The sequence below is a fragment of the Gossypium raimondii genome, chromosome 8 (genome assembly GCF_025698545.1).
Source record: "Gossypium raimondii isolate GPD5lz chromosome 8, ASM2569854v1, whole genome shotgun sequence".
Lineage (NCBI taxonomy): Eukaryota > Viridiplantae > Streptophyta > Magnoliopsida > Malvales > Malvaceae > Gossypium > Gossypium raimondii.
The window spans coordinates 51,087,489-51,159,577 of record NC_068572.1 but is presented as its reverse complement, the minus strand read 5'-3'; the positions used below and the strand labels follow the sequence as shown (position 1 = coordinate 51,159,577).

The following is a 72,089-nucleotide window of genomic DNA, read 5'->3' as shown; positions in this document are numbered from 1 at the left end:
TCTTAGCTGATATGAATATTTGTATCTTAACTCTGTTGGTGGAATTTTACTTAATATAACATTTTACTGAGATGTGTGGATTTATGAACAGACGTTATTGGATGCCGACATTAATCAGGATGGGAAGATAGATATATTAGAATGGCAAAACTTGGTTGCCCGTAATCCATCGTTGTTGAAAATCATGACTCTCCCCTACTTGAGGTATGTGTTTAACAATGTTATACCCAATGTACCTAGAAACGATACTGGCCCGGGAGCTGATCCTTTCTGTAATACGAATAATGCAGGGACATAACAACAGCATTTCCAAGCTTTGTTTTTAATTTCAAAGTAGACGAGGTTGCTGCGTGATTAGGGAGTTTGTTCATAGAGTCGAAAGACAGTTGTTTGCAGGATTTGTTTGTGACATTGAGCTTCTCTATGTGAACAAAGTTTGTGGCTAAAAGCCCTAAATATGGTTAGGATTGGTTAGTGGTATACTGAATTTGCATAGGCATTCAAGTTGACCCATTCGGGTCTTCTCCATTTGTAATCAAATAATTTTTCTAGTGGGAAATATGAGTTGGGAGTTAGATTTTAGTGTTTTATTACATGTTCCAAGTCAAACATATGGACAAATTTGGGATGGTGCCGCTTGGATCAGACAAAATGATGATTGAGTTGAAGGAAAAAAAATGTTGTGGTCCTTGGTGAAGCAGTTAATGACAAACCTCCTAACAATATCTAGACTTGTTGGATCTACTGCATTTAACTTTAAAGCGACTTTGGTCCTGTCTCGCTTAAGCATATACATAAATCTGCAAAATGATTATTCACCCCATTACCCAAGACCTTGTACCAAACATGTCTCCTTGGTGTTCATCTTTAACAAAGGTCTATTTTTCCCTTTTGAGACCCATTTTAATTGGGGATATTATCCTATTCATTGCTAAGGTTGGGTTTAGATGGGTGGTATGTTTATTTACGATTATTGTAAAAATATCGATGCCGGTTAGATTAGATATTGTAGTGTGAAACAAAAAATAAACTAAACGTACCGCATCGTACTACCACCTTAATAAAGTTAAAAATAATAATTTACAAAGATGATGGTATGTGTTTTTATGGTCTAGTATTTTAGACCAATTATTTTTAGAGTTTTTTTCCTCCACTTCACGTGGATAGAATAATTACTCCTTTTAGAAATTAATACTTACGTTGAATCTACATATATCTAAATTAGCTTTAATAATAAAATAATAAATATATATACTTATAAAAGAACTAAAAAATATACTTATAATGAATTTGGATAAATAGTTGTTTAAATGCATTTGAACTTAGATAACTATCTGTTTAGATTCATTCTTAATGTAAACATTATTTTTTATAATTTTTAATATATATTTAATTTCAACATAATAATACGAACAACATGTTTTTAAAAAACATAGAACCAAAAATGATATATTAATTATAATATATTAATAAATAATATATTTATGAATTATAAACGTTAATTAAAAATAAAAACTTGAAACAATATGAAATAAAAATAAATATTAAAATGCTTATAAGAGGAATTGAACCCGAGTCAAAAATAAAATCACAATTATCTAATCATCTAACCAAAAAACTAATGTGTTATTTTAATTTAAAAAAACTTAAAGCAATATGAAATTAAAAATACAAATGTAAGTAGAAAAGTAATCAAACCGACTCATGGACAAAAACACTAATATTTAGACATCTAACCAAAGGAGATTTCACTTTCTCTCTCTAAAATAACATATTCTCACAAATATAAAAGAAACCCTAAAACCATAAATATTAAAAAAACGACATATATATTACTCCTTTTAATTTGGTATTTTTTAAATATCAACTTTAAGGCTAAATAAGGGCTATAAACTGATTTTAATTTTAATTAGACCTTTAGGCCAATTTTAACTTTAATTAGGGAAATAAGCCGGTTTTAGGAGACAGAAACAGAAAGCGCATCCAGCTGAGTGTGCTTTTTGCACAGATGACAGTAAAGCGTGCACAGCTGAACATGCTTTCCCTCAATGGTAACTGCAACGACTTTTTGACCATTTCCGTGCAAAATGGTAAAAAAAAATTTTAAACCCAACAGTACTTTTTTTAACCTATAAATACCCTCAAATTTTGTTTTTTTCATTCACATCCTTCTCTTAAATTCTCTCAACTCTCTCAAGCTTTTTATTCAAAATTTATTTATATTTTATTTTAAAATATTATTTTTTAATTATATTGTATTTTATTCGTTCGGATCAATTTCTCGAGAATGGACGCCTCTCTAATCTGCTTCGACAGCAACCATATTTCCACTGCCCAATTAGCAATGGTAATTCGTTATTTGTAAATTTTCGTTATTTTTAATTAATTGTGTTAAAATTTTTTATATAAATCTAAATAATTTTTTATGTTATAAATAGGCGAACGATCTTGTGCTGGAGACGTTCATACATAATACGGGGGAGCCTCTGACCCTTGAAATTCTTGGGTATCTGCAAGAGGTTGGATTCTTGCATGCGTCTCGCAGCAAGGAGGTTGCAAACTCGATCCCACATTAATCAACGCGTGGTGGAAAGATGGAAGCCCAAAACACACATTTTTCACCTTCCATACGATGAGTGTACAATCACACTCGAGGATGTAGCGTTATAACTCGGTCTGTCGGTGGATGGGCCAGTCATCATGGAATCACCGGTGGTTTGGGGGAAAGTGGACCTCTACCTGGTGATGTGAGGAAAGTCCCGAACATGTTTGAAGGTGATCGGATATCGACAACTGGTTGGAGAAAATTTTTGATAAGCTTCCAGACAATACAATGGAGGAGGTCATACAACAGTACGCCCGGGCATTGATCATGAGGTTAATCGAGGGCATTTTAATACCTGATAAATCTAGAAATTTGGTGCACGTAAGATGGCTTCTACATTTAATGGACTTCAGAGGATGCGCAAAACTAAGTTAGGTATCTGTCGTGTTGTTAATGTTATACTGGGAGCTTTGTCGGGCAACGCAATTGGATAAGATGTCGATCGGTGGTTGCTTATTGCTATTGCATTCGTGGGTCTGGTGGAGAATACCGTTTCTACGCCCTAGAGTCATCAACCCATACACGTTCCCTTTGGTGACAAGGTAAACATCATTTATTAATAAATATGTAGTTTATGCAGTAAATGTTTTTATTTATTTTATATTCGCCTAATATATCACTTGTACATGTGCAACCATTAGTCGAGTTACGTGGTACTACCCGACAAGTTGGAAGACGTTAAGATGTTGTTAGATCAATACTAAAAAACCAAGGTTAATTTCCTATCGTTTTCGAACCTATATTAATTATGCAATGATTCTTTAAAAATAATCAATACGTAATGATATTTACAATTTATGCTTTTCGGTTTGAATGGATGTCATATGACGACTTCAAGATCATATATTGCATCTCGCCGAAAGTGTTGGACAACCGTGACATGTGGGACACGAAGGTGTCATTGATAGTGTACGCGACGATGGAAATGTACAAATCGGGCCGAGTTCTACGATAGTTCAGGTATAAGCAACGAATTCCACCGCCACTGTGAGACATGAATGAACTACACAAGGTGGACATGCGAAGGAAGAACAGCAAGGACTAGGCGAAGAAGCACAAGGAATACATCCAAGCTTGAGATCATAGGATGGAATCTACACTCGCCTGCAAACCATTTTTCTCGGTGAACACTGTGGTAGCTGATGATTACTTGAATGGTTCAGAGCCGTTAGCAAGTCATACTGCTACCACTGGAGGCGAGGTGTAGAAAAATTCAGTTGAAGAGGCAACGTCGACCGCCTCAATAGCATAGGAGGGGACATGGTCGCATGACGAGTTTACCATCGGCTCTAGCAGAAGATACACTGCTTGTGGTTACGCGATATCCAAGACAGTTCCCTCAATATATTTTCGTTCAATTCACTAACCCCATTTATTTTTCATAAGCACCACCGCACTATGGAGCACCGTCGCACATAACCATTTTTTTGTTATTGCAGGTTCATATTTGTAGGACCGACGTCTCCCATATGCTACCCTTCTATACTGATGTCATGTTGAACCCCATATCGAGACAGATACTGATGTATGCATCACCACCGATGATGATACCAATGTAGAAACTCATGCATCAGTTGATGTCGATACCTAGGTTGATGCCGATGTACTTGGGATTTGGGGCACCTTATGGTACATGCCTATAGTGCCAAAAACACTGCACGCATCACTATTTTACTAGGGTGGCTCATCGTCTCAACCACCAAACACGAGAGTGGCGAATACACGATGGTAGGCGAGGATAACGCATTAATCGACTATAGAGGAAGATGATGGTGCTGCCGATCCCGAAGAAACAGTTCCCAAAGGGCTATGTTAGGTACATATTCAGGCGATGATAATGACGATGAGGAAGTCTACATGCTTGCACTTCTAAAGGCACCTCCAATTGTATGCCCCGTTCTCCCCGATGAGGAGTGTAATGTATTTTTTGTTATAAATATTGTAATGTAAAAAAAATGTGATAAGTAAAAAGCAGTTAATTATTACAAAAAAATCCTCTTAGGTGTTGTAAATTATTAATTATTACGATTAGTATAAAGTCTCTATTTGAGCAATACATTTGTCTTTTCATAAGTTATGCGTAAGTTAACAATAAATAAGAAATTGAACTAAAGGAAATACGCGAAGCATGCTAATAAATATGAAATTTGGTAGAAAGTATTGTTATTGACGTTGGGGCCGCAACATATCATTATACAAGAACATGTATTCGTATGCCCTGGGTTTCTACAATACCCGCATAATTTCTATTGATCATGTCTCTCCCAAATATCCATATTGTTCCTTATCTAGGTGGAATTCGAGCGACCTTTCTGGATGTGATGCAAGTCCTTATTTAACACCAACTCAAATGACGCGCTGGACACAAGTGGTCACATCCTCTCATCTAGGATGGGTAGGAATTTAGAACTCCACACACTATGAATGCATTGTAATAGGTAGGTGTATTTGATGTAAGGCGCGTACTCAATCCTTATGTTCCCACATACGACAATTGCATATGCGCATGGGAACATGACATTTTCTCATCTAGCTTAGCGTCCTCCGTGACTCAAAACTCAAGGTTTAGATGTGAGTGACATACTAGATACATCATATTTGCTCCTGCTGTACTTTACTAAATCTTTTACCGCCGCCTGCTATCTGTCTAACATACACCAACTTCTTTATAAGAAACAAGATGACCAGTCGAAAGTATGTCTTTTTGACAACTGATGTTACTGACAAATGACGATGCCCTTTAGTACTGAATCAATGCATTCAATCAAGTTTGATGTCATTTGCTTGTATCGTAGACCCCCATCGTACGACTGCATCCACTATTTGAATGGTATATTCAAAACATATGTCGTATCGTAGGCGTTAATGGTGCTCAAGTTGTTCAAATTTTGATGGAATTGATGTTGGACGAGCTTGTAACCTGTCAATAAATAGCTACCAGTTACTAAACCTGGTACGTATCGATCTAATACCTGACATCATTGCTATAGATAGTTATACGAACCCCCCACATGTGATGCAACTTCTCCATAGCCTTCTGTTTTACAACTTAGACTTTGTAGTACGTTGGAGTGTACTGGTACTAGCTACGTATGTCTGTAATCATTACGGATATTTTAATCCAAGGACTGGCCTTCAGCATCGGTAGAATAATGTCAGTAATCATGTTCGAGTCTAGCCTCAGATGGTCCTGACTTGCACCCATTACAACACAGGTATAGGGACCGAGATATTTATTTATCGTCTGCATTTTGGTTTTCTTCCAATAAGGCGTTATGATTTTCCACTTACACCTCCCATCCTTCATTACGCACTTTCATTAGAATTTTTTGGAATGGGACTTCATGACACAGTAGTTCACACTATTTTTTATGCAGTGCTGCTTTAATGCAACAAAAAAAAATCATTTTTGTTGGGGTATTACATTTCAAATTCTAGTACTCGTACATCATGATATGTGCTTGCATGACCAAGTGTTCTGTGCGAAAGCCGCCGAAACTCTAAACCATCCTTGGCCTATAGGTTAATGTTCGTCATGTGGGGTAGAGGTTCATACAACCTGAATTACACATTTGGATCCGAAGCATTGTCCAAGGCGTCATCGTCAGACTCGCAAGGTTCTGGCTCCATTGTAACTGGATTCGGTTCGAAAAATAGTGCCACTTTTAAACCATCTGGACCACGCTGCTGGATTGGCTCAGGTTCTGACTCCTCCCCTCGTTTGCGTCCGCAGCCCCTTCTTCCTCACTTGCATCCCATTTCTTGTTCGCACATTTATTGTCACCTTCCAGCACGATGTTGGATGTACCCTCGCCAGCCCCCGTCGAAAGGAGTAGGTCATTGGTTCTCCTGTAACCTATGTGTCGGCTAGAATATTTAACGGGTTGATGACCGGTGTATGTCGATGATCCCCTGATATAACTGCTTTTGCCCCAAACATCGATCGAGTGTCGAAGTTAAAATTGAATGCACTGATTGAATATCGAGCCTGAATGTTTAAATTTGGGTTTTGTTGATGCCCCGACTGGTACTGACCCCCAAAGTTTAGATTGATGTCGGAGATCGATGATTGTCTACCCATAGATGTTTCGGAAACATCGTAGCAGCCTCTTTGAATGAGGCCAGAAAACTCACCGCACAACCTTGTAGTAGGACTTTCTACTTCGGCTTCAGTACCCATATCTGTTGTGACGGTAGTCGAAGATGGGCCAAATCCATCAGCATCGGTGAACTCGACATATAACTCAATAACATCATTTTTGCTTGAGATGTGTGATAATATAACCGTCTCGAGATGAGTCTGGCTAATCACATCGAATAGCTCATACTTATAGGGGTTAACGAATGCAAGAAATCTGTATTGCAACCTCGTAATTATTCCCTGGGACAATCCCCAGACCTTCCTCCTGATTTTGGTTCGTAGCTCACGCATTTGAATGGTATTATTGAATGTAAATTCCATGGACTTCGCTCCTACAAATACCACCCCAAACTCTGTATTACAAATTTGACCGCCGTAGTATATAACGGATTTCACTCGTTGACTCATTTCAATATCAATCACGATTTGGATGAATAAACACAAAAAAAATAGAGAGTTCTCCGAAGGAGTACACATAACTATCACCCCTGATGCAAGGTTATTTTGTTTGATATTAACTTGATGTGTGTCTATGTTATGAAAATTATGTCCATTTTATAAGAGAATTATATAGAGAGAAAGAGAATACGTGCTATGAATTTTGTTTACAAATGCACACATTTGTTGCATATTGTATGGTGCAAATATGTGCTATGAATCATGCGTTCAAAAGTCAAATAATTTCATCAAGATTCGATGTTGCATAACGTGCTCAACAGTTATATACAAAAGTTCTTTCACCCTCAAAATATAGTAATTTTTTTATATTTTTTTATGTTCCTTAATATTTACAATAATAATTATTTTTATTAATAACACGTAATAATATATAGTTGAGTGAAAATCCCAACCATTAATTTTGAATGTTTGTAAACATCTACTATCGTTGGGATTAAAGTGAGCAAAAGAAACTTTAAAAACTAAAAATAGAAAAATCGTATATTTCAGAGAAAACAGTGAGCCAAAATCGATTCGAGTCAAGTGGCTGTCAACTTTTGACAATTTGGCTGTATCTTAAAAGGTGGTGATTGGTGACATGAAAGTGTCATGTTAAAAAATGAAAATAGTAAATTACATTAATAGTTACTTACTTATTAGTATTTTTTAATTTTAATTTTTATTACTAATTGGCTAATATTAGTAACTTTTAAAGTTAACATAATTATAACTTTAGCCTCCAACATTTATAAATTATGTCAATTTTGTCTGGGTTCTAAAAAAAAATAACCTTCAACATTTACCCAATGTGTAATTTGATCTTTTTTCTAACAAATTTTTTGTGACATTGAGAATTAATTTTAAAAGAATAAGAAAAGATGAAAATTATTCTCTTAAATTTTTGGGTGTTTTCATTTATATATTTTCAATCTACTTTAACTAATAAAATTGTTTCACTACATCAAAACAGGTTTTTAGCGGCATTTTTTAGGCCTTTAGCGGCGCTTTTTACCGCCACTAAAGATGTTTGCTAACGAAAACGTCGCTAACGTTTGTAGCGTTTACAAAAATAAACGCCGCTAAAGATCATGTTCTTTAGCGGCGCTTGGAAAAAAACACCGCTAAAGGTCATGTTCTTTAGCGGCGTTTTTTCTGAAGCGCCGCTAAAGAATATGATCTTTAGCGGCTTTTTTTTGTAGCGCCGCTAAAGAACATGATCTTTAGCGGCGCTTCAAAAAAAACGCCACTAAAGATCATGTTCTTTAACGGCGCTTTATTCACAAATGTCACTAAAAGAAATGTTCTTTAGCGGCGCTTTTATAAAAAACGCCACTATTTTTGAAATATTTTTTATATAAATTTTTTTATTTTTTCAGCCCTCCTGTAGCAACAAATAAAAAGCAACCAAATCTAAACCAGCCAAAAGCAATAAATTTATATAATATTTCAAATTATACGAATAAAATAATATTAATATCAATAAATAAAAGTGAATTCATATTATTTTTGCAAAAATGTTAAAAAGTTTAAATGATAAAAATATTAAAAATGCAATACACTATGACGGCGAAAGTTGCGACTGAAACATCTTCATCATAGTCTGAAGCTGCTGCTGGAGTTCGTTGTACTTTCTGCTCTGCTCTGTTTCTCTCGCTGCACCTTCTGCTTCTCTCGCTGCAGTCACTGTTTCCCTCGCTGCAGCCGCTGCTTTAAGTTTTAGCTAGAGTTCTTCATATTTCCTTTGAACCTCAACTGTGGTCGCTTGCATCTGAGCCATCTGGTCTTTTAACCTCTGAACTTCAGCTTGAGCCTGACTCCCCGAAGCCAATTTATTGATGCGAGCTGGATCCAAAATATTGGGTTGGGCTAGCAAAAGATCCTTGAAATCGAACCCGACCATACCTTTCAGGACCCAAAACTTCAGTAATAATCAAGTTATCAATGTCTTCAAGATGAACAGAACTATCACTAGAAGCAATAGCTTCGTACTCCGCCTTTTTATCCTTTAGTTTTTCCTAATAAATAAATCACATAGTTAGGAACGTAATATATATTAAAAAAACAAATGCAACATAACAATAGTCGCATTACAAGCAATGAATTAAACCATTAGAAAATAAACACTATAAATAACTAAAACAAGTCAAATCATATTAAGTAAATGTACCATAATTTCACCAGCTTCAGGATTCATAGCAGATCCATCTTTCTTCCTATATGTAATTTCAAAAAGCTGAAGGCGTCCAACTTTTTGACCGGACGACAGTTCCTACAATATAGTAGTAAAAATATTATTTAATGGAAAGTTATACATATTTGACAATATTAAAAAATTAAAAACACCTCCGCCTCAGCTACACATGCAAAACTTCTCGACCCGGCTGTGTGAGTGAATTTTTGTTTCTGCCTGCTGCTTTTTCCAACTCGTTCACGATCCTACGTTATGAAATTTTTAGTACATAAATAGTAAATACTATAAACCAAAATAATTACAATAGTTTGAAATTACATCATACCTCACCTTTCTTCGAATGCCAAAATCTAACTGCATCTTCTCATTGGTACCTCAGCATACCCGGCGGGACATTTTGCAATTTCTCATCAAGGGTTGTTTTTGTCTTATAATAATATTTTTTCAAAATACTTTTATGGTCTCTCCATCTTTTTCCCAATGCCTTCTTTACATAAGCATCCGAGACCTCTAAAGCAAACCTCGCCTACAAAAAACACAAGTTAATAAAGTAAATATAAGTGAAACTATTTCCCAAGCATTACAGATGACATTAACCTTAAGTTACCTTAATATTATCAAGGGCTTGGTTTTTGTTGCTATCAGGCATTTGATGCCATGACTCGTAGTTGATAGGTAACATATTCGCATTTTGTGCTAAAATGCCCATGTATCCTGCTAAAAGTCGAGCTTCTGATCCAACTGGCTGACCAAAACTGTTTCATCCAACTTTGACACGCTCGACTGGATCTAACTCGTATAACTCTCTAAGTAGTGTACGTCATCGACCTTTGCGCGTCCCACCATTTTCAGCTACAAATGGTATATTATAATATAAGAATTTGAAAAATAAATCAATTATAAGTCAACACACATGTGAATTAAATGTAAAATTACTTTGAACTTCTGTAGGATCCTCAGCTGTAATCGGAGATGGACTTACCGATGGTTGCGGCACCGGAGACGGACGAAAAATGTAATGCAGCACAGGAGACGGCAGAGTAGCAGGTGGTCGGGTTTGGGGAGCTATTAGGGATTAGGGGAAATTTTAGGGATTTGGGGGGAGAATGAGTTTTGGAGGATAACTGATGGAGGTTTTGGGGGATAACTAATGGCGAAATATCTCTCGAGTGTAAAATTTGGTCAGAAGGATAGAAAAAAATGACGCCGTTTTCATCTAAAAAAATTAACCATTTGCGGCTTTTATAAATAAGCGCCACTAATTATAAGTCGAAACGCAGTCGTTTCATCAACAAATAGCTCACACCTGTGGCATTTTTTAATAAATGCCACTAATAATACAGCAAAACGGCCTCGTATCGATAAATGTTAAAACATTTTTACGACGTTTTAAGCAAAGCGCCACTAACTATAAATCAAAATGCAGTCGCTTCATCAACACTTACCTCAAACCCGTGGCGTTTTCGAAAAATCGCCACTAATAACATTTAAAAAACGGCAGCGTTTCTATAAATGTTAGAACAATTTTGCGGCGTTTTAAGTAAAGCGCCACTAAATATAAGATCAAACGAAGTCGTTTCCCCAACAGTTAACTCAAGCTTGTGGCGTTTCTTATCATAGACAAAACGACAACATTTCAATAAACATAATTACAATTTTACGGCGTTTCATGTAAAGCGCCACTAATAGCAACGTAAAATGGCGCAGTTTTATTAACTCCTAATAAAACTTTACGGCGTTTTTTTAAAGCGCCACTACTGGAGAAGAACGGAACGGCGCCGTTCCTCTTCCCAGTTACAGGATACAAATTTTGCAAAAAGTATAGTCCTTTTGCGGCGTTTTGCAAAAAACACCACTAAAATTTTGCATCAAAACATAACGTTTTGCAGTATCAGGCACAAATTTTGCGGCGCGTTTTAAAAAACGCCACTAATTTCTATCCTTTTGCGGCGTGCGGTAGAAAACGCCACTAAGAACACAGATCAAAACGCAACTTTTTGCCATTTCTGAAACAAATTTACGGCGTTTTTTTATAAACGCCACCAGGAAAACAGAGTAAAACGTCATCGTTTTTCATACTAATCCATATTTGTGGCATTTTTTACTAAAACGCCACTAATGCATAAACACTAAAATAAATTTAATTTTTGTCATTTTTTATTAACCTTAAACCCTTAGAGCCATAAACAGTAAGACACTAACTATAAAAAACTAAACCCTAAATCGTAAACCCCAAATCCAAATAATAAACATTAACCACTAACCTAAAATACTAAACATTAAACCCTAAACTCTAATATGATATACCCTATATACAACACCCTAAACTTAATTTAAACCATAAATATATATTATAAGTTACAATTAAAAGTAATTAAAAGAATCGTATTGCTTGTTTAAACCCTAAAATAACTTTTTTATTTTTTATCAAAATCCCTAACACTTAAACCCTAATACCACCTAACCCTTAAAACCATAATTAAACACTAAGACTCGACTATAAAAACTAAACTCCAAACAATAAACTTTAAAACACTAAATAACCCAAACCCAATATAACAAACCCTAAACCATAAACTTAAAATTATAGTACTAAACATTAAACCTTAAACTATAAAACCCTTAAACTATAGCCCTTAAACCTCTTAAACCCTAAACCCTAAAATTTTTAATCAATATTAAATCTTGCTTCCACAATTTTTATAAACATATATAAGCTTTTACATTAATATATATCTATGTGTATATACATGTACATCAATATCCACATGAAATTTTTAGGGTTTAGGGTTTTAAAAATATGTTTTAGGGTTTAAGGGTTTTGAGAAAGCCATATGGCTGGCATTGATTTTAACAGCTTAATGGTAACTTAAATGAAAACTTCTAATTATAATTAATATAAATAAATCAATTAAATAAAAAATAGAAAAATAATTATTTTGCGGCGCTTGTTCAAAAACGCCGCTAAATCCCCCAATACTCAGTAAAACGACATCGTTGGGCTTAGGTTTTTTGCGGCACTTTCCCAAAAACACCGCTAAAGCCCTGAGCATTAGCAGCTCTTCTCCATAAACGCCGCTAAATCCCCGAATACTCAGAAAACGACATCGTTGGGCTTAGGTTTCTTTGCGGCGCTTCCTCAGAAACGCTGCTAAAGCACTGAACATTGGCGGCGCTACCTCAAAAACACTGCTAAGTCACCGAATGCTCAGAAAACGGCGTCGTTGGGCTTAGGTTTCTTTGCGGCACATTCTTAAAAACACCGCTAAATCCCTGAGCTTTAGCGGCGTTTTAGCGGCGCTTCATAAAAAACACCGCTAAATCCCCGAATGCGCGAAAAACGACGTCGTTGGGCTGAGGTTTTTGCGGCGCTTTATAGAAAACGCCGCTAATGATTGATCTGGAACGGCGTTTGTTATCGAAATGCCGTTAGAAACGCTGCTAAAAGCCTGTTTTGGTGTAGTGTTTTTTTAGCTTTTTAAGTAAAAGGGTCAGAAAGAAAAACAAAACTAAAAAAAAAAATCAAATTGTAAAATGTGTAAATGTTAAGAGTTAAAATCGTTATTATGTTAATTTTAAAAGTTGTCATCCTTAACTAACTAGTGACCAAAAAAGACAAAATTAAATAGTTGCGTGACCATTTTGTAACTTTTCATAATTGAGTGAAAAACTAATAGTCTAATTGAATACTAATGTAATTTATGAATAAAAATATTATGAAGCACTTATAAAATATGATTTAATTTTAATAATAAAATATATTTAAAATTTTAAAAATAAATCATTAATATTAAAAATAATTAAAAGGACTTAAGGGTTAAATTAAGCTTTAAACAAGTATTTTTAAACCCAAGTTAACTCAATCTAACAATAAAAAAACTTGAGCATGAAATAAATTTATTATTAATATCGCAAATAATATATAAAGTCATCATACTTAAATAAAATTTAATTTTAAATATGTAAGTAAAGTTGCATATACAAAATTTTATTATTAAAAATCAAGTAAAATAATTAAAATAAGTATGAAATTGTTTTGTATTAAAACAATTATATGCACAAAAATAAAAATTCTACAAAATTTCACCTTTTTAGTTTTAACTAAAAAAAGTAAAAAGATTAAATCAAGTCATCATAATTGGTTTTAGTAATTTATATCTTTTCTTTATATTTCTACACAAAGTACTTTAGTTCTGGGGAACTTTCCATTGAATTTCCGTTGAACTTACTTTAGCTCAGTTGGGTATAAGAAATGAGAAATGGTGGCATCGAAAATTAGAAGGAAAACCCTCTTTATCCCTAAATCCCTTAGCTCAATAATATTTTGGGTCGTTCAGTTCTGCAAACACCCTAAACCTAACAAATTGATATAGAAGTGGAGGGGAAGGGGCTTCTTTGTTGCAGGAAATGAGGTTTTCAGTAGATTTAAGGTATTTCCTTCCCGCTTTTATGAATACCTTCTTCATTATTCTCCCGAATAATCAGGATAAAGTTGCGGTTGATCACATTGATTCCCCATATCTTGGTTTAAAGTTGGCACTCTTCATTTTGGCCTTATTTTTACTGCTCATCTTCCTCCATGTCTCATTTCAGCTTCCCATTAATATCACAGTCCATCCATTGCTGTTGCGTACTCATCAAGGTTTCTCTATTGCATTGCTTCTATCTCTTGCAGCTTCCTTACTCTTACCACCAGCCCTCTTCTGGTTTTTCTTTTTCTGCATCATTCTTACCTATCCTTGCCACCCCAAACTCTTTGATTGTTTTGCAAGCTTTTTATTCTGGCTCTCACGCACTCTTCACTCCATTCCCTCTTATTTCATCACCATCACCCGCCTCCATCAACACCACCAACGTCTTCATCGTCTTCAACTACTTTCGGACCCTCCACAGCACCCTAATTAAAGACACTCATATTCGACACTACTTTGGTTGGTATTGTTGCCGTCCAACTACTTATTTTTATAACGTTAAGCTGAGATTTGGTTGTTTTCCTTTTTCTCTTTTGTGAATAACATATGAAATTGTTAGTTTTTAGTCTTTTTACGCTCTGGGTCTTAGATTATGTATTGTTTCTTCATGTTAGATTGAATGATGTGACCAAAAATAAATTATTTGACTGAATGAAGTTGTTTTTGTTTTCTATTTTAACATTCTTGTTTTATTGGCTATGCAAAGGAGTCCGCCATCAAATCACACTTCGATAATTCATGTTCTTCACTTGGGGTTATTTAACCCAACATGAATGATACACCTTTATGAATCTACTTGTAATTTGTATTTTATTAGGATGAATATTTCGTAGTCTTAAAGAACTTTATAAATCTTTTAAGAATCTTAATTTGTAGATCGCTTTTAATCTCAGTAGTTGGTGTATTTTAAATTAGACCGTTGGATCATGGGAAACTCAATTATAAATAGTCATTTCCCTCGTTTGTAATCACTTAGGTGTAATTATTCAAAATAATAAAAATATTTTGAGAGCATTTACTCACACTTGGGTGTACTTAGCTTTGTGATGTTTTTTTTTTTGTTCACTTGTTGCTTATTCGTTTTTGAAAATTTGTTTGCGCTTTATTTTGATGTTTTAGAGAATTTCTTTGAAAATTCTCACTTTTTTAGAGATAGAATGACTTAAGAGAATTTGAAGTAAATGAATTATTTAATATCGCACAATTCGCCGTACTAAAGTTTAGCCACGTGACACAAAGACTAAAGTAACATAATATTTGATTATTTCTATTTTTTAAGGATTATTAATATAATTTTTTTTCTAGATTTGTATGTTGTTTCGTTTAGCATAGCTTTTGTATATTTTCACTTTAATTATTAAGGTCCACTAAATGAGAAGTCCATGTTATCACTGTAAAGGGAAAAAAAAAAGTTAAGTAAATTGGGCATGAAATTAAAAGGCACAAAGCAAGTAGTAAGCTAAAAGAAAGCAGTCCACTTAAATGAAGGGTATAGAATGCAAGAGGGCTCAATAATTCACATTTAAGCTCGATGTTGTCCGACATGAACTTCTCTAGTTGAATTTCATTTTGTCTCCTATTTAAAATGGTAATTATTGGTAACCTTCTTTCTCAGTATTCTTCTGCAGTATATTGCCAGTGACGCAGCCCAGGTAAAGGAGTTATGGGATGGGTTACCATCGTGTGTGGCGTTGGAGGGTGATTCTGGAATCTGGAACTGTTATTTCGGCCTTGCATTGCATAATGTTGGCCCTTGTACATCCCCGATGGGGTGCATAATCGAGGATGTCCGTACTCTTAGTTGGAGTTTGGAGCGCAGCCTGTTGGTTCCTCCATGTCCCTCGTCGCCAAAATACATGCTGAAACTGGTTGTGAATAGAGGAACGCAAGTCCAGCCCTGGGGTTGATTGAAATAAATTAATTAAGTGCTTGAGACTTTTAATTTTTTGCCATAAATGTTTCATTTTTTAGGGCTCCAAAAAATTTTCAGTTTTTATTTTATTACATTTTATCTTTTTTTTAAAAAGGGTTTCAATTTATTATTTTGCCCAGGATCCCAAAAATATCAAGAACGGACCTGGAGGAACATTCTTCCTTCTTTTGTGCAGATAGATGATGATTTTACAAGATGAGCAAATGGGATCTATTCACGACACGGAGTACGATTTCTTTGATGATATTAAAAAAGAGTGGTCGTACCTGTCTAGAAAAAAATTAGGAGGGTAAAATAAAATGTGTATATAATAATATAATAATTTATTTGATATTTAAAAAATTAACAATAATTTTTTTGAATAATCTTATTATAGGTTTTGATCATATTTTTTTTGACACAGTGTTTAGAGCAACCCATAGCCCCTCCCAAACCCATAAATAGGAGGATAATGCACCTCAGCGCACTCGAACCCACATGCTCTTGCATTGACAACAATATCCATGTCAATCGAGCTAAGACTCAATCAATAAAATTAACAAATAATTAAATTTATAAAAATTATATATATTAGCTTTTTATTATTCATATAATACTTATTTTTATTGATTAATATTAATTTTATGATAAAAATATTAGCCTAATAATTATATAAAATATCTTTTTTTTGAAGGTATGGAAGAATAAATTTATAATTTATTATGTAATTAGCTTCTAATGTTACATGCGGTTTTACACATTTAATATTTAGTTATTTTTTTAAATATTATAGTTTTAATTTCAGTAAGTAGGGTAAAATATGATTTCCTATTTGACTTATTAAATATAATTAAAATAAATTTCTTATGTATCGAAATTATTTTTTTGTAAAAGGGGTTGACTTGGATTTTGAAAAAAACGAAAGCTGAGTCGCCACAAATCCTTTTTATTTAGGTGTTCGAATCACCTCATAATTTAGTCATTTTAGTAAAATTTTAAATTTACTAAAGCAATAATTTTTTGTCTACAAAATCCAGAAAACGAGTTCGGGAGTCGGTTACGCACGAGGAAGGATTAGCACCCTTGATACGCCCAAAATTGGTATCTTATTGATTAATTAGTGTCTTAATGTCGAAAATTTGCAAAGATTTTAAAATACGGTCCTTTTATTTTAAAAGAACACTTGTATAAATCAAATTACATGCTAAGACCCTCTTATTTCGGAAAGATAAAATGTCACACCCAATGAGTTAGGATATGATATTTCTCATCCTAAAAAATGAGTTTGTCTTTTGATTTTTAAAACTCATGCAATGAAGTTTAAAAAAGATATTCAATTATTTAAGTCAGATGAAAAATCGAAGCCCAGTAAGTTAGGGCACAATTTCTCAAAATTTTAAACATAGAATATTGCCTTTATTTTAAAAAAATCCTCGTCTCGAACAAAATGTCATATCCAATGAGTTAGGATACAACGTATCGAATTCCCGAGAATGAGCTTTTTATTTATATGTCTTGATTAAAAAAGGATACTCGATTACTTAGACTCAATGAGGAAAAGTGGGACTCAATAAGTTAGAGTTCAATCTTCTCGAGGATCCCAAATACCGAGTATTGCGTTATCTTGAAAGCTTTTGAATAAAATGATTTCGATACTTAAACCATATTAAACGCAACTTTTTGAGCGAATAAAGCGCAATGAAATAATAATGTACAATGCGAAGCGATAATTTGTAAACCAAAATGTACTCTAATGAACTACAAATAATTAATAAATACAAATAAGCAATACAATACACATAAGAGCAATAATCTCGCATCACATATTATGTAAATACCAACATTAATATTTGAAGGCTAGTGAAAAGCTAATTTAAAAATACCAAACAAATTAATACAAACACAAATAAAATGTACAAGTTTTAAATAACTAACAAAATGAATGGTATGAAAGAAGGAAATTTGAAATCATCAATATATAGACAATAAATTATACGTATTAAAATTTTTAAAATAAGTGATTAATATGAAAACTTGAAATAGATCAATATATATATATAAATGAATTTTAAAGTAAATGTTGCATAAGAAGAAAATCAAAGTAAGTAATGTACTAAATAATATATATTAGTTTAAATAAGTAATACATATGAAATGATAATCTTATTGTAAATAATAATATATAATAATATATACAAAAATTGAAACAAACAAAGTATATAATAGAATAGGGTTTAAAAATAGATACGTAAAACAATTTAAGTAAGTGATAAGAAAAAATAAATAGTACATGAAAAGCAATTTTAAATAGCTAATATAAATCGATTCAAAGCAAATAGTATAAGATAATTTTAAAATAATTAATATATAAAATAATATACAAAGCAACTTAACATAAATAATTTATAAAGCAAGTTAAAATAATCATATAAAAGTTTGATGTAATATATATAAGAAAAATTTTAAAATAAAACAAATTAAAGATCAACAAATTTTAAAATAACATAAAAAACAATTTAAACTAAATAATACGTAAAAATAAAATAAAAATATGAAAAAAAACAGTATTTAATACTTAGTTTGAGTTCATTAAAAATAATAGGATAATAAGTAGTCAAATAAATTAATAAATAAAGCTTAAATAAAAAATAACAATAAATATAGTACAAAAAAATAATATTAACTTTTAAAAAAAATATTATATTGATTGGGGCAAATAACCAATAAAAGCTCCTTTATTTTTAAAATTACCGAAATGGGCCAGGTTCTGAATTAATTACCGAAATGGACCATTTCCCCAAAAACGCGTCCACGTCAGCGCGTTGTCAGGGGATAAAATTAAATAAATAACGGTTTAGGGTTTTTTGCAATTAGAGTTAGGGTTTTGAGGTTTTTGAGTTTTTTGAGTTTAGGGTTTTAAGGAAAAAATTAAATAAATAACGGTTTAAGGTTTAGGGTTTCTTAATTAAATTAATTATAAATTTAAAAAATTAGAAATTATTTAGAAATTATTTATTAATTCTAAATTTATTTAAATATAGTTAAATATTAATTACAATTCTTATATTTTTTCTCGAATTTTGAATTTAAACTTCTACAGTTTAAAGTATATGTAACATCCTGATTTTGGGCCTAGTCGGAACAGTGGTTTCGGGACCACAAATTCGATGAGGAAAAAAATTTATTTTATTATATTTTTATGGTCTACGATTTCATAAAATGATTTCGTGAAAATTTCGTTTGAAAATTTCGACGTTTGGGCACTCAATTTAGTCAAAAGGACTAAATTGTAAAAGTGCAAAAGTTGAGTTCTACATGTTAGAGGTGTCCAATTGTTATGAAATTTTAAATTGGAGGTCCTTATATGGTAATTATACCATTCTTTAAGTTGGTAGACAAAAATGAACATGGTTAGGCATGTTTCCAAAGTTTTTCATTAAGGGCATTTTGGTCATTTAGTTATTAAAATGAATTAAAAACAAAATTAAAAGCCAATTTTTGTCCATCTTCAACCCCATGGCCGAATTTCACAAGGGGAAACCATGACTAGGGTTTTTCAAGCTTCCAAGGTCGATTGTAAGTCTGTTCTAGCCCCGTTTTTAATGTTCTTTACGTTTTTGGAGTCCCGGTAACTTGATTTAGCTTATTCTAGCAATAATTTAACCTAGGGTTCATATTTTGAAAAATACCCATAGGTGAAATGTGTTTATTTTTATGTTTTATGGTAGAATATGAAGCTTGAAATTATGTTAAACAACTTTTGCTAAGTGATTTTAAGTGAAAACGAGTAAAACGACAATCGGTAAAAATACCTAATTTTCATAAGTAAGTGTTAGAGTGGGAGTTTGATGTTGCCATAGAAGGGGAAAATCTTCAGCATGTCATAAAACATAAGAATAAGGGATGAAGTTTAATTTCTGAGATTTGGGGCAAAAGTGTAATTATTCAAAAGTTTAGGGGCAAGATCGTAATTTTTCCAAAGTTCGAGTCAAGGATTGTTTTGATGAATTTGAGTATTAAATAAGTTAAATTTGCTATTATAGATCAAGAAGAATGAAATTCGGAGTTAGATTAGGGAAAGAAAAAGATAGAGGACTAAGTTGCTAGATTTGGTCAAATTTTGTACCGAGGTAAGTTTACGGTAAATAAATGCAATATTTCAATAATTATTAATGCTGTTATTTTCCAGCAATTATATATTTATTTCATGAATTTATTTGATGTTGACTCAAGTATGAGACGATAGAGAATTAGTATTAAAAAGTCCCGTTGAAACTTTTGGAATGTATCGGATACAAATGTCATGACATTAAGAGGATGAGGTCCCATGTAAGATCATGTTTGGGACATGGCGTTGGCACCGAGATGAGAACTCCCATGTAAGACCATATCTGGGACATGGCATGGGCATTTATATGAGAACTCCCATGTAAGACCATATCTGGGATATGGCATTGGAAGTATAAGAAACATCTCATGTAAGATCATGTCTGGCACATGGCTTTGGCATGTTATTATCAGATATGAGACCCAAGTATCCTTATTATTCCAATGTGGCTCAACGGGCTAGAAAACAGATTATGTTCTATGGAAGTTCAAGTAAAAGTACAATTAGCAACTTCAGGTGAGTTATAAGAGTTAAGAACATATTATGTTATCAATTGAGAACCAACATTTCAGCAAGAGAAGAGTAAGTTATAATCATGAGTTATCTAAGTAAACAAGTAAGTGAACGAGTAAGAGATTAAGTAAAGAGGAAATTAGAGATCATGACACTTGAGTATATTTATTTGTGTTAAATGTTGTTATTTATTTGCTTGTAAACTTACTAAGCTTTATGCTTACTTCCTTTATTTTCCTTCTTTTATAGTATTGCAAAGCTAATTCGGGGATCTTAAAGATGTCGGAGAACGTTCACACTATCAACCACCACAACTCGGTATTTTAAGACGATAAATGTTTTGAGCTATGGCATGTATAGGGACTTGGTCATTTCGATTGTATATTCTTAAGATATGACCAAAAGATGATATGTAAATATTTGATGATGAATATTTATTAAAATGGCCAAGTATGAAGGTGTTTGTTGTTATAAATGTCTAGGTGATAAATTATGCATAGAAATCATGAAAAAGTAAAAATTGGTAGTGAATCAATTCTGAGACAGCAGTAGTGACGTGATTTTGAAAAATCACCAAGGATAGTAGAAAATAAATTAGAGGGTAGATGAGATATAAAATTAAAGCTTATTGAGTCTATTTTCATAGAAAAATAACTGTGTAGACAAAGAAATTATGTATTCTGAGATATTTTCATTTTAGTTAGACAAGATCAAAGTGGTTTTCGGAATCCCCTGTTCTGACTTTGGAAAATCATTAAAAATTGTAAAAAAACATTTATGAGTTGTAATTTATATTTCTAGATTCCTTATTGAGTCTATTTTCTTCAGAAACAAGTGAAAACACCATATGAAGTCTGTACAATGAGATAATTGAGTTTTAGTAACGAGAGGTTAGGACAGTCGATCAGTGAAACAGGGGAGATTTTAACTAATAAACTGTACTAATTGGCTGAACCAAAAATTCTAAAAAATTTATGGTAAAAATATATATGAGTCTAGTTTCAGAGAAAATTTATGGATCTAAATTTTGAGTTTTGTAACTCGAGTTATAATTGATTTAGTGACTGCTGCGCAGTTGGACAGCCTTATTATGAACAGTGAAATAACTTTTAAAAGTAAGTTTTTATGCCCCGAACTTTTAAGTTAAGTCAAGTAACGCCTCATGCTCGACTCCGGCAATGGTTTCGGGTAATGGGTGTTACAGTATATATTAAATATTAAAATATTAAAATTTATATTAAATTCCATTAAATAAAGTTATGAATACTTATTTATAAATCATTCACTAACAATCAATAAAATATTTACCCATGATCTTAAGACCTTAATTAAGGAATTATTATCCCTAAAATATTCTATTATTAATATGATTGTATTATATTAAATTTTATGTATTTTTTGCATATTATATTATTTTAATATTTTTAATTTATTATAAATTTAAAATTACAGAAAAGATAAATTTAATATATATAAACTTTTAACTCTTTTTTTCATAAAAAATCTTTTCTATTTTAAAATTTGAAAATAAAAAACTCATTATATATTTTATTTTTAATTTATTATTAAAAATTCTTTTAATAAATTTAATTTTTACTAAAAACATTTAATTTTATTAGTTTATTTCTTTAGAAGAGTTTAAAATATATAATGAATAACAACTAGTTTTATTTGATTTTTCCTTAAAACCCTAAATACTAAACCCCAATCTAATTTTTTAAAATTTATAATTAATTTACTCAAGTAACCCTAAACCTTAATTTATTTGATTTTTCCTTAAAACCCTAAACACTAAACCCTAATCTAATTTTTAAAATTTATAATTAATTTACTCAAGTAACCCTAAACCCTAATTTATTTATTTATTTCCTTAAAACCATAAACACTAAACCCTAATCTATTTTTTAAAAATTTATAATTAATTTAATTAAGAAACCCTATGTAACAGCCTGATTTTGGGTTTAGTCAGAACTGTGGTTTTGGGACCACAAATCCGACGAGGAAAAATGTAATGGCCTGAGTTTTTAGAGGTGTCGGAACAGTGATTCGAGATCACTAAATTAGACAAATGGGTAGAAAATATTATTAATTTAGTTAGTATAAGTTAAATGTGAAGTTAGGAAAATTTTTGAAATAGTGAATAGTACACTAGAAATAAATATTAAAATAATTAGAATAAAAAATGAGGTATCGAGACCTCGGGGATTTTAAACCGAGCCATAAATATTTTTATAAATATTTATGTAGTGTTAAAAAGTTAGTATTAAAGTTTCATTAAGAAATTTTAAAGTTCCGATAATTAATTGAACAAAAAGGACTAAATTGTAACAAATGCAAAATTATGAGAAATGATTAAATAGCTTAAATGATAAAAGGAAGAGGGCTTAAAAGGCAAATAGACCAAAGGTCTATTTGGGCTGGACGGCAAAGGCATGAAATCAGCAACAAAGTAAGGAGAGTTAAGGGCGAAATTGGAATATTGCAAAATTTACTTGATAAAGTTAGGACCAAAGTGGAATTATCTAGATTTCTCTTTATTTTTCTGCATTCTCATCAGCAAAAACACCATAGAAGGGTTTCCTTAAGCTGGTTCTTCCTATTTTTACTGCAGGTAAGTTCAATTCTTGATTATTTCTTGAAAATTTTATGTTTTTGTGACTTTTACAACTAGGCCCACTTGTTGAATTCATTAGTTTTTGATTCTATAAAAGAAGTTGAAAGTTGCTATGAATATGTGCTGGAAGTATATGATGATTTAGCATGGAATTAGAGCTTTAAATTGTTCATATGCTGATTTTATTGAAAGAATTGAATAGAAAGTGAATGTTTGGGACCTAATAGTAAAAGAGTTTGAAGTTAGAGTTATATGTGGAAATTCTGAATTTCAATAGTTGTGTAACAACTTATAATGTCTAGGTAAAGTATTAATTGAGAAAATTAGATTAATTGAGGGGTTAATTGAGAAAGGACCGAATTGTATAGACTGTGAAATTTGGGGCAAAATGGAAATCAACATTTTGCACTAAAGCAGTTTTAGACAGCAGCAGTAGTCTAACTTTGAAAAATCACCAAAAATTATGGGAATTGAATTAGAGGATGAATAAAATATTAAATTAAATCTTGTTGAGTCTAGTTTCTCATAAAAGAAACGGTGTAAGTAATGGAATTGTAAATTTTGAGATATTTGAAGTTTAGTTAGACCGAGTCAGAATGAGTTCGGAATCCCCTGTTCTGAATTTGGAAAATTGTTAAAAATTGTAAAAAAATAATTATAAGTTATAGTTTATATTATTAGAATTCTTAATGAGTATATTTTCAAAATAAATAAACGGAAACATCATCCGAATTCTGTACAATGAGATAATTAAATTTTAGTGAAGAGAGGTCAGAACTGTCAGACGGCGAAACAGGGGAAACTTTAAAGAATAAACTGTACTATTTGGCTAAACCAAAAATTTTGAAATTTTTATAGTAAGAATATATTTGAATCTAGTTTCGGGAAAAATTTACGGATCTTAATTTGAAGTTCTGTAGCTCTAGGGAAAAATAATTTAGTGACTCTAACTCAGACGGACAGCTTGAATTTTACATACAAGAAAATAGTGAAAGTACGAATAATGTTGTTTAAATGTGTTATACACATTAAGGATGAGGAATGGAGAGGAGGTGGAGGAAAATTGGGAAATATATGAATGATTTGTGTATAATTGGTCATATGTTTGATTATAACTGATAAACGATGAAATATGAATGATGCTTATATTTGTGTATTATTGGTCATGGTTTAAGCTCATGTGTGAAAATAAAATTTCATAGTATGTGTGTATGGTATATTCGGTATATGATTTGGCATGAAATAATGTCATGAATGGTTTATCATGTGGTTAGTTCCAAAAGAGTTATGTTTAAATACACTAGCTTGCAACTATGGTTGAATGATATGTTTATATCTTGTATGATGTGCATAGGAACAAGTGTGGAAAGATAATGAAATAGTAAGTTCATATGGCTGAAATTTAATGATTAAATGTTAATTTCATGAATTATATAATGTATGATTAAATATATATTTATTGTTGAAATGAGAATAGAATAAAAATGCGAAAACTGAATAAATGATAAAATTGAGCGGAACGCCGGATTTGAGTACTTCTGATCAAGTGACAAAGTGATAAGTGGTAGCTTTAGCTACACTTATCTGATCAAGTGACAAAGTGATAAGTGGTAGCTTTAGCTACACTTATCTGATCAAGTGACAAAGTGATAAGTGGTAGCCTAGCTACACTTATCTGATCAAGTGACAAAGTGATAAGTGGTAGCTTTAGCTACACTTATCTGATCAAGTGACAAAGTGATAAGTGGTAGCCTAGCTACACTTATCTAATCAAGTGACAAAGTGATAAGTGGTAGCTTTAGCTACACTTATCTGAGCAAGTGACAAAGTGACAAGTGGTAGCTTAACTACACTTATCTGATCAGGGACAAGTGATAAGTGATCATACGTAAGACCATAGTTATACTATGGCCAAGAGGAAGTGAAGTACTCAATTTTCCGTAACCGTTCCCTAATTTGATTAAGGATGGTAAGTGACAAATGGGCCCAAAAGAATTCAAGCAAATGGATAAGTGGTTGTGTATTTATAACAGGATGATGTTGTTATTTAAGCTAAAGTGATATTTTCATTGCAAAATTGAGAATTTCATAAATGTGTTATTGAATAGTATAATCGATAAACATTGAGATAAATGGTAAATACGTATTAGTGTTGAACTTAATGTCATTGAATTGTACGTGAATTAAATGGAAATTGCTAGTGATATGATTTAAATTGTGAGCATGAGAAATTGCGAATTGAATGAAATGGAAATGAAGCATTGAATTGCATGAGTATGTATCGGGTCTCGTAGGCCCTAATTATTATGATTATAATATTTTGAGGATATATTGTGAAAAGTTATAGAAGCATGTTAATTATTTTGAAAGTTTTAATTTACATGAAATTTTATAACTTGGTTTAATACGTTTACAAGTGTATGTGTTTTGGTAATGCCTCGTACCTTATTCCGGTGTTGGATACGGGTAATGGGTGTTACACTCTAAACCCTAAACCCTTATTTATTTATTTTTTTCCTTAAAGCCCTAAAATTTAAAAACTCAAAACCCCCAAAACCCTAACTCAAATTGCAAAAAACCCTAAATCCTAAAAAACGGGAAAAGTGATTTCTCAAGGAAGCACTTTGTCCACGTGGACACAAAGCGCTCCCTTGAGGTAGCGCTTTGTCCACGTGGAAAAAAAAGGCTTTTTCCTACTTTATCCCCTGACAACGCGCTGATGTGGATGCGTTTTTGGGGGAAATGATCCATTTCGGTAATTAATTTAGAACCTGGCCTATTTCAGTAATTTTAAAAATAAAGGGGCTTTTATTGGTTATTTGCCCTACAGATTGATAAACAAACAATAAAAACAAATTAATTACAGGATTATATTGCAATCATAATGAAAATTAGAAGTAAAATTCGTAATAAATCTAAAGATAAAATCGCAATAGAATTAAAATGAAATGCGCCTGAAGAATGAGGGGCCATTGGGGAAACTATTCCCCTTTCCCAAACCGACACCGTTTCAGGTGTTTTCCCCTAGGACCAAATCAGAAACCAAATAAAATTTAAAGCATCAATTGAAGAAAATAAAAAAATTTGAATTTAAATAATTAAAAATTTCGAGGGACCAAATGCGCGAATAGACCATTAATAGAAAACGCGCGGATCCTTCCCTTGGGTTGGGTCAATACGCGGGTCGACAACCACTAAACGGGATCATTTTGAGGCCACTGCAGCAAGCCCTAAACGACATCGTTTTTATACTTTATAAAATCCCAATCAAACCCTAAACATAAAACCTTTGGCCATTTTCAGAATCACAGCTGCAAAAGACCTTCATTTCTCTCCGGCGTTTTGAATCTCTTCCAACTCCAATTTAGACGGAGTGAACAAGTATTCCGACGACGCTCGTGATGCTAAAACTCCCATCTTTTTTTAATTCTTTCTATTTCGCATGCTAAAAGAACGATTATAAAAGCGAATAGAAAAATAATAATAATCACTTGTAGCAAACTGCTATTTGATTTTTTTTCTCCTTTTTTTTTTATTGATTCGTGAAATCCTTTACAAAATACTCTAATCGGCTTTATATAACCAAATGAAATTGCAAAAATTATTTATTTATTTTTTCTTCTATATTTTTTTCTGTTATTCTAGTGTGCTCCTTTCTGTTGCTGCTCATTGCTTGTTGGATTCGTTTGTTTTGCAGGTACAGCCAGCTGGAGGCGCGTGGCATGGAGGCGCAACACACGCGAGGAAGGTTGGTTCACAGTCGTGTAACGGCTGGGGCTTTTCTGCCTAGGGTTTTTCTGATTCTATTTTTTTGTTTATGTTATGGGCTAAGGTTTAATTTGGGCCTAGGATTGGGTTTGATTTTTGGGTTGTGTAAATGGACCTTTAATTTATTTTTATTTCTTTTATTTTATTTGTATTTGTTGAATTGGGCCCGGGCAAATTGGGCCTATTATATTATGAATTAAAATATTATAATAGAAAATTTTCAAATAATAATTAAAATATTTTTAACATGTTCTACATACAATATAGTTTTACTTTAGGTAATTAATGCAAAGTAATATTATTCAAAATAATAATTAATTAACATAATTAACTCTAATATTAATTAAGTGATAATTAATATGCTTAGAATTTTATTCAAATAATAGTCTTATTTTATATCAATAAAATTAGCACAACTTTTTAAAAATAATTATAATTATCACAATTTTTCCCTTTATTTTATGCTTAGAGTTATATTAAAGTAATAACTCTATTTTTAAATTAACACATTCTTTAAATTAATAATTTTAGTTTAAATTTTAATTATTTTTAAATGTGTAATTATCACAACTTTTATTACATTATAATGATTTTAAATGTATAATTATCACAAAATTTATTTTACTTTAATTTTTAATAATAATTCTAAATTAAATATAATAATAAATTTTAATTATGAATTTAGTAATATGATGAAAAATAAAGAGTACTCTCATCAATTCATTTTTTTCAAACTCGTGCTTTTATATATTATGTATACTATTTATATAAAATAGATAAAATAATTCATTATGTATTATTTTTAATTATTACGTAAATTAAATTAAAAGAAAACATAAACTAAAAGTTTTATGAAAAAAGCCAAAATCAAAAGCCAAAATGTAAATAATGATTTTTCATTAAAGTATTTTTTTCTCACTCGAGACTTGAAGTCTAGTTAAAAGTTGGATAGGCAATATGTTCCAAACAACTCAAATTCCATTCAAATAGAATATTTTCTAAAAGTTTCTTTTCGCCATGGATAAAATGAAATTTAAAGGGTGTGCTTGGTTGAATGAAAAAGTGGAAAGACGAGAGGAGAGATTAGAAAAGTAAAAAGAAGATGAATTTTGAATGTGCTTGGTAAAAAGAAAAATGAGAAGAAAAAACATAGGAAGGATGATAATTTTTCTTCCTAATGCATAAAAATTATACATTGAACGATTTAAAGTCAAATATAATTATGATGGTTCCATTGAACGATTTAAATCCCGAGTGGTGGGAAAAGGGTACAATCAGCAAGCTGGGGTTATTTTTCAGGAAACTTTTTCTCCTATGGTTTAACATGTTATTATTAGGACTGTCATTATTATGGCTACTATGAATGGATGACCTCTTTTTCAAATGGAGATGTTTACAATGTCTTCTTGCAAGGTGATTTGCTTGAGACGATTTGCATGAGGCGGTTTATATGGACATTCCAGAAGGTTTTCACAAATAGGGGGAGCACAAGGTGTGTCGTTTGCTCAAGTAGTTGTATGGTTTGAAGCAAGCTTATAGACAGTGGAATCTAAAATTATTGAAACGCTGGTACACCTCTTGAACAGAATCCAAAGCTCACTTCAATTAAGCATGATGAGCCTGTAAAACCGACAGTTGATGGTGATAAATTGATTCCTGATGTTGTAGTATATCAGCGACTTTTGGGCAAGTTGTTATATTTGACCAATACACGACCGGACAGATCTTTTACGGTTCAACACTTAAGTCAATTTATGCACAAACCAAAGAAGTCTCATTTAGAGGTTGCTTTTTGAGTAGTTCGAAATATAAAAAGGAATCCAGGTCAAGGTATCTTGTTGGCTGCATCTAATAATCCACAGCTTGTTGCATTTTGTGATTCGGATTGGGCTTCATGTCTTATATCTAGAAGGTCAATTACTGGTTTTTGTGTAAGCTTGGAGACTCCTTCATTTCATGGAAGTCAAAGAAGCAAAACACTGTGTCTTATTCATTAGTAAAAGTTGAATGCAGGAGTATGGTAGTAGTAGTAGCAGAGGTTGTTTGGTTGGATGCTTTGTTGAAAGAAATATGCCTTAATAGGTTTGATATGTCTTTAATTTTTTTAGATAGTCGGGCAACACTTCAAATCGCAGCAAACCTTGTATTTCATGAACGCACCAAGCATATAGAGATTGGTTATCGTTTTGTGCGAAACAATATTCGAGAAGGGTTGATTCAAATGCAACACATTAGGACAACTGAACAATTTGTAGATTTGATGACTAAAGCACTTGGAATCAAGCAACATGAATATTTGATGTTCAAGTTGGGGGGTTAAAGATTTATATCACCTCTCAACTTGAGGGGGAAAGTTAAGAAGTTAACTGATAGTTAGTTGGGTAGTTAGTCTTGTTATTAGAATAGTTAGTTTGTTAATAGATGTTTAGCAAGTAATCTATAAAGTATGTAGTTTTGTAATTATGAGATACAATTTTCTATTTTAAAAGAAAATCATGTTTCCTAAATAGCCTCTTCAAAGTTGATATATAAATTTGATATTTACCCTTAGTTATATAATAACATTTTTGTTTTTAATTTATACAAAATAATCTTTCAAATTTAAGCTAAGCTTTAGCTTAATTATGCATTGTTATCTAACAATTAAAACCTTCAAAATTTTTTAACAATCTCATTATAGGTTCTGATCATATCTACTCTTTTTAACACAATGCCTAGAATTACTCATAACCCCTCCTTAACTCATAAATAGGAGGATAATGCGCTTCCGTGCACTTGAATTCACGTTCTCTTACATTAGTACTAATGCTCATACCAATCGAGTTAAAAGTCAATAAAAAATTCTTCAAAAGTTTAATTCTACAAATACATTGAATTTGAAGACAACTTTAATAAAGGTACTAGAATAGGTCCCTTGCTATGCTTCAAAAAATCAAATTTAAATCTTAAATATTATATTTAATTAATGTAGAAAACGTAATTATAAATTTTAAGTAAATACAAAATGTTATGTCATGAAAAATAACATAAACCTGATACAGAAAATAAATGATTACGGTATAAAATTTATATAATTTATTAATTTAAATGAATACGACATAAACAGATTTTTTAAAAACAAATTTATGCAAAATGTAAGACGTATTAAGATACAACGCGGGAATAGTATGAACGCATATATTATTCTCTAAATAGACATGAACGTGATAAACATATAAAAATATGCCAAACAAATAATTAACTTATAATATTCTAAAATACAAACATGAAACATAAATACATATAGGTATAATTAATATTTTTTTTATTATCATAACTCACCTAAGGTAAAAGACATGGTGTAGGTGGCAGTAAATCCGTAGCTCAAATTGAAGGTTTACATAGACGTGGGGAGCGATGTGTGCCAAATGTAGGCTACAAAAGCAAACCGGACAGTAACGATCCAAAGAGGGATAATCTTATTTTGCCTTTCAATATTTACATATTAAATAGTAATTTAAGTTTTGGTTTAATTCAAGATGGCCCAATCCCGTCTAAAATTGCTTCATAAAAGCCCAATAAAGATGTAGTACTGTAATAGACTGAGTCAATTCGCTTGAGTTTTTACACCGAGTCGACATCAAAAGGAACTGTTAAAATATATATATATATATATATAAAAAAGGGACCAAAACCTCAAACGCAGAAATTCGCTTTGCTCCTTTTGTTCTGAGAGAGAGAGAGAGAGAGAGAGAGAGCGACCGAAAGACAAAACTAAAAGCATATAATCTCCGATATGGATTTCTCAGAGCAAGATGTGGACCTCTTTGGAGATGACCATAACAACGACAATCGCGATGATTCCCGTGAATCCTCTTCATCTCATTCATCTTCATCATCATCCTCCGCTTCATCGTCGTCGTCGGCTTCTTCTTCGTCCAACGGCAGCGACGGCGGAGATAGCAGCAGTGCCAGTGGAAGCGCTAGCAGCGGAGGAGAAGAGGAAAATGGAGAAGAAGTTAGCAATGTTAATACCCATAATTATGATTATAATGACAATATTGAAAGGAGTATTTTTGGGTATGAAGAGGAAGAAGAGGAGAAAGATCTCTTTGGGTCTGATAACGAAGATTACTGTAAAACCACTGCCACTAGCCCTTTCCCTATTCCTGGTAATTCTTTATTTCATTATTCTCTGTTAGATTCAGTTATTCGGCCCCTAATTGGGGATTTTGAAGTGCAACCATTCCTTTTTTAGGAGATTTCTCTACCATATATTAAAATATAAAACTTTTGATTTGAATTCTGGGAATTTTTTTAGTTTTAGGGAGTAATCTTTATGTATAAGTAATTAACTATAGGGCCAGCTAGCCATCTAGTAACAGCTAAATTTAACATATAAGCTATAGGAGATGTTATGAACTCCTTATTATCTGCTTACTGAATGTTTTTTAGATTGTAAGATCACAGGAAGAAAACATGAGCTATTTGATTGCTTTATTTGAGGAAATTTGGGAAAAAACTTTGACAATGATATGCAGGAATATTTAGACTAGCTGTGCCTGCAATTCCTGTAATATACAGGAAACACTTGAATTGATATTTGGTTGAATTTCTTTGTCTCCCGTTCAAATGGTGACTAATCTTCTTTCTCACTATTCTTTTGCAGTATTGCCCGTTATTCGTAATACTAATAACCCAGGTAGAGGAGGTTTTGGACGGGGTCGTTGGCACAATGATAGAGGAGCTGGTATCCTTGGCCGTCCTGGTTATCCTCCTAGGCAAGGTTATGGCTATGGAAACAAATTTGCTAATGGACATCGTGATGAGCGTTTCATTTCTGAGCTGAAATTTTCAAAGAGTGAAGAGACGTTATCTAGAAAATGCATTGCTTTTCAGGAAGTGAGTGAATTATTTTCCCATTTTCTTTAATGATTCATCAGTTAATTATGGGTTGATATACCAAATTATCATTTTCCCTTTCAGATATAGTTAAAATGGTTGTCAGGGATTTTATATGTTTTATTTGGTGTATTTAAATTTTTATGATCTTCTTGTCAACATGATAGTGTCTGTTTGGAATCACTTTACGCCTTTAGATACCCTTTAAAGCATGTAAAGTTTTTACTTCTATATACATGCACATACACATGTTGTCAGGTAATTTTTTTTCTGGATTACCTTTTGCTAAATGCGGCAACTAAATTTGACAGCCATGTGAACTTGCTTGTTATAGCCGTGTAGAAGGTGGAGATGTCTACTTTGATGACCGCAGCTTGGTAAGCTTTATGGATATCAGCATGGTAATTTTTCAGTAGGTCTTATAATGTGTCTTCCACTTTAGCTCATTTTGTATATTTGTCTATTGTTTATGTCATCAGAGGCTTTTTAAGCGTCTTATTACTGAAGAGATCGGAGCTGATCTCAATCAAGGTTTTGATACCTTCATTGAGAAAAAAGGTATGGTTTATTTATGAACAGTTGGAAATTGATCATGTTGAAATTGTCTTGTGTTGTGGTGATATGCATATTACAAGCACTTCTTACATTTATTTATGCCTTTCTTTGGGGTTGTGTATGAGTTCTAATCAATTCAGCTTACCCTGTGATTTTTGCTGGACCAGAATTAGGTTCTGAGGGTTTTGGTGACCTTCTTGGTTGCATAAGAGACAAAAATATCCCTCTTCAAAACATTCATTTTGTGGTAAGGAAAATGATATTCATTTACCTGTGAATTCTACGTTTAATGGTTTTTATTAAGGATAGCATCTAACCATATTCCCTATGCTTTTGCAGACTTTTCGCAACAATCTTAATAAGGTAATTGCTGCTCTAGAAAGAATGCACACTCACAATCCTCTTTTCTTTTGTATAACTTGGAATGATACGAGGGTAGAGAACTGATGTTCATCAGTCTTTCACTCGTATACGAGCATCCTTGATATTACTAATCTTTTTCACCTAATGTGTGACAACGTTTATCTGAGTTTTCATTTATGAATTTGATGGATGATAAACCACTTTTTTATGTATTTCACTGGACACTCTCTTGTTTTCATGCAGATACTGGCTACTGCTTATATTAGAAATGAGCCTTGGGAAATGGGAGTGCACAAGCGGAATGGTGTTGTCTATCTTGACGTGCATAAACTGCCTGAGAGACCACGAAGTGAGTTGGATCGTCGAAGGTACCAAAAGTCCAAAACTTTTATGACATCCCCCTCCTACTTTTATCCTTCTTTCTTTAAATAAAATTTCCTATGGATGAGCAATATGAAGAAATCAAAGGCTTCGAGGTGGCGTGCAACCCAGCTTATTTCCTTTATTGCTTATTTCATTGACTTAATGATCTGAGTGCTTTACTTTTGAATTGTTTTTAATTTAGATGTTATTGGGGGTATTGTTTTGAGAGCCTTGCCACTGAAGATCCAAGAAGAGAAGATGGTGAAGGGATACATCATGTTGATGCCAATGTTGAATACTGTTCGGTGATTAAAACCAAATTAGGGGCTCATCGTATTCTGATGGGTGCTGAAATGGATTGCTGTGATTCAACAGATGAGGGAAGAAGATTTTATGTGGAGTTGAAAACAAGTCGTGAGGTAATTAGTGATTCCCAACGCTTCACTTGCTGCCTTCTCATTATTGTAACCGTTTACTTGAGTAACTCATGAATGTTTCTGCCTTTGCAGTTGGATTATCATACAGAGGAAAGATATGAAAGAGAGAAATTGCTGAAGTTTTGGGTATGTTTTTTTATCCAATGGACCTGAATATTTCTTACTCCGAAGTTTGGTATGCAAATTATATATCTTATTTTAAGATATTCGTATTCCATTGGTTTATTTATGGAGAAATGGCATTCTTCCTTTTCAAATTAGCCTTTATTTGCAGACAAAATAACTTGGTTGTTTTATTGTCTCAGATTCAATCATTCCTGGCAGGCGTTCCTTATATTGTTATTGGATTTAGGTAATTTCTGTTGTTATTTCGTACTAACTTCAATTGCCTAGAAAATCACTTTGTTCCATAAAATAAGTTTAACTCAGGCATATTTGAGATAAATAATAACAAATTGTTTCAGTGTGCTAAGCTGTATTTATCTGAAAAAATAACGCTGAGTGGTGTTCAGTTCCGCGGTGCTGTTGGTATTAGGGTTTTTTTCTCTTTTCAGTTAAATGTGAACTTTTCCATTGACATGTTTTGATGTAGGGATGATGCAGGGCGACTTGTACGCACTGAGAGACTAAGAACCAAAGACATCACCCATCGAGTGAAAATGAAGAATTACTGGCAGGTATTATATATTAGAGCAAATAATCTACTGAGTTGATTTAAAAAAATTGTACTCCCGAAGATGTAAGTCAGTGATAGTGAAGAACTACTCACGTGCAACAAAGTTTTTAGGCTATATACATACTCTGAACTGGTTTTTTCCCTTTTTATCAATTTCATTGACTCATTGTGCCATTAGTCACTTATTTCCTTGTTTAAAACTCATCTTTAGGGAGGAGTCTGCCTGGCATTTGCTGATGAGGTACTGTGCTGGCTTTACGGAACAGTAAAAGAGAGTAAGATTCTAACTTCCATTTCCACTTCAACATGTGCTTGAACCCCTTTGTTTGTTTTTGATAGAAATGTATAATTGTTTATAAGATTGAATAAAATCAACTTCAAGTGTCATCAGCACCCCTCTGGTCTACAATGCCAATACAACAACTTCGCTACTCTGTGGCTTCATCTTCGCCCCTTTGGTTGTTTTTTGGTAGAAATATATAGTAGTTTATATGATTGAGGAAAATCAACTTGGAGCATCATGGAGGTTTTTGTAGTTCCTTATCTTAGGAAATCCTATGGAGCTAATATTTAGATAATGACTCTGTGATTGTACTTTTTCTTTTTCTTTTGTTGGATTCAGATGAGGACTACATACTACAATTCGCACCACCATTCAACCGATTAGAGCTTCTACAAGCACAATCTTGCCCTGATGCGATTACTAATCACGTTGAACAATCGTAGTCATCGACAGACTTATTTGTTAGTTTGTAATTCAGATAGTTCAAATACAGGATCAAAACAAAGAGGATGGTTTATATTTTTACTAACTTTGATTTTGCAGATGAACATCACACATGATAAAGTTCCCCCAAGTTCAGCCTTTGTTTGCAAAAGGCAAACCCCCCAACTTGGTAGATTCATAAGTTAAAAAATTGTCCTTTGGTAATTAGATTTAAATAGCTCCCATTTTAGTGTATTGATGAAACTCGTGAGAGGTAGATGCTATTTCTGCTGTGCTTTTCTAGAAGCATTATTGCTATTAATGCAAGTTCCAAATATTAAACTTCAATGGTTTCTAAAAGTACGAGTTACTACTTAAATTATTAAGAATTTTGATATTTAATTGAACTTAAATTTTAAAAAAATGTATATTTTGTTTATAAACAAGGACTCGACTGGGGAAACAAAATGGAAGTGTTTGATGAAATAAGGGGACCGATGTCCGAGCGGGGGACTAGTCAGGTGAGCAACACGTGATCATAAATTTCATAAAGCAAAAGTGTTAGAATGTAAAATGATATCGTTTTGGTAAGGCCTGCCAACGTCCAAGCCCAGGAAAAAAAACCGCCTTGAATAGCCGACAACATTGATAAGCTTGCATATGAGAAACATAGAACGGTGTAGCTGGGGTTTTGAAGGTTCTCAAATCGATCCAGATGGAAAGAAAAGTTAGCGAAGAAGCGATGGAGACCATCACGGAGAGGCTGTCGGCTCTCGATAATCTCTATTTCCCACGCGCCCTTCAATCTTCGGCCTCCGATCCCTCCAATCGCAAATCCATCCTCCACGACCTCCTTTCCCGTGACGTCCCTGTCTTCTTAGGTACTATCCTTTTCCTTCAATTTCACTTTTTTTTTCCATGAATTGTGTTAAAAGTCTTTTTTTTTTTAACTAAATTGATGTTGGCGATGCAGAAAGATATGGGTCTCAGCTGACTAGTGATGAGCTCCATGAATTTGATGCACTTAACGATGATTATGAGGTTAATTGGCACTTAAAGCATCTTAGAAGCAAGATGAGCCCGACTTCAGAAGAATTGAAATTGAGGTCCGTGACTGTCAAGAATCGGAGGCGGGCTTACTTGAATAAATTGGTGTGTGATGGGCATTACTTTTCGGAGGATGCGATGAGGGAAAGGGAGCCTTATTTGCATCACGAATATTTAGGGAGGTTTCAGGATTTAAGTGGGAGGAGCATGGCCAGGCCTGGGGAACGCTGGTCTGAGACTTTGATGAGGAGGTGTGAGGAAGCTAGGTTGGTTGCTAAGATTAGGGAGGAGCAGCAGAGGCTTGGTGTCGCTCAAAAAGATTGGGTTGGTAATGAGACCCATCCTCAACAACAAGAAGAGGAGGAGGAGGAGGAGGAGGAAGAAGAGGAGGAGGAGGAAGATGAGGATGAAATGAAAATGGAAAATGGAGGCAACCATGGAAAGAATGTAAGTACTTGACTTTGTTCCTGCAATTTTTAAGCAAGTTTCTTAGTTGGGTTTCTTGGGTAGAAACAATGCTTCATGAAAGGGTTTTAGGTTATTACTGTTGTTTGTGCTCTGCCTAGTGATTTTATCTTCAAGTATGATGTGTCGGTGTTTCTGAATGTTTAGACAGTGTTTAGGACTAGATGTCTGGCACTCTGGCTCATTGTATTCGTGGTGAAATTTTGTTGTCCATGCATTGATATCTTGCATTGTCTGTTTCAGATGCTTTTGGACCATCTTGGGGATGACATTGTTGCTGCTTCTGCAACTGTGGAGCAACACGAAGAAGCACCTTCTGCAGAAGAAATGCAAGAAAGGATGGATCAGTTCACCTACATCATGCAGCAGAAGTTTCTCTCTGGTGAAGATTATGAGTATTTAGATTACTCTAAAATAGATGATGATGAGACCTTGGATGATCACTGGCTTAGGGAAGCTAACCATGATGCAGAAGAGAAGTATTTTGCTGAAGATTAAGAACGGAAAATTACATCCATTCATCTCCCAACATTTGCAGATATCTCTTCGTTATAGCAGTGGTTAGTGATTATCTTTTTCTACTTATGTACCTAACTAACTTCTCATATAAATATTATGGAATGGCATGTTCATGTTGGTAGCCATTCTTCAGATAGACCAGCATTAGAACCAAGGGTAGTAGTTATCAAATCTTCTCTGAAGGCATATGTGAACTATCCTTTTTGTGCATATAATGTGATGAGCAGTTTGTTCTTGTGTGGCTTGAGAAACCACATAGGGTACTTGACATTAATCTTCCTGAATCTAGAGGGGGTGGAGGGGAAGCTTCAGAATGTTGATCTTGACATTGTGCTCAATATTTTAACGAGTAGTTGCCACCATTTTACTGAATCAGAATCCAGGAGAGAAGTGCATTTAGTTGATCTGGTACGCTAATATGTTCCATAAGTTTCATGGGTTTGCTTGGCTGCAATTGCAGTGCATACAAGCTCAAGTTTTAGGTTAGGTTTAACAGTATTATGAGATGAGAAAATTTTAGTGCATAGTAAGTTACACGTCTTTGGAAGAACATTGAATACAAGAAAGAGCAATAGTACTGTAATAATATTAGGAAAAGAAACAAACATTTCCATAGCTATCTGGACTTTCCTAGTAGAGAAGAAAAATATGAAGTTCTTATTAATTGTAATGATGGAATGTAAACGAGTCTTTATTGTACTTTTAGGATAATTAGTCATTTTATAGGACATCATCATTGTTCATGTATGTGCAGTTCAACAGAGAATACTATTGAGTTTTATACAGGTAAAAGTTAGTTGAATATGGGCAAAAGATGAGATCCTATAGCATAATTCATAACCATATCTATATATCCATATAGCAAATTCCTAAAATGGAATGTCCAAATTGTAGGGGGTAATTTAAATCATTAAATCATAGAATGAATGTGTCTTTAACGAAAAGACAATTTGACTAATAATACCAACAGTCGCTGGTACCCTCTTGTTGTTTAACATACTAGAAAAATAAAATGCATGCGCTAAAATAGACGAGGCGAACTTCCTTCATGGCCGAGACAAAAGTTTAAGTAGTCGTAGAGCTAATGAAGCATTCAATTTTTTATGTTGTAGGACCGGTATTTGGAAACATAGGCTGAAAACTTAAGCTGGTGAGGTGTCCCATATGTTCCAACACAATATATAATAGTACTAGATACAGTTGATGTCGGTACGAATGGAATTAAATTAAATTGGAGTTAGACATATATGAAACCAGGTGCAGAATGAAGAATCTCAAGAATCAATACACAGTGTGTAGCTGGCTTGCTAGGGTTGGCCTACTTGCCCAATTAGCTGGACTGGCACAGCTGGTCTCCAATATTTACACTTCTTCACTTCAGATTCTGTTGTTCTTCCTTTGCCTCTTTTGGACCATTGATGGTTACTTTCACACATCATGATATATTACAAATTGGGGAAGGGTGAGAGATGACAATACTTAAATTTGAACTTTGATATTTGAAATTGAGTGTAGTGTTAACAAAGAGTTCAACTATTGTTTCTCGTTGTTGGCTATTTTTTTTTCAAACGTTTTAACTTACAAAAACAAAAATGGTATACATTTTAACTTGAATTTATTCAAAAATGATAAATGAGAGAATCTTTGAATATTAAGAACATTTTAAGTTTTATGTAGAAAACAAGGACATCTTAAGTAATGTTATAATCTGTTGATTGGTTTATTATAAATATATTATGAAATAATTGTATTGTTTAATTTTTGTTTGAGCGGTGATCTCACCTTTTGCTCATTTCTTTTATGAATTCAATTATTATAAAAATATTACACGCTTGAGGTTGTCACATTGATGTTTTCAAGTTATTGTAACGATGATAATGCCAATTAAAAGTTTATTTAGAGCAATGGTGGTTGGGAGAATAAATTAATTAAATTAAAAAAATTAATTTTTTTAATCAAATTCATTGTTTAATAATGAAAAAAAAAATCTTAATCATCACCACGTCCACGTGTGATATTTTTGGAGAATGTAGAAGCCATTAGACCCGACCCCCGCTATTTAAGCCCAAACCAAAGCCCATCTCCCGCCGTTTCATCGGCGATCTCACCTCACCGGACATTTAACTCCCTACCCATTTTAACCTTTTTCTCTCTCTAAAAATTACCCCTCACTTTTTCTCTCTCTCTCTACCCTGTTTGTTTCCACATCCAGAAAAAAAAATCTAGAGAGGAAACAAATACCCTGTTTCTATCGCTCATCCCTCCGTTTTTAAAACGGACCAACATCGAAACCAAACAAAAAAAAAAAACCCAACGAGAGACAGAAGACCCTAGATTTCTGGGGGACCTAGGGGTTGGTCATTTTCGTCATTTCACGATATGCATCGGCGATAACGGAAGCCATTAATATCGTCGGCAAAGAAGAACAAGAGATAGAGAGAAGATGTACAGAGGGGAAGGAGCGGTTGGTGGGTCCAAGGGAGAGGTGGGGGCGGTGGATCGAAAGCGGATCAACGAGGCGCTTGATAAGCAGCTCGAACGATCCTCGCCCTCCACTTCCAGAGTGATCAACGGCAAGGATAAGTCCGCACGTTACCTCCTCCCCGGAAAGCATCCACCTGATCATCATCGCGACTCTCGCTCCGTTTCTCTACCCAAACCCAACGCTGAAGGTATAGACATAACAACATATCCTTCTTGAATTAGGACTATTTTGTTAAAAAAAAAATTCGGACTTCTCTCTTTTCTTGTGAGAAAAGACGATAAATTGAGGGTTTTTTTTTTTAAATGATCATAAATTTATATCTAGGTCTAGACCTTACTGTTTTAAAATTTTACTCTTCTTGCTTCCATTATTTTAGTATTTTTTATTTCTAACGAAATTAGTTTTGCTTTTATTGTACTTGATATGATGTAATTGGAACTGAATATAAATGGAACTCTTGAGTTTTTATTGTTGAAACACAAATTAATAATGCATATATTCTGATGCTTTAATTTCAGAGAGACAGAAAACATCAGAAAGATCAAAGGTTCTAAAACCACACCTAACATCCAAGTTTCGATGAGATGATTGCTTTTCTATCTGTAAAGTTGGAAAAAGAGACATATCTGTAAAGTTGGAAAAAGAGACATCCTTTGTTCGGCTAGTTTTCTTAATTTGAATTGTCACAGTTTTGGGTGTTATGAGATTACATGGACATTGGCCAAACATTGTATTTATATGAATGTTTTTTGCTAAACATCTGCGTTTATATTTCGAATGAACCATCGGTTTTGATTCCTTGAAAATAAGTTTGTTTTTGCTTTTTGTGTTACCCCCTTATCGAGGGAAAAGGGGCCAGGGGCAATTTCCAAATTTAAATGAATTTTGATTCATATATGTTTATGAACCTCTAGATATTCAGCTTTGTGAATTATGAAAGTGTACTTTAATTCATGATTTGAACCATGTTTTCAGAGTGAGGGTTATTATCTTTTGGTGTTTGGTGACACTGATTTTCTATTTCACTTGTTAGGGACATTTGTTGATGCAAAATTTTGGTTGTAATGGTTGCAGATGAATCTGAAACAGACAGTGAAGAGTCAGATGTTAGTGGTTCTGATGGAGATGACACGTCTTGGATTTCATGGTTTTGCAACCTACGTGGAAATGAATTCTTTTGTGAAGTTGATGATGACTACATCCAAGATGATTTTAACCTTTGTGGGCTTAGCAGCCAAGTTCCTTATTATGATTATGCACTTGATTTGATTTTGGATGTTGAATCGTCCCATGGTAAGCTTACAGTTAGTTTTTCCTGAGGTTAAGTTGTTAGGATGTGTGAAATTTTGTTCCATCTTCTTCTTGTTGGAGCCGTTTGTTCCATTCTGCTTTTAGTTTTTGGAGACTTGAGAGTGTTAATGCTAGTCTCATTCACATTCTTCAAAGCATATAGTTCTATGACATGCTTTTATTCTGATCTGGCTGTGTTTAGATCTTGACGACCTTAAAAGTTTAAACTTTTGTTATATATGATGTTCTTCATGATAATAGTTTAATTAGAGTGAAACATACTGTTTATGTCATCTAGCAACATGGCAAGTCTCCTTTCTCTTATTATTTTCTTGGATCCGTAATTTGTGTTGGGGCTGAAATCGGTAGGAGATATGTTTACAGAGGAGCAAAATGAATTAGTTGAATCTGCAGCGGAGATGCTTTACGGTCTGATTCATGCCAGATACATATTGACAAGCAAAGGAATGGCTGCTATGGTGAGATGTCCGCCATTATATTTGATGTGATACTTTCATGTTTTGATATATATACGTCTGTGTGTGCGTGTGTGTGAATTGGCAACTAGATTAGAACAGTGTTGTTTAAACTTCTACAGCTAGATAAGTACAAGAACTATGATTTTGGAAGATGCCCCAGAGTTTATTGCTGTGGACAACCTTGTCTTCCAGCTGGTCAATCAGATATCCCTCGGTCAAGCACCGTAAAAATATACTGCCCTAGATGTGAAGATATCTACTACCCTCGGTCCAAGTATCAAGGCAGTATCCTTTTGGCCATTTAACTTGTTTGTTTCTTCTTGTTGCATGGATTTTGTAGGGAGATAACATGCATGTCATAAATATACTTTCCTTCTTGCCACTTCTATGCGTTTATGGTTATTAATTTAAAATAAAAAAAGTATTCATATATTATTTTTGTCATTTCCTGCATTAGGTCCTTAAGTTTCTTCTCTGAACATCGTGCATACTTCCTAGGACTACTTGTTTCATGTCCTGAGAACTACTCTAGGCTAGCTATTTAGAATGTCAATGTAAGATTTTAAAAAAAATAAAAATTATATTTTGATATTATGTATAATTTTATTAAGAGAAAAAAAATCTTTGGATATGAAATGCCTGAGATATTGTAGAAGAGGAAAGGGGGGGGGGTGCATTTTTCTGCAAAAATGACATGAACTAGTCCACCAGAGATGCAGAACCATTTTCAATTTGATGATCATAAGGATAGAAAATCAATGGGAACTAATACAGTCATTAGTAAATTTCAGGTCACTATCTGCCTATACATCATGTTGACATGAATGGTCTGATGATGTGTTGGCATAAGATCAATTTTCATATTTCCAGCTTTGACCCTGCCATGTTTTGCTTTGAGATTTTGATGAGATACCTTAACTCTATATAAGACATTGACGGAGCCTATTTTGGGACCACATTTCCACACCTGTTCCTGATGACATACGGGCACCTGAAGCCACAGAAGGCATCTCAAAGCTACGTTCCAAGAGTATTTGGGTTCAAGATCCACAAGCCATAGTTGTTGCAGGTTTTATCGCCAAGCTTCTATTATGGAAGTAATGCTTTTGAAAGATCAGGTATAGTTTGACAGTCCTCTTTTAAGTAGTCATGTTTCTAGAGCCTTTCTTTTATATGTTGAAAAAGAATTACCATAAAAACATATTTGCAAACCAGCAAGTGTTCATTTTCAACGTAGCAGCCTTTTCCTGGGGGTCGTCTTTCATCCAAAATTCATTCTTGGTAGAGTATCTATTAAATTTCCCTTTTAGATATACCCTCCATTGTACTGTACTTGATGTTGATGATGATGATTATTATTTTTTAATCGCTGTTTGCTCGTGTATTACCATCTACTCGGTGTTCATTATAGTCTGATATTGGTTATCTGTATCAATTTGGTGGCCTTACATTGGCAGCACATTACATGAGTTTGTGGCTTATACGATATGCTAAACATGTTATGACTACCCACTAATATCTGGTGTTTTACGTAGTTAATGAAGGGGACGGAATGTAATCGTGGATTAAGCCTTTTGGTTATGGTGATGTCCCTAACTCTTCTCTGTTTCTTTCCGAGTTCGTTATAGAAGTAAAAGATTAAGACACATATTATTCAAGTTGAGGTGAAGACTATTTGAACATGAAATTGAGCTTTTGAAAAAACAATAATAATACGTTCTGTCAAATTTATTGGTGCGATGTTTTGATATTTTTTTTTCCAAATATTGACCTGAAAAGTGAAGGGTTAAATTCCTATAAATAAAATTATAGGAGTAAATTTTAAATTTATAGAAGATAGAGGGACTTCTAGTAAATTTTAATTTAAAATACAGAAGCTGAGCTCTTCCAGGACCAGGAAGAATTTCATTTATGACGGTCTTGACACCTGAGGCCAATTTCGGAGGGACGGGTAATTTGCCCGTTAGAGAAAGGAAAAATGTATCAATTTCATATTTAGTTTGATCGACTTACATCTTAGTTGTTTGTTTTTTTCAAATATGAATTATATATATATATTTGAAAGCAAAATTAAAAGTAGTATTTGATTTCTTTAGTAAAAAGATATTTAATATTGGGACTAATTTCCAAAGTGAAAAATTAATGACAATTAGTAACAGAGTTAATGTTTGGTTTCAAATTTTATTTTGTTTTATTCTTATTTGGTTTCAACAACGCTGCAAGAGTCAAAATGTTTAACTGTTATTGCAAGAAAATAATTAAAAAGAACTGACAATGGGTTTCAAAATTTGTTTTCAAGGCCTGAACCCAGTTTTGTTGAAGTGATTCTCTGTAGTCAAAGATTGAGGCAATTTTGTGGAAGAGTCGAACATTGGCATGAGATTGAAGTCTTAACCAACTCCTCTTTCCCGATTTGCTTCTTCTTTCTCATCCTTCATCTTTATCATAAATTTTATATTAATTTCTGAGTTTAATCCAATTAATGGTTCTGGGTACAGAAGTGAAGCAAAAGATATAGGGTTTAAGCTTAAGCTAGGTGGGGCGGTTAAGGCAAATTTTAATGGACGTGAATTTTTTTAATTGTTTTTCAATTTTAACTTGAAATTAATTTATTTTTTACGGGAATGATGGAAACATGTTTTCATCAGTACACCCCAATCCGAAGGGGGAGGGAACAACCCACGGCTTGTTTGGAACAAAGAGGCCCACTTCTGCTCAGTACTTTTGAGCACTTCCATCCCATTATTAAACTCACCTCTTTTCCCCGGAAGCAATTAAATATATACATGCCGTCTGAAACTTGCCGCTTAAGGGGGTCCCAACAAGCCCCCCAAATCAATGTCTTTTAAATGAGCTTTAGCTTTGAGCCTCCATTGCCCATAAAACAAGTGGACCCATTTACCCCTATTCTGCATCAACATTTCCCTTCATCTCACCTTGAGTTTGGAAGTAATTGGTAATTATACATGTAGGACATGTTTAAGTCATCATTATAATCACTTTCACATTCTCCAAATTCAATTCTTTTATGTATTTCCACGCATAGTTTAACAAGTTTATTTTTATGCAATAATAATACACTTTATTTTTAAAATATAATTATATGATAGTAGAATTATAATTTTTGTCACTTAACTATTACAAAAATAATCATTTAATTATTTAATTTTGTTTTTTGTCATCAGCTGACTAATGTAAAATGAAAATACCCAAAAGTCCAAAATAGTTGGGTGGCAAAAAAAAGACAAAATTGAATAATTGAGTGACAATTTTGTAACTTTTTATAATTAGGTGACCAAAAAAATTATTAATAGTTGGGTGACTATTTTGTAATTTTTATAATTAAGTGACAAAAAACATAATTGAGTGACTACAATGTAGTTTACCCTAGACGATATTTTACTAAACTTCTCTAAATAATCTAAAATTTTATTGATGGAACTTCCCATACATTTTGACACACTACATATTTAACCGTATTTATTACAAATTATTTATATTAATTTTAACTAAACTATATAGTATTTATCATTAATTATTTATACTTGGTCAACAATTATTTGATGATGAATATTTCTATATTTTAATAATTAATTTTATAATATTTTTGGTATAATCATGTTTTGACTTTTGTGTTTCAATTAAATTTTATGCTCTCACTTAATTTATTTCATATTTTGTATAATGATTTAATTTATAGAACAAAAATTTAAGTTAACATTGTGTCTTATTCGTAACATATTTTATATAATTTTTCATAACAATTCAATTTTTTTAAAATGTATTTTGATGTGTTGGTGTTATTTTTTATGCTTAAAAAATATAAATTTATAAAGTTTTAAAACGTTAATAATTAATCTTTTATATATTTTGATCAGCATGTATTGTGTTGTTGTTATTTTTGTGCCAGTTTTTATTTAGTTAATTTTTCATATTATTTTTATATCGTATCTTGTTAATTTGTATTTACTTCGTAATAATGATTTCATTTTAACTTTAATATTAAAAGAAATGAATCATCATATTTACCATGCATAATTATTGTATGATATTTAAAATTTTAAGGTGAATTTTTGTAAATTCGTAATATTTTTTTTATTTCACAAGTAGTTTTAAAAGTTGATATGTCTCTTTTTTAAAATATTTATTTTTAATATTTTGTTATACTTCTATAGAACACTTATCACCCATTAACCTTATTTATAGTGTCTAAAATTCTAGGCAATGTACCGAATAATTTCTCAAATTTTAATATAATATAATTTTTCAAAGTACAGTGAGGGGAATATTCTAGTTTTGATTAAAAGCAATCTCTCCCTACAAGTACAATCATATTATATGTCGAACTATAACCAAATGAACATAAAGTACAACAAATTAAAAAAACAAAATGCATTCAAACAAGTTTCATACATTGTAAAACTTAAACCCAAAATAACTTATAGGAGAAGTTGCACATGGCGACACTCGAAAGCCTCTGCGGATTGAAATATATTAAATGTTTTAGTTTTATAAAATGATGTTACATGGTGGGAATACATAAATATATAGTATATGCAGCTTCCTCAAGAATTTACTCCACTTGTCTAAGGAAATTGACTTCAATAAGCTATCTAGAAGTGAATCATTTTTCTTATTGACCTACACTTTCTTAAGTAACCAAATAATAGGGTAATGGCAAATTAAGACCCATCCTTTTCCAAAAGTGAACACAAAATTTCCAACTTTTCGGCATGTTTTGCTTTATACTCAAGCCTCTCAGTCTCATCAACTCTTGGCCTTTTTCTTTTCTATCAAAACATATATGATGATTAAGTGCCCAATTTTGACAAGCCATGCTTACTTGATGACTACCATTTAATTACTCCAACTATACCAAAAAGGACAAAAAAGAAAAACCCTTCAACAGACATGAATCGTCATCATCTGCTGTCCTATTTTCAGATTAGACATGGGATAAATCGATGAATACGAGGTCGTTTCATGCACCAACTTGATCTTCCATGTGATGAGTCTGATCCTCAAAACTTTCACTATCAAATTAAACTTGGGTTTTATCGCCTCTATCCTTCTCAAAATGAAATAATTATAAAAATACTTTTTTCTTAGGAGTTATCAATTACTTGTTCTCACATTTCCATCCTTTTCTTTTTCACATATTTTGTAGCTTTGTTTTTTTCCATGCAAAGACTCTTACATTGAATTGCTTGCAAATTTTGTGCTATTGAATTGAATTCTTGAAGAAAAAACGATAGAAAAGGATGAGTAGAGAACAAGTTATTAATTTCTTGTTTTATTTTAATATTATATTATCTTTTAAATAAAAAAGTCAAATAATAATTTAAATTAATTACTTTTATTATTAGTTTGGTTATTGATAAATTTATCTATACTCTCTCTATATATATTAAAGCCGTGTTTCACAATTGATTGATAGTTGATAGCTGATTCAAGTGGTTGGTTTGACCAACTGTTTTATTTAAAAGTGTTTGGTAATACGTAACTGATATGTGTAAATTGACAAATAAGAGCATGACACATTGTTAAGTATTTGTTTGTTTATAATACTTTAGTCTTTATTGGGTGAAATTATTGAAATAAAACACTATTACCAAGGAAATAAAACATCCATTATGGAAATTAATTAGTGAATATTTTGAAAATTTAAATAAAAAATTTCTTAAGTTCCTTATTTGCAAATATTAACCTTGTGGAAATTGATAAATATTAATAGTGTATCAATATAATTGTAAACTATATTCTTAGTGATAATTATGTCATGTTCTTAGTATATAAATTACTCATAGTTATGTCACACTCGAATAAATTTGTCAAGTAGCATATTTCAATTAATATAAGGTTGCATAAGAAATTATTTTACACAAGTAAGTTGAAAATAAATTAAGAGTACATAAATATTCAATGATGAATGGGCCCGATTGAAAATTTCTCGCGACAATGTTGATTTTTGTAGATTCACAGTGGAGTTTTTTTTTTCTTTTTGAGATTTACTTTAGACTTTGGAGGTGAAAGTGAAAATGGGAGAATTGAGACTACTAATATCTTGACACCCCTATTAAGTTTGAGAGCATGTAGCAAAGGGAATACTTTTTGAGCAAGTATAGTCAGATATGTCACTCCACATATTTCATTCCCAATTAGCTGTTGAAAAAAGTTGTCCATCCCAATGTTTTTTTTTGGAGGTTTTAAGTCAATAAGCTATTGCAAACCTCCATTCATCAAACACTACACTTAGAGGGTTTGACTATCCAATCCTCCATAAGCTATTGCCAAGTCGATTTGAAAATTCGAAAATCGATAGCTGATTAAGATAACCAACAAAATAGAAACCGTGACTGAAAACTACCCAAACCAAAATGAACTAAACACATTGGGTTAGTTTAGTCATTTTTCACGGTTTAAACCAAAAATTGCTCTCCCCTAACTAAAGCCACATTTGTTTTCATATATTTTTTAATAAATTTGTTACATTATTTTTTCACCCCCATTGTAAGTGTTATGTAACACCCCAAACCCGAGTCCGTCACCGGAATAAGGTTACGAGGTATTACCGAACCAAATTCAAATTCAAATAATCATAGATGTACACATGTTCAACCTACTGAACCAACCCAGTATTAAATCAAAAAGGTAATATCAACTTATTACGAGTCATTTCATATCATGCATCGAACATATTCATAAACACATAACTCATAATTAAAAATTATGAAAAATATTTCAAACACCACTTTAGGTCATACTCATTTTGCCTACTCGACTAACAAATCAATTACAAACAACAATGACTCAAATGTGTATATAAAACTCACATTTAAATACAAGCGATTATAAACTTTGGACTGAATATGCCATAAGCATTTGTATAATTTTATAGTATATTCACTTATTATTATTCAAACAATCAAAACTACCTATCAAATTGCATACAAATATTTATTCATCAAATAATTATAATTACTATTCATACGGTCAATTTCTCAAGCTTTAGCGAATACAATTAAGTTTAAATACTTATACTTTAACTAATGTCAAATACATCAATACTCAAACAATTCCATGCACAACATACCAAGGCCGATTCTATATATATTTACTATATAATATTTATCCCTTAATTGTATCAAAGGTCGTTTACAAGACCAAGTCCATAAACAATGTTCATTATGCAAATTACCAATTTCAACCATTCAATTTTCATAGTAAATCAATATACCATTTTCACATAGTATATGATAATTCAAATTCAATCTCAATTGCCAAAAACTAAAATATTTCCATCCAGAATTCAATTGTAACTTATACTTACATCGTATCATATCAATCATCTTTACTTGTCTATCACAACCAATATGCATAATCATCAAAATTGAAAATCTCCCAAAGCATAACATCATTTATGTTAGTCTTAACCATCTATAAAACATAGCCAAAACATCAACCATAATAATATTCAAAGCATGAAACCATTCATGTCAAAATAAACAAGCCATTTTCGCATGGCCTATTATATATATATATATATATACACACTTCGTTCAAAATATATTCAAAAGGGGAGTATAGCCTATACATGCCATAGATTTTATATTTAACTTCTATAATTACCGATGAATGGACGATAGTGTGATTAACTACGCTGACGATCCCCAAACCCGTAACTAGCTTCCAAAATCTATAAAACCGAAAGAAAAACACATATATAAAATAAGCTACCACAACTTAGTATGTCATAAGCAATTGTACAATTTAATGACATTAATAATTCAATAACAAAATCAAATAATGCAATCATATTCGTATATATACATATTCGAGCTTGCAAAACTTAAATATCAAATATGTAACTATGAACTAATTTCAGCTTGGCCGGATAGGTCTTTAAATAATAACATAGTTATTCCCATATTCAATTCATATACCCACTCTTTACCAAATGTACTCTTTCATAAATAAATGCATATAAAACATAATTATAATATCACATATATTTGCCATTTGTCCGAATATAAACTTTCATATACTCATATACTTTCATTTACCTCGTGTAAATTTTTCTCATCACAATTGAAATAACCAACTTACCTTGATATCAAGTATTATTCATCCATTGTATACTTGTACTATCATGTACTAAATAATTGATCGAGGTCATAATGAAGTTGCACAATTAGTGCTCTTTCTCATCTAACCAAGTTGCTCTCGGTATCGCACACTTAGTGCTTGTTATTCAACATCATCATTTTAATTTCGCACACTTAGTGCCCATTATCCAACATCATTATTTTAATTTCGCACACTTAGTGCCGTTCATATAGCCGTAGCTATTCCATACTCGCACACTTAGTGCTAAATATCGATAAATCACATTTACATCTATTTCTACTTTCCGAACTAAAACGCATTCAGCTATATATATATATGTATATATATATTTGCATATTTCATTTCAGCATATATATAATTAACATTTATTCAGAAATTTTAACATCTAATTGCTTATAAATTTACCTCGAACAGCGATAAACCAGAACGGAACGATTAATCGACGACTTTATTTTTCCCCCGATCCAAGTCCGATTTCTTTAATTCTTGATCTATACACATTCAAATTTAACTCATTCAAACATAATTTCATTCAATTCCATCCAAGAACATGTAAATGGGTAATTTACCATTTTGCCCCTAATATTAACATATTTACAATTTAGTCCAAATTGCACAAAACACAAAATATTCCAAATTAATCACAATGTCGTTTGGCCGAATATTCCCTAGACTCAAATAGGTCCTTGCATGTCATTTAATTCACATTCTAGTCCCTCAATTTAATATTTTCTTACAAATTAATCCAAAATAATCAAATTCATCAAAAATTCAAAAACAAACATTATAATCTATCACATATCTTTCATATTTCATCATTAACTATCATAAAGCTCAAGTATTCATCAATGGCATATCTCAAAATCACCTTCAAATTCTAAAATTAAAGCATGGGCTAAATAGAACACGAAGCAACGATTACAAAAACGTAAAAATCATCAAAAATCGAAATCAAAACATCCCTTAACCAAGCTAAAGAAGTGCCGAAACTTAAAAAGCCATGTATGGTTCCTTCCTTTTCAATATTCGGCTAACAAAGATGAACATATTCATCTTTTCATAACTTATTTTTATTATAAATTTAATATTTACCTTATTACTATATTAACCTTTTACTAATAATTATGTCTAACATATATATTAAGGTTACTCTTGTCAAATGCCACCCACTATCTAACTTTTGGTCTTATTGCATCATAAATCCTCCCATTTAAAAAGACAACAACATTTAGGTGCTTTTAGATTTAACCCTTAAATTTTTATTTTACGCGTTTAAACCCTTTTATTAAATCAGACACTTAAACGATGAAATTAAAACACGAAAATTTCACACAATCAAATTCACACATAATAAACACAGAAAATAATATTAAAATATTTTTCTAATTCGGATTTGTGGTCCTGAAACCACTGTTCTGATTTGGGTCAAAATCGGGCTGTTACATGTTATAATTGTTGAGATTTGTTAGAATTTATTAGGTGAATAACAAACTATCATAATATTTAAAAATCAACTAGTTGTTGAGATTATTTCTTTATTATTATTATTATTACTACTACTATTACTTAGACTTATTATTTTAAAAATGTTTTCATAACTTATTCCATTCTCCCTTGGGTACAATCCTAAGTATACTTTCAAAGTATTTAGTTGTACTAAACTATATTACAATTTGATCTATGCACTTGCAGACACTGCCGTTCTAATTTATAATATTTTTGGTGTTACATTTTAGTCGTTTATAAGCGGTCATACTTCTAATGAGAACTTCAATTCGATTTTTCACCTACACGTTGATAAATAACACGTTAAGCTCATGAAAACTTAGTAGGTACCCATGAATTTAAACCTTACCATTGCTTAGTTTTAATTCTACTATTATATTTCATGAATTTATAATAGTAACAAAAAGATTATTCAATATTTATAAAATTCACTAATACTTTGATTCATTACTTTGTCATTTCACGATATAAAAGGAACATTTTATCAGAACTTACTTCGCACAACTTTTAGCCCATGCTAGACACGTTTGAACTAGATGGATACATGGAACATATCATGATATATGAAGCATAAAAGTGTTGAAAACACGAGCACCAAAGTGTATAACAAAATAAGAGGCACCAAAGAGCATAACAAAATAGGAGGCACTAAAATGTAAAATCATGAATATCACGATTAACGCGGGAGCGCTCGGGTTCTTATGGCATGCCAACTATATTCATGAAGTTCAACACTAGTCTACATAGGCACTCGAATATCATTGACTTTACATTATTTATTCATGAATGTAATATTCCACGATTTTCATGATTTCACTATACTTTTTCACTTCTTCAATTTAGTCCTCATTTTCATGAATTAAAGAATAATTGTAAGTTTCAATTACAATAATCAAGAGATTTTATTCACTAAATTCTTCGTCCATAATACATCATATATTTTGTACTCTCTACATCATTTTCACTTGTCAAATGATAATACATAAAACTTTCACATACTTGTTAATTTAGTCCATTTTACCATGAAATTCAATATTCTTTGCTTAGTCACTTTAAATCAATTCTTTTCATGTAACACTTCACTCGAATAATTCATTTCAACATTTTTAATTCTTATAGTCATTTCTAAATATCTTGCTATTCAATTCTTAACATTATGAAAATTCAATAGTTATTATAATATCCTTCTAATTTCACCTTTCATTCAAATTCAGTATCACATAACACTTTAATCAAATAATTAATCATAATATCTTATTTCACATATCAATTTTATGCACTTTACTTCTCTCATTTCAATTATAGATTTCACAATTTAATATTTACTATAATTTTACTTTAACATCACTTTATGTTTAATTCACCTTCATATTACACTTTAATTAAGCCTTTTATCATTATATATTATTTTACATATCAAATTATTTTACACTTATTTTATTAGTTTACCACAAATTTTATAAAATTTACATTTTAATCCTTAGGTAACAAAATAATTCAAGGGTACTTACCTATCACCAACCTCAAATCACTTGTTTTCCCCTTCTCCTTATCACTTGATTCACTTTATCAAATTCTTTCTTCAACATGTTAAAAACTTAAAACTTTCCATGAGAAATATTTACTTTGACATCATTTCTATACTTCTCTAGCAAGATTAAACTTAAAAACATGATAAAACCTTTATATTCATACATTGTTCTCTTAATTTCGAACTTTTGATTTTTTCTCTCCTCCAACATGAACACACATATTCTTCACTTGAAAATCACCTTGCTATGATGTTGTATTCTTGATTTCACTAAGGATTTCTATGGAAATTTGATGGTTTCTAGATTGAATTTGATGGTTATGGTGGAAAGGAACCAAATTGGAAGAAAATGAAAACATTTATTTTCATGAATGGTGATCATGTGAGATGGAGAATAAGATGGATGAGTTTTCGACACTTTTTCCATAAAAATATCCTATTAATTTAATAATTAAACTATTAAAATATCATTAAAAATCTACTTAAGAAAAGATCATTTTGCCCGTTATCAATCTCTACAATTTCATCCACAATTCATGACACTCGCTTGGTATATTTAGACTTTTAGTCCTTCCTCTTTTTCCACTCAATTCAATTTAATCATTTATCTTTTATTTTTTACACTTTTACCCCAACACTTTTCGCTTTCTTACAATTTAATTTATACCTTAAATTTATTTTACTCAACATACTGAGTCTTTTCAATTCCCTCTTGTATCCTTATACCTTCTTTACTAACATTGTTAATTCTTATTTTATGTACTTCAAAAATTCTTAACTCATATATATTCCCGAACCAACCATGTTCACAATTCAAGGGGTTTTAGAGATGTTACACATCCAAATAGAGATCACAACTATTTATACACCACAACAAATTGATGTATTAGAAAGAAAAAATAGAATCATTCTCAGAATGGTTTGAAACTTGCTATCAAGAGGGAAAGTTTTATAGGTGCTTTGGCCAGAAGTTGTAAATTGGAGCATCCACAACTTGAATAGGAATCCCTTTCATGCTCTTCGAGATGAGACTCCAGATGAGGCTTGGAGTGGAAAGAGATTACTGGTAGACCACTTTAGAAGTTTGATGATAAAGGTGAGAAGTGTGTCTTTCTTGGTATTAGTGAAATGATAAAGGCATACAATTTGTTTAATATTGTAAAAAAGAAGGTTTTGATAAGTTGAGATGTTGTGTTTAATGAAGAGAACACATGGGATTGGGACAAGCAACAACCTACTCAAGTTCTTTGTGATAGTGAAGTTGAAGAAGCATGAATGCTCGAGAATACTTCTCCACTAGCCATTGAAATATTGCCAACACAAGGAGAAAAAAAAACTAGTGTAGCAGCTGAAGCACTTTACTGTGTTTGAAGAAGGTTTAGCACTTTACTGTGTTTGAAGAAGGTTTACATGGATACAATATTATGGGGTAACCAAAATTAGAGAAAATGACAATGTACTCATTTTGCATTGTTTACATATTGTGACCTAACAAGTTTTGAAAGTGTTGTTAATGAAACAAAAAAAAAAGGCAATGTAATTTGAAACTGAAGCCATTGAAATAGGAGTTGACTGATCTTCATTAAGGGCACAAAACCATTGGTGTTAAACAGGTCAACAAGATAAAGCTAAAGGAAAATAGCGAAGTTGACAAGTACAAGGTGTGGTTAGTGGTTAAGGGGTACAAGCAGGAGTATGGTGTGGACTATACATGTAACACCTCTAACCCGTATCCATCGCCGAATTAGAATTACGAGGCATTACCGAACAAACACAACCATCCTTAATAAACAAAGACATTAAAATCTAACTAATATAGACATTGCAAACTAGCAAATCCATAAGAAAATAAACCATTTTAGTATGGCTATTATAATCATATATAATACAACAAAATACGACCTCCAAAACATTTATCTAGTCTATACATGCCATAGTTAGAATTTAAATATTTAAAATACCGAGATAATAGATAAGGTGATGAACTTGTTGACGATCCCCGAGCTTGAAGCTGGATCTAAAATCTATAAAACAGAGAGACGTAAACGAACAAAGTAAGCTTATATAGCTTAGTAAGTCTATAACATAACTAAAATATATATAAGTCATATAATTTCCAAATCAAATTCACTGAATTCGTAATTAACACAAATAATTATTTTATTAGCATTTGCTGTCTTTAAACTATTTTATTTATAATCAAATATATATACCTAATAAACATTATAACCGAATGCAAACAAATTCATCAAATACTTATAAACAAATGTATATACACCTCAAATATATATATATACTTATCAAATGCATTTGCCGAATATATATATATATCAATTGTTTATCAAATGCATATACCAGATGCATATATATTTAATATATGCATATACCGAATGCACATATATATAGATATTTAATAATTACTTAGACCGAATATATATGTGCTCATCAATTTAATATAGCCAAAATCATAGCTATATCAATTGCATATTCTCACATAATTTAAACAGCTTCACCGGCACTTAGCCTGCTAGGTTTTAAAACCTGATTCGGTACACCGGCTTTTAGCCTGCTAGACTTATAGTCCGAAATGTATCACCGGCATTAAGCCTGCTAGACGTATAGTCTGAATAATTTCACCGGCATAAAGCCTGCTAGACATAAAGTCTGAATTATTTCACTGGCAATAAATCAGATTAGTACTGAGCTTTAACAAAAGAATCTCAATTCACAGAAGTTGCATCTTATATTTGTATATAAAATCCACTTAAAATTCAGCTCAATAATTTATAAACCATATCTTTAAATAACATAGATAATATAAAGTTCAAACATCAATTCCAGCTCAAAAATTTCATACTTCCAATGCTATTCAAGAACTTTACATGAATAAACATACATAATTTATTACAAGAATATATACTTGTATATTAACATAACCGAACCTCATGTAACCTTGTATAATTGTCATACCTAATTTCACTATAAAATCATATACATGTATGTATACTGATCATTCGAATATAACTTATATATATATAATTACCAACTCACATATATAAATATAAGTTACATATCTTAATCAAATCTAAGAGTTTATTCATATATATATATACATATATTCAAACCTAATATACATATATATATGTATAAATCATACTTACCTTGGATTAAAACCAAGAATTTATACATATACAACATTCATACTTCCACTAAATTAAAAAAACTATATATATATACACATATGCATATATATTCGATCATTATGTATATAATTATAAATATAAATATATACATATTCGTACCTTTATCTAAATTCAAAGTTTATTCATGCTATTACATATATTTTGAATCTATCATATACATGTATAATTTCATACCTAATTTCATTACAAGATATTTTCATATATATACATGCCTATCCGAATATCACATTTACTTCTATAAAATTTAAACCTATAATTTAACTCATAAACTTATACAAGATTATACTTGTATATTCGAAACTATCAAATACTTTTATAAAATTCATACTTATACTTCAAATTATAAACATTTAATTACAGCTCATCAAGTATACCATCGATATACACGTATAAATATTGATTTAATAACTTTTAAATTGCTAATAGACTTACCTCTGACAACGATAATCGAAACGGAACGATAGTCAACGACTTTAGTCTTCCCCCGATCCAAGTCCAATTTCTTTAATTCTTGATCTAAAAACATTCAAATTGAACTCATTCAAATATAATTTCATTCAATTTTGTCCAACAACACATAAATGGGCAATTTACCATTTTACCCCTACTATTTAACATTTTTACAATTTAGTCCAAATTGTACAAAACACAAAATATTTCAAATTGACCACACTATGTTTTGGCCGAATATTTCCTAGACCCATATAGATCCTTGCATGTCATTTATTTCACCTTTTAATCCCTCAATTAAATATTTTCTTACAAATTAATCCAAAATAATTAAATTCATCAAAAATTCAAGAACACACATTATAATCTATCACATATCTTTCATATTTCATCATAAACTATTACCAAGCTCAAGTATTCATAAATGGCATGTCTCAAAATCACTATCAAATTCTAAAATTAAAGCATGAGCTAGATATAACACGAAGCAACGATCACAAAAACGCAAAAATCATCAAAAACCGAAACCAAACATACCTTAAATCAAGCATCAAAGATGGCCGAATAGCTTGGTTGTTCTTCTTTTATTTTCTTTTCTTAGTTTCGATTAGATGATAATGAAATAAAAGATGATGGTGGTCTTTATTAGTTTAATTATAATATTATAATATAATATATATATATATATATTATAACATTTATAATTAATATAAAAACTATATATATTATACACATGCCATCCACTATTCTATTTAATGGTTAAATTGCAAAACAAAACCTCCATATTAAAAGAATAACCACTATTCAGCCCCTTTTTAGAAATAACCATTAAATTTTTATTTTACGCGATTTAATCCTTTTATTTAATCGGACACTCAAACGGCGAAATTAAAGCACGAAATTTTCACACTAGTAAATTAACACATAATAAACACAGAAAATAATATTAAAATATTTTTCTAATTCGGATTTGTGGTCCCGAAACTACTGTTCCGATTAGGGTAAAAAAAACCAGGCTGTTACAATACAAATTTATTTTACCCCATTTGCAAGACATGACACCGTCATAATGGTGATTGCATTAGCAATGTAGAATTCTTGGCTTAGCTTCTTGTAAGATGTCAAATCGACCTTTTTGCATAGATACTTTAAAGAAGAGGTATTTGTTGAACAACCCTCTGATATACTAAGGTTGGAAATAAGCATAAAGTTTATAAATTGAATAAAGTTATTTATGAGCTAAAGCAAGCTCCACAAGCTTGGTATGATCAAATTGAGGTTTATTTTTTTTAAAGTGGGGTCTCTAAAGTGACCATATAAACACGCATTTTTTTGTTAAAATTAGAGATAATAAGGAAATACCTATTGTATGCTTATATGTTGACAAGGTTATTTTTACTAGGAATGATAGTGTCATGTTTGATAATTTCAAGAAGCCTATGATGGATGCGTTTGAGATGTCTAATCTTCGGAAGAATCACTTTTTTCTTGACCTAGATGTAATGCAATCTGATGGTGGAATTTTTATTTTCCAAAAGAAGTATGTGGGAGAAATTTTGGATAGATTCAAGATGATGAATTGCAACTCTACCAACACCTCAACTAAGTTTGGCTTAAAGCTAAATAAAGAATGAGGGGGGAAGAAGGTGGACAACACACTTTACAAGCAAATTGTAGGTAGTTTGATGTATCTAACTACTACAAGACCAAACATTATGTATCCTGTGAGTCTTATTAAAAACACTTGTTAATTGCTAAGAGAATCCTTCGTTGCCTGTAAAGAACCAATGATTTGGGGATTTTCTACAAGAAGGATGAAAAGTCAGATTTGGTTGATTTCACTAATAGTGGTTATGCAAGAGACCAAGATGATAGAAGGAGCACTTTAGGCTATGTTTTTATGCTTTGCACAAGGGTTATTTCATGGTCATCCAAAAAGCAATCCATTATCACATTATCAAGCACAGAAGTTGAATTTGTTGATAGCTCAGCTCGTGCTTATCAAGCTATTTAGCTTAGGAGAAACCTTGAAGAGCTACAATTCAAGCAAGAAAGAGAAACTACAGTTTCCTGTGATAATAACTTAGCCATCAAGTTGTCAAATAATCCTGTGTTACATGGAAGAAGCAATTGCTTTTTGCAAGACCTCAACAATGAAGGAACAATTAAGCTAGAGTATTGCAGAAGTGAGGGATCAAGTTGATATATTTACCTAGTCTCTCAAGTTGGCATCATTTATCAAGTTAAAAGGTGTTTGCACTTTGGAAAATCAAGATGGTGCCAAGTAATATGTATGCAATCCACTTTTAGTTTAAAAGAGGGATTGCTGAGATTTGTTGGGACTTTTTTAGGTGGATAACAAAGTTTCCTTAATATTTAGGGAGTACTTAATAGTTGAGATTTTTTTTTCTTTGATTTTTTACTACTTTTTGCTAATGTAAAGCCTACAAAAGACTAAAACTATGACGAATAAAATCATTAATTCAATGTCTCTTCATTTGATAAAAAAAAAAAAAAAAAACCTCTTTTCTCTTCCTTTCTTTCTCTACTTGAGAATGCAACAATGATCTTGTATATTTTAAAATTGTGACTTATTTTTAGATATTTTATTTTTCAAAATTTAGAAAAATCAATTTACCAAACAATATAGTTTCATTAAACACTTAATTTTCACTTTTATAATTCATATTTTCAACATTAAAATTTTCACACACTTATCGAAACCATCTATCCAACATAAATATTTAGAAACCTCAAATTTTAAGGATTAAAATAGGAAAAGGATAAGAAAACAGTGAAATGCATGCATGCCCTCAGAAAGAAATAAAGGATATGGAAGAAATGGATGTTAAATGGTGGGAGGATGTCGTGGATAAGACCAAAACCATGTCCAGCCATTGGATGTGGTCTCTTTTTCACCTTTATAACTTGAGACAGTTACAAACTACCTCACAACAGTTATCAGATGTTTATATGAATCTCACACTCTTGATTTCTTATCAATTTTTAAATTAAATGATTGATATGAGATTAGCACACACATTCCCACTTTCAGTAATAACAACCCCCATTTCCAACTTTGCTAATTACCTTTTTAGTTTCATTGTTTCTTATACTGTAATAACATAGCTTTGAGGGATCATCGGATGAGTGCGCGCATGATACTTAAATTATATTATGAAATGAAAAGGTCAAGACAGGTGGCGCAACCTGATTGGCCATCAAATCTCTTTAAATACTTCAAATATATTTTTATTTTTTAAATATTTTAATGAATTTTCAATAGCTTTTTTTATTTAGTTAACCCGTCTAATTCAACTGGTTGAATCGAAAATTGAAGGTCTAATTGATTCGACTTTTCTAAATCTCACAATATTAGCGTCTCAAATCCAAATATCACCGTAAATTTATTCTATAAAATTAATTTATCGAGTTTAGAATTTATAGTCATCGATTCTGATTACGACGTTAATATAGTTATAAGTTGGGGGGATAAAACGATAAAATAAAATGTAAAAGCTAGGCCTTTTATGATATACAGACAAAATGTTGGATGTTTTTAGTTTTGACGATTTATTTTAAAATTTTAAATATCATCATAAAATAGTTTAAAATTTTAATTTCCTTTTATTTTTTAATAATACGACATCATTTAACTTATTTGACTGTAGACATCATCCGTACATCAAGCATATTGATAATTATTTTAATTAAGAAGAGTAAAGTAACAAAAATTAATGGGTGGATAGTTTTGAGTAAGCGTTTGGTCGAATTGAGTCGAATTAAGTGAAATTTTTTTGAGTTAATCGAGTTCACGAGTCCTATTTTATCATCTTAACTCAATTTAATTTTTTTTTCGAATTGAGCTGAGTGAAATGAAATTTGAGTCGAGTTGAATCGAGTTAAATTAAAAAATTTTAAACATGCTAAATAAAATTATTGTTACAATATAATTAATTTCATGTTAGAGTACATAAATTTGAAACCATATATATTTGAAATTCTTTTAAAACAAAATAAAACAAATAAGATACTTGAGTATAATAAATTTGAATCATTAATTAGGTCCCAAAATTATTATTTGAGAAAATTTCTGAAATCATAACCTTTTGTATATAAATTTTGAAATTTTTATAAATATTTAAAATTTTAAAAATTTGATTTTTTAAATTTTGTTGAAAAGACCAATTTATTTATTTTCAAATCGATAGAGACTAAAAGAGTACTTACACCAATATATTATTGAAAAGGATATTGACACTAATCAATTATTCGGAAGAGGGTACTTTTATATATATTCATTTTTTCTCCCTTACAAACAATTGTGTTATATTAAGGTTATGAAATTAATTGAAAAAAGCCTTGTTTATAAAGGATTAGACCTTAAAAGCATAATTTAAAGTAAAAAGAAAATAAGTAAACTACACCTAAGTTCATTAAATTATTAGTAAGCTTACATTTTAGTTGTTTTAACTCCAAAAAGTTATAAAATATCGTAAAATTATTTGAAATTTTTTATTTAAGTCGCCACTTAACTATTAAGTTCTTTTTAAGAAAAGTCATATTAGAGAGCTCTAAGTAACAATTCAACGATTGGTAGACAGATTAGCTCCCATCAACAAGTAGAAGAACATACCTTAGATTCAAATTGATTTGGTGGCCAGTGTCGAAGATCAGGAAGAAAGTTGTGTGGATTTTGATTCATAAATTTATAACATTCAAAGTTGTTTCATGAAAAAGAAATTAAACTATAAAAGAGAAAAAAAAAAGATAGAGAAAATTATAATAATTTTACGACCTCTTGTTGGTTAATGTTTCCTCATTTATTTAGTTAATGATTTAGGAGATGTATGTAAAAGAACTCAAATTTAGAAATGCAAGAAAGGATTAAAGGAAAAAAGAAATAATATTTTAATATCCAATTAAAATTGAGGGGTGAGGAAATGGACAAAAGGGTGACAAAATGAATAATAAAAAATAAAGGTGCCAAATTCAGTAAATAGCCACAGAATAAGAAACAAAGGATATGCCACGCAAGCATTAAAAATAAAGAAATGCCACGTGGAATAAAGTAAGAGGCCACGTGGGTACATAATGGTTGACCGCTAATAGGATCGTCCCTTTTCGAACGGGTTTTGGTTTTTTCTTGGAGATGTGGCCAAGGCAAAGCGTCATTCTCCATGTACTTGCCCCTAATTGTACCGATATTTACAAATTTGCTTATTCCTTTTTTTCTTTCAAAAATAAAATACTATGGTTATTAATTAGTTAATAATTGATAAATAAATGACAATAATGAGATTCGAAATACAAAATTTTTAGTTAATTCGAAAAAAATAAAGAAAATGAAACAAAAAGGGGGAAATGAAGCAATGGCATTTCAGAAAATGTAACGAAAAACCAGGGTGTTTTGTCAAAGAAACCCTGTCAACTTAACCCACAAATTTATATGTTGTTTGCTTGAATTGAATGTCAAAAACCAGACATCGAAAGCCAAAACCGAAAACCCAGAATTAGTACACAGAAAGAAAGAAAGAACCAAAACATACACACAATCAGAAATTGCCTTCAAAAACGACACTTTTGAGTTTTACTTACAGTATAAACATACACGCACAGAGAGAAAGAAAGAGAATAGTTGAGAGAGAGACAGTTTTGTTTATGTAAATGCATCAGAAGAAATCTGGCAAACAACAAGAGATCGGAAACCTAAGCATCGACTGCTTCAACAAAACCACTTCTCCATATCTCTTTTGCTCTCAATTCAATCACCAAAGCTACCTTGAATCAACCCCACAAAACAGGGTTGATTTTCCCCTTCCAAACAAGCCTAATCTCACCATCCGAGTCCCATTCCCACCCATATCACCAAACCCATCACCACCGCTACCAGCATCAGTACCAACACCAACAATAACACCAACCCATCATCATAAACAACCCGACTTTCACCATCATAAACCCTCCTTCTCCAATAACCCATCTCCAACTCATGCCCTTCTCTCGACTCCCCATAAGCGGCCTATAATGACCCACAATTCTCTTCCTCATTCCCCAACTCTTTCTTCTTTCAAAAACCACCGCCGTGACCATTGCAGAACGGTTGAAAGATTACCTCTTTTTCGGTATTTTTCTTGTTCTGCTTGTTTCGCTATTCCTTTTGATACTCAACAACTGGGTAGGAAACTTGTTCATCATTTGAACCGTGGCCGCTTGCTTTGTTTCCACTTGCGTTTTCTTGTTTTGCTTTCTCTCCCTTCGCTTTACTTTTTGGTTTCCGATCCTCGGCGGTTTTTCGTGTTGAATTTTCTTGCTTTGCTTGCTTTCTCGGTTACCCTTTTGGTTTCTCTTAACCTTGCACTCCCTCGCTTGCCCTCGATTCGATTTCTTGCTCGTTCACTACCTGCTAAGTTTATTCAACTAGGTTCATCTTCTAAATCTTCAAAACCTGTTGTTTGGTCAATTGGATCAAAGCCAAAATCGGAGAAGAAAGCGAATTCGGGAACTTGGGTGCAGGTTTACAGTAATGGGGATGTATATGAAGGTGAATTCCATAAAGGGAAATGTTCAGGGAGTGGGGTTTATTATTACTGCATGAAAGCAAGGTATGAGGGGGATTGGATTGATGGGAAATATGATGGTTATGGTGTGGAAACTTGGGCCAAAGGGAGCCGATATCGCGGTCAATACAGGCAGGGATTGAGGCATGGAATTGGAGTGTATAGGTTTTATACAGGTGATGTTTATGCTGGTGAGTGGTCTAATGGGCATTGTCATGGATGTGGTGTGCATACTTGTGAAGATGGCAGCAAATATGTGGGGGAGTTCAAGTGGGGTGTAAAGCATGGGCTTGGCCATTACCATTTCAGGTGAATTCTTGCTCCTCCTCCTTTGGATAGATTAAGTGAAGAACCATTATTAGATTTTCATGTTGCCTTTGCCTGTATTGCTGTGTATCTATATATGGTGTTGGTCGTTCCAATTACAGATTTTAAAGTGGTATTTAAAGCTTGTGTTCAATGGTTGCATCTCACATACTTACAGACTTCCAGGCTGTAGTTATAATTTCTTATTTTGGATTAGTGAACTACTCTGACCTAGTGAAGTTGCAGCACTGAGTTCGAAGGAATCCTCACTTTTAGCTTCGCACCTTCCCCTTTTTCTCTCTTTATTCATTGATAAACTCTTGTTGGAAGTATAATCTTCATTAGTTTGAACCTGGTGAGTGAGCAAGTGATTTAGGGTTATTTGCTCTCTAGTTAATAGTCATATTATAGGAATATGTTTGGTATCTATTACTAACAGTAACATCCTAGGCAGTTTATTTGTTGTTTAAAGTTTAACCAAGGCTGAATTGTAGCTATTGGTTTTATAGCTGTCTCTTTGATTTTGATTAGTTTATTCATTGTGTTTCCTATTCCATATTGTTGCTTGTCCATCTACTTCCAATCTTCCTCGCCTTGAATGCTGATAATAACTTCAACAAATTACTGCCTTGTCATCATTCATTGAGCAATTCTCTGATACAACCACATGTATAACATAAATTTCAGTTTTAATGACCAGTCAACTTTGTGATTGAAAATGCAGAAATGGGGACATATATTTAGGGGAATATTTCGCGGACAAGATGCATGGATTTGGGGTTTATCAATTTGGGAATGGACACCGGTATGAGGGAGCCTGGCACGAGGGAAGAAGGCAGGGATTTGGCACATACACTTTCAGAAATGGTGAGACACAATCTGGTCACTGGCAACATGGGGTTCTTAATGTTCACAGCACACAAAGCATCCATCTTGGATCCCCCCATGCTGTCACTCGATCTAGAGTCCTTAATGCTGTTCAGGTATTTTTCATATCATTTTCTTCGGCTCCACTAACCATTTTTATATTATCCCTTTGTCCTGAGAAATTCGCAAGCCTTGTTCATGTTCAATACTATAAATAACCTACAGTTTCAAGGATAACTCGTGTATGAGTTCTCTGATAATTTCTGGACCTGTGTTCAGGAAGCGCAGAGAGCAGCGGAGAAAGCTTACAGCATTGCAAAGATCGATGAGAGAGTAAATAAAGCTGTCTCAGCTGCAAACAAAGCAGCCAATGCTGCCAGAGTAGTAGCCGTGAAAGCCGTCCAAAAAAGAATGCATCAAGACAACAGTGATGATCCTCCAACTTCAATCGTCTAATACAAGGACTCCAAATGGTGCTGTGGTTTATAAATTCACTATATGGCGTCTTTTTTTATCTTGTCCATTATAATATTGTCCTATTATAAGAAATGATTAAAGTAAAAAGTTACCTGCTTGGAACCATGTTTCAATCATTGAAGAAGGTGGTTGATCATGGAGCAAGAAATGGGCCTCCATTTTTTTTCCTTTTTGTGTAATGGCTTGAGTAACGTATATAGGCTGAGTTCATGAGTGAAGAATGGCACTAAGGTGCTTTAAAGAGCCTGCAACTAGTCTCGTTTTCCTCTTGTAAATGTTGTTAGTAGCTTCTGTATATCCCGGAAGTCTGGATAAAACCGTCCAGTCCGGTCCAGTCCGGTCAGCTTCATATGTACTGCGGTTAATGTGAATAACCCATAAGATTGTTATAACGCTATTTTTTTGGACTCCATTGAAATCCCCCACCATTTTTGTCAACATTTTCTTATTGCAGATAAAACAAAAATACTTGAGTTGCAACCAAGTTATATAGGTCTTAACCTACAACTCATCCTGATATTCACCCTAGTCTGCCAAGACTTGCTCTTATTAGAAGCAGTAGTTAACGCTTTCATTTGACATTTAGATGTTCAAACATTATTATCTCTCTTTCAATATTGTTAATCTGCAGTCCATGGAATCCTTATTAAAAGCTTACTCAACTGTTCCAACTAGAATTACACTGTTCATCATGGGGGCTCCAACAATTTGCAGGTGAACCGGACAGGTAGTGTGGACAGATTCTGTCTGCTACAAAAACTGTTTCACCAATTGAGTGTTGTCTTGACGATGGCTATAAATGCAAGTCTGAACATTGTTTGTCCACCGCTGGACATGAAGGCTCTGGCTTATTGGCCTTTTATCTTGTACGGGATTCAAGCCCAGCCTGCTTATAATTTCTTTGGGACATAAAATATGATGTTTGATAAAAGTATCTTATTGCCGCTTATAATTAAGTCTGAAATCAAGCAAGGTGATTCAACCATTGAAAACGTTGCAGGAATTGTTTTATACTAACAAAACTTTTTTACTGCTCCAACATTCAGCGTTGTTTCGACCCAAAACGTCGAATCTAAGAAGAATGCTTTGTTATTTTACTTTTTAAGCAATTTCTTGAATTATTGTTCTGCCTTTTTTTCTTTCTTTTTTTTTTTTTGAATTATGAAACTTCTTAAATGATTAGTACTCTTTCTGACCGTAGCACCAACTAAAGCTGAAAGGAGGGGATCATAGCTTGGAGGAAACTATGACATGAAAGCATCTCAAACTGTCTGTTTGTTTACACGGAAAAAAATTGTACGGAAAATATTTTTTACATTTTCTTATATTTGTTTCACAAAAAATAATTTGATCAACAGAAAATAACTTATAGGTCAATGTAAAATAAACTATTTTTCCTGTAAGATGACTTAACATTTTGAAAAACGTAAGTCATTTTACGAAGAGAGATACTCTATAGTTAATTTTATTTTTATATAAAATTAACTTAAATCAAGCTTAATATTATTATATTTATAATAATTTTTATTTTATTTTAAAATTATTAAAATATTAATATAAAATATTATATCTTTCAATATTATTAAACATACATATTTACTTATTTATATGTAGTCATATAATTTATTGTTTTAATAAATTATTTAATATTTCAATTTTATTTTAATAATAAATTTTAAAATAATAATTTTAAATAATATTCTTCACATATTATTAAAATTATTCAATATTAATTTTAATAATAAATTTTGTTACAATTAAAACATATAAATAATAAATATTTTGTAGTATAAAGGTTAAAATATATCATAAATATTTATATGTGCTCTTCACGAATTTGCAATTTAGTTTTATACTTTTATTTTAAGAATTTAGTTCCTCTCAGATTTGAAAATCAAGTCCAATTGTTGACATTGTTAAATTTTTTGTCAATTTTGTTGATGTCACATTTTAAATAAAACTACTTACTTGATAGTCATGTAACTAAAAATGGCGTTGTAATGAATCAATTTAACAAAATATTTTTAATATATGTAAAAACAATGTAAAATATAAATTTATAGATATAAAATAAACTCAATTAAACAAATTAAAAGATAAGAAAATCTCAAATATATGTTTGTTTCATTGAAAACAGCTTTTACGAAATATTTTTAAGAAATCTGTCAAACAACAGGAGATATTTTACATGGATTTATCCAAACACCAGAAAATATTAAATTTTCTAGGAAAGTAAGTCATTTTCCAGAAGTCATTTTCCAGAAGCCATTTTCAGTAAAACAAACAGACCCTAAGAAGAAAACTCACTTTCAAAAGCACAAAAACCACCATCGAACCAAGATTGTAATGTCTCATTTGGTTACTAGTACAATAACATGAGGCAAAAATTTATTTATTACTTATATATATTACCATTGTTAAACATAAAATATAAAAATACTTGGCATTTGGAAAGTCACCTAACAATTGAATTTGAGTGCAATTGCTTGTAATTACACAAAGATGACATGTTTGGATAACCATTGCAATTGGTGGATCCTGTCTAATTTAGTGTAGTTGGAGCACCCAATTACACTTTTCAATTCTTAGTGAGAGGGTGAGAATTAAAGTAATTACGTAGCTAATTACACCCAAATCCAATTTTAAAGAATATTCTTATACAAGTTATAAAAATTATATTATAAACCTGAACATGTATGAGTGTTTAGAATGGTTATCGCAAAAAAATTCTTATATTATAAAAATAATGTGTATTTATAATTATTTAAATCCTTAAAACTTCTAAAATTATAGCAAAAAGTTTATTATAAAATAATTTACATGTTATAAAAATGTTATAGTATATTTATTTATAAAAGTGATGGTCAATAAATATGGACATAACTTATTTATGTGTTCATGCTATATATTATAAAAATAATATATTTATATATAAAAACACATCATAGTTTTTTTATCATAACTTAAAATTTTTAAAAGGGTTAGTATTTGATATAATAGCGGTGTGCTTTTTTATTTCATAAGGAGTTTTGAAAAATTGACATGTCTCTTTTTTAAATATTTGTTTTTTAATGTTTTATTCTATCATTATAAGACACTTATCAACCTCGACTAGTCTTTTTTCAAATTAAGTTTATATATATATATATATATAAATATTTACAATTAAAGCTATAGACATTTAGATTATGAACTCATAAGGTTAACGCTAATTATGTAAATATACCATTTGAGAAAATGATGCTAGACACAAGCATAATAGGCTGCTCGTGAACTCTTTAATTTAAAACATTCAAAGTTTCGAAATGTAGTTGGAAAGACATTTGTTGTTCTAAAAAAATATTTCTCAAATTAACAACATAACATTAGTATAACATAAAAATAATGTTGGATCATGCTAGTATGTTGCGTTTTTCATAACTTTAATCATAGATGAAATTGAGACGATCCATACTTTAAAGAGTATAGGAAAAGCGAGATATCAATGATCTTAATGATGTAGATTCAAATTGAGATAACAATGAACTCGGTTAACGACCAATAGATTATGATAAGGAGCATATGTTAAATATTAAAGAGGAATAACCTAACAAATATGAACTAGAATAATTAGATAAAATTGCATATGATGTTCATTTTTCTTCTTTTTTTTAACAATTGCATTATCAACTACTTTTTAAACTATCACAATACATATGATTATTTGGTTTTAATTTTGTTCCTTCTTCATAAATTATTTTTATCATACTAATTTTTTTTGTAATACCATTCAAAAATTAATTTTTATAGTAATTAATATTTTTTAAATGAAAATAATGTAACCATGCATTTACTGTCAAAATAACATAAGAATTTATGATGTAATTAGACTCTATCGGTCAAACATGTTTAAAAAATTACAATTCCTTATAATGACAAGAGAGTAGTTACTACCATGGTAATTACATTTTTATTCAATTATTATGTATTGTCCAAACAAACTTTTAGTACAATTTTAAATTTAAAATTTAAAAGAAGTAATAATTGGAGTGCAATCAAGTCAAGTCGAGCTAAAATACTGTTAAGCTCGAGCTCAAACTCGAATCAAAATTTGAAGCTCAATCAAACATTTAATTTTAAACTCACACTTGATTAAACTGTTTATCAACTTTGTACCAAGCTCGAACTTGACTTAATAATTAAACTTACGAATAATAACATAATTTAATAATATAAAAATATGAAAAATTCGTGAGTCATTCAAGTTAAGTATTACTAAACTCAAATTTAACTCAATCGATAGCTCAACTCGATAATTACCAAATCGAGTTCAATTTTTTTTTCGTATCGAACTGAGTAACTTACAAGTACCGATGTCTCATTTTCACCCCTAGTAATAACTCTTGTAAAAAATAAAAACTCTTCAAAATAATCAAAGATTTCTCCTCTTCGCTAAAAATAAGTTACGAATATGGTCAAATATTACCAATTGAATTAATTTATTGCTAATCCATATGCTAAAACATATGTAAAAAATAATACTCCTACCAAAAAAAATAATTTTTTTAAAAAACCATAATAAAGGCAAGGCGAGAAAATAAATCAAAAGAAGACTTAACATCATGAAGAAACCAACAACTCAATATCTCATATAAAGTTTCAACACCAGATTCTGATATAAAATAACATCATTGTCAAAAAAAAAAGATTTCAATACGTTTAGATAAAACATGCAAAAACATCCTACGAAAGTTGGTATGCTAATGTTATTGGCTCAGCTCTCAGTTTGCTCCCTCAACCTTCTAATGGTACTCCTCACCGTCACAGCGCTAGCAGTGCTGTTATATTATGAAATACAGCAACTTGTTAGAGATACTTAGACAATCTGAAAAAAGAAGCTAAATTGTTGAAATAGGGTAAACATGGGTATTTACTTCAAAGTATAAGCACCCCCGGCTTTGACTTTCCCGCAATCCTTGCAGCCCCAGATTCCAACAGCCTTTCTCTTCACTGCATACTGTAGGAGCAGAGTTTATTAGAACCAATACATGCAACTCAAATAAAGAGATGGCAACAGAAGACACAGCAAACAATTAAAACCGATAATCGAAACTATCTAACCTTTCCACAGAACTCGCAGAAGTACTTGCTGTGTTGACTGACCTCCATCTTCTTAATTTGCTTCCTCAAACTGGCACCATATCGGGTACCTTCATTAAGAGTCAAATCAAGGAATTAGAAACTTTAGACTAGAAAAGGCGAAACCTCCATCTTAATTTAGAATTACTTAAGAGAGTAAAGCTACTACATCGGTTAAAAACTTGAACAATTTGGATAAAATTAGAAAGGCATAATAATTTCCTCCAACATAAACATGGCTACTGATTAGTAACCCTCTCTAACAAAATAATACCGAATAAAATCCAATAGCACCTACCGTATTTCCCGACAATTCCGGCCTTCTTCGTTCTCTTAGTCTGCACCATGAACAAATGAATGATTCAACAACTTGTACCAAGAAATAACAAAAAAGCCAAATAACATATAATAACCTATATTGCTTTCTTCAAGTTGAATTCTCCACAAAACCATATGAATAGGCTATAATTAACCCAATCCTAAAAGAAATCTATTCAAATTCTCTCCTAGCATACAACCAATGTGATAGTGAATCAAAATAAATAAATAAATATCAGAAATAAATTGAACCGAGGGAAACTCATGAAAAACAACTAACTCTATTCCCCCAATGATGTGAATATGATTTGTTTGGTTTCTTGTGTTCCTTCCTTTTACTTCTTTGATGCATGAGAAATGAAGATTTTGAAGTGAAAACAAGACAACAGAGCCGAACCCTTCACCCACAAACAACATAACTTTCTGTAGAACGCATTTTCTCAGGAAACAAACACATAAAATTCCTAGAAAAGAAAAAAGGAAATAAGAAGAGAGTACCATTGTAGTTAGGTTGAGAAGGTGTGTGGTCCGAGAAGCAGAGCGGCTCTTGGGAAGAAATCAACAAAGACGAGTTAGGGTTTTCATGTTGGGGTTTTATAAACAACTTCAAATAACTGGGTCAAGACATTCGGGTCTTGATCTAACCCATCCCGGAGTTATTTCATTGGATTTGCTTTGAAATGGTGGGTAATTTGATGTGTAGGCCCTTTATCAACTTAGAAATTTTTAGGCTTTTCAAAGTTCCAACAAAGGCCCAAAAGATAATACGAGTCACTATTTTTTTCACTTCAAAAAATATATATTTTTTTATTTTACTGATTAAATCCAGTTTGGATGTAATTTTATACATGGAAATCCAATTATTGATTTCTTTGTCATGATAATGATGAAGACGATGTGTGCACTTACGTAGCACATTTGTGCAGAAAAATAATTAAAAATGCACGTCAACATTTATAACGCCCAACAACTTTTTGTCTAATATTTAATATTTTAGCAAAAACAAATAGTCTAATAAGTTATTAAATTTAATAATGGTTTTAGAATTCGGAAAATTATTATTTTTCCATTTCATTTCATAATAAAATAATACCATAACTAATAATTTAAGTAAATATCAAAGAGCATTAATTTCTTCTAATTTCTTAATCATGACGAGTTGGCTTGGATGAAGCAGCTGTAACACTTGCTTCATGAATTAAATCCCCATCCGACTAACAAGAATATTATCTGATCCTTCCCTGTAATTGTTTATTAATTATGGGGTAAATTTTATTGATAGTCATCCTCTTCTTTTTTTTTTTTTGTCATTTCATTATGAAAATCTACAAAATGGTGACTTATAAAATGAACTTAACTTTTAGCTAATTTCCACATCATTTCCATGTAATATTCTAAAACTATTTTTGTTGATGAAAGGTTGGGTGCACGGTGGAGTTGATCAGTTCACCTTGTTTAGGATAGGTTGAAGTGATAGTGGTGATCGAAGTATGGTGAAAAGCGGTTTCCCTCATAGACATTGCACCAATTGTTGATGCAATATTTGGTGGGCGGTGGAGTTGGTCTATTTAGTTGGTTCACCCTGTTTAGGACAATGTGAAGGGTTAACAATTTTGGGTAACTGAAATGTGGAGAAAGTGTGTTCCCTCATGGAAGAAAGATCAAGTAGAGAATAAGAAGCCCCCTTTTTCTTCTTTCATCGTCTTTTTATATAAGACCTATGGTAATGATAACCTGATATATTTAGGTTGCCATAGGGTATGGGGATGTGACCGTTAGGCCTCTTGATGAGACTTTGTAACACCTTTTGCTCGACCCGATCATCGGATCCGAGCTACAAGATGTTATATTTATTGTCGGAGCAACTATAGTCAATTATACATCAAACAACCATTTACACATGCAAATAAGTATATTACACAATCATGTTATGTTGCATTATCATTTCCAGGTCTCATACGAGCTTACGAAAGCTCTTTTGATAACTTAAGGTCAAATTAGGATCAAATTGTAAAGTTTTCAAAATTTTGAGTTGACATAGCGATATCATGGTTTCCGCATCGCGACATCGTCAATCAGTGAGTTACGTCACAACCTCGGGCATCTCGACATCGCAACGACACTCACTGTTGATCTATGTTGCGACAATGGGGACTCGTGGTTGCGACGCTATTTTGGCAATAAACACCTTGGTACATTTTTCATGCTGTCAATCAAACACTTATATGTTTTCATACATCTTTCTACAAATCAAAACACCATCATTCCATACCAATTTATACCAATTCAAGCCTATGAACATTTGAAACCAAACATTCAATATAGTACAAAACAAATATTCATCATTTAAGCATATTCAACCCTTTATCAAACTAGTCATACCAAATTGTTTTATTTTCCAATTCAAACATACCATTCTTATGCAATTTGGGAACCGATCACTTAAATGACCCTAACGTGAATCAAACAAAGCATGCAATAAGTTATATCTCATGCTTAACATTCAAACATACCATAACCACAATTGTCACATAACTATCCATCCAAAAATGCCCTTAGATACATGCCACAATATTTAGACTCAAAATCAATATAATT

General features: G+C 31.8%; 6 protein-coding genes across 11 annotated transcripts in view; 5 read left to right on the top strand and 1 right to left on the bottom strand.

Annotated features, from left to right (window-relative positions):
- Positions 1-588, top strand: part of LOC105791996 (calcineurin B-like protein 1) — a 2,621-nt gene extending 2,033 nt beyond the window's left edge. For both annotated transcript variants that reach the window (XM_012620344.2, XM_012620343.2), the window contains exons 8-9: positions 92-204; positions 291-588. In XM_012620344.2, coding sequence (XP_012475798.1) covers positions 92-204; positions 291-354 — 177 coding nt within the window. In that variant the 3' untranslated portion in view covers positions 355-588. The remainder of the gene's footprint in view (positions 1-91; positions 205-290) is intronic.
- A 29,857-nt stretch (positions 589-30,445) lies between these two features.
- LOC105791991 (NAD-capped RNA hydrolase DXO1) lies at positions 30,446-35,091 on the top strand. Of its 2 annotated transcripts, XM_052634944.1 has the most exons (14): positions 30,446-30,913; positions 31,411-31,643; positions 31,955-32,020; positions 32,123-32,201; positions 32,366-32,445; positions 32,538-32,561; positions 32,805-32,929; positions 33,127-33,343; positions 33,434-33,487; positions 33,667-33,713; positions 33,954-34,038; positions 34,249-34,312; positions 34,660-34,781; positions 34,864-35,091. In XM_052634944.1, the coding sequence occupies exons 1-13, from the start codon at positions 30,538-30,540 to the stop codon at positions 34,761-34,763; spliced, it is 1,554 nt and encodes a 517-aa protein (XP_052490904.1). In that variant the 5' UTR covers positions 30,446-30,537; the 3' UTR covers positions 34,764-34,781; positions 34,864-35,091. The 2 variants fall into 2 exon arrangements, with proteins under 2 accessions (XP_052490904.1, XP_012475791.1); XM_012620337.2 differs by having other exon boundaries at positions 34,660-35,091.
- Positions 35,092-35,116: 25 nt separating this feature from the next.
- On the top strand, positions 35,117-37,048 carry LOC105791992 (uncharacterized). 2 transcript variants are annotated; one of them, XM_052634945.1, is made up of 4 exons: positions 35,117-35,264; positions 35,336-35,624; positions 35,717-36,237; positions 36,499-37,048. In XM_052634945.1, exons 2-4 carry the CDS (start codon positions 35,459-35,461, stop codon positions 36,751-36,753), a joined length of 942 nt encoding a protein of 313 aa, XP_052490905.1. In that variant the 5' UTR covers positions 35,117-35,264; positions 35,336-35,458; the 3' UTR covers positions 36,754-37,048. The 2 variants fall into 2 exon arrangements, with proteins under 2 accessions (XP_052490905.1, XP_012475794.1); XM_012620340.2 differs by having other exon boundaries at positions 35,243-35,624.
- A 1,875-nt stretch (positions 37,049-38,923) lies between these two features.
- LOC105791994 (casein kinase II subunit beta-1) lies at positions 38,924-42,394 on the top strand. 2 transcript variants are annotated; one of them, XM_012620341.2, is made up of 5 exons: positions 38,924-39,446; positions 40,334-40,552; positions 40,919-41,028; positions 41,148-41,313; positions 41,958-42,394. In XM_012620341.2, the coding sequence occupies exons 1-5, from the start codon at positions 39,218-39,220 to the stop codon at positions 42,086-42,088; spliced, it is 855 nt and encodes a 284-aa protein (XP_012475795.1). In that variant the 5' UTR covers positions 38,924-39,217; the 3' UTR covers positions 42,089-42,394. The 2 variants fall into 2 exon arrangements, with proteins under 2 accessions (XP_012475795.1, XP_012475796.1); XM_012620342.2 differs by having other exon boundaries at positions 38,927-39,446; positions 40,934-41,028.
- Positions 42,395-61,324: 18,930 nt separating this feature from the next.
- On the top strand, positions 61,325-64,467 carry LOC105791990 (uncharacterized). The gene is made up of 3 exons (XM_012620336.2): positions 61,325-62,714; positions 63,436-63,694; positions 63,858-64,467. The coding sequence occupies exons 1-3, from the start codon at positions 61,513-61,515 to the stop codon at positions 64,032-64,034; spliced, it is 1,638 nt and encodes a 545-aa protein (XP_012475790.1). The 5' UTR covers positions 61,325-61,512; the 3' UTR covers positions 64,035-64,467.
- Positions 64,468-68,657: 4,190 nt separating this feature from the next.
- On the bottom strand, positions 68,658-70,125 carry LOC105791989 (60S ribosomal protein L37a). Of its 2 annotated transcripts, XM_052634313.1 has the most exons (6): positions 69,990-70,092; positions 69,772-69,889; positions 69,472-69,511; positions 69,156-69,244; positions 68,969-69,051; positions 68,658-68,872 (listed from the first exon to the last, which is right to left on the bottom strand). In XM_052634313.1, the coding sequence occupies exons 2-6, from the start codon at positions 69,841-69,843 to the stop codon at positions 68,809-68,811; spliced, it is 348 nt and encodes a 115-aa protein (XP_052490273.1). In that variant the 5' UTR covers positions 69,844-69,889; positions 69,990-70,092; the 3' UTR covers positions 68,658-68,808. The 2 variants fall into 2 exon arrangements, with proteins under 2 accessions (XP_052490273.1, XP_012475789.1); XM_012620335.2 differs by lacking the exon at positions 69,772-69,889 and having other exon boundaries at positions 69,990-70,125.
- Positions 70,126-72,089: the final 1,964 nt, after the last annotated feature.

Bases quoted from the DNA above. Each gene is read 5' to 3' on its own strand.
- LOC105791991 (XM_052634944.1), top strand. From the start codon at position 30,538: ATGGATTTCTCAGAGCAAGATGTGGACCTCTTTGGAGATGACCATAAC. The intron at 30,914-31,410 runs GTAATTCTTTAT...ATTCTTTTGCAG, and splicing joins TAGCCCTTTCCCTATTCCTG to TATTGCCCGTTATTCGTAAT. The intron at 33,714-33,953 runs GTAATTTCTGTT...GTTTTGATGTAG, and splicing joins TATATTGTTATTGGATTTAG to GGATGATGCAGGGCGACTTG.
- LOC105791992 (XM_052634945.1), top strand. From the start codon at position 35,459: ATGGAAAGAAAAGTTAGCGAAGAAGCGATGGAGACCATCACGGAGAGG. The intron at 35,625-35,716 runs GTACTATCCTTT...TTGGCGATGCAG, and splicing joins TGACGTCCCTGTCTTCTTAG to AAAGATATGGGTCTCAGCTG. The intron at 36,238-36,498 runs GTAAGTACTTGA...TGTCTGTTTCAG, and splicing joins GAGGCAACCATGGAAAGAAT to ATGCTTTTGGACCATCTTGG.
- LOC105791994 (XM_012620341.2), top strand. From the start codon at position 39,218: ATGTACAGAGGGGAAGGAGCGGTTGGTGGGTCCAAGGGAGAGGTGGGG. The intron at 39,447-40,333 runs GTATAGACATAA...TAATGGTTGCAG, and splicing joins ACCCAAACCCAACGCTGAAG to ATGAATCTGAAACAGACAGT. The intron at 40,553-40,918 runs GTAAGCTTACAG...TGAAATCGGTAG, and splicing joins GGATGTTGAATCGTCCCATG to GAGATATGTTTACAGAGGAG.
- LOC105791990 (XM_012620336.2), top strand. From the start codon at position 61,513: ATGCATCAGAAGAAATCTGGCAAACAACAAGAGATCGGAAACCTAAGC. The intron at 62,715-63,435 runs GTGAATTCTTGC...TTGAAAATGCAG, and splicing joins CTTGGCCATTACCATTTCAG to AAATGGGGACATATATTTAG. The intron at 63,695-63,857 runs GTATTTTTCATA...ACCTGTGTTCAG, and splicing joins GAGTCCTTAATGCTGTTCAG to GAAGCGCAGAGAGCAGCGGA.
- LOC105791989 (XM_052634313.1), bottom strand. From the start codon at position 69,843: ATGCATCAAAGAAGTAAAAGGAAGGAACACAAGAAACCAAACAAATCA. The intron at 69,512-69,771 runs GTTAGTTGTTTT...TTCATGGTGCAG, and splicing joins CACATCATTGGGGGAATAGA to ACTAAGAGAACGAAGAAGGC. The intron at 69,052-69,155 runs GTTAGATAGTTT...CTGCTCCTACAG, and splicing joins TCTGCGAGTTCTGTGGAAAG to TATGCAGTGAAGAGAAAGGC.